Source organism: Lactuca sativa, chromosome 2 (genome assembly GCF_002870075.4).
Source record: "Lactuca sativa cultivar Salinas chromosome 2, Lsat_Salinas_v11, whole genome shotgun sequence".
NCBI lineage: Eukaryota > Viridiplantae > Streptophyta > Magnoliopsida > Asterales > Asteraceae > Lactuca > Lactuca sativa.
The window spans coordinates 195604952-195677040 of NC_056624.2; the positions used below are offsets into that span (position 1 = coordinate 195604952).

The 72089-nt window shown below is 37.3% G+C and overlaps 2 protein-coding genes, 1 long non-coding RNA gene and 1 pseudogene across 3 annotated transcripts; 1 reads left to right on the forward strand and 3 right to left on the reverse strand.

Annotated features, from left to right (window-relative positions):
* Nucleotides 1-4283: 4283 nt before the first annotated feature.
* On the reverse strand, nt 4284-5884 carry LOC111899839 (uncharacterized). The gene is made up of 2 exons (XM_023895714.3): nt 5733-5884; nt 4284-5099 (listed from the first exon to the last, which is right to left on the reverse strand). Exon 2 carries the CDS (start codon nt 5080-5082, stop codon nt 4519-4521), a length of 564 nt encoding a protein of 187 aa, XP_023751482.1. The 5' UTR covers nt 5083-5099; nt 5733-5884; the 3' UTR covers nt 4284-4518.
* A 3647-nt stretch (nt 5885-9531) lies between these two features.
* On the reverse strand, nt 9532-11895 carry LOC128132230 (uncharacterized). Its single transcript, XR_008230341.1, has 2 exons — nt 10297-11895; nt 9532-9691 (listed from the first exon to the last, which is right to left on the reverse strand). It is a non-coding gene; the product is annotated as an uncharacterized LOC128132230 (long non-coding RNA).
* Nucleotides 11896-16588: 4693 nt separating this feature from the next.
* LOC111899838 (zinc finger A20 and AN1 domain-containing stress-associated protein 5) lies at nt 16589-17475 on the reverse strand. Its single transcript, XM_023895713.3, has one exon. It carries the CDS (start codon nt 17376-17378, stop codon nt 16911-16913), a length of 468 nt encoding a protein of 155 aa, XP_023751481.1. The 5' UTR covers nt 17379-17475; the 3' UTR covers nt 16589-16910.
* Nucleotides 17476-19809: 2334 nt separating this feature from the next.
* On the forward strand, nt 19810-40434 carry LOC111899894 (uncharacterized; annotated as a pseudogene).
* The last annotated feature ends 31655 nt before the right edge of the window (nt 40435-72089 follow it).

Genomic DNA, 72089 nt, shown 5'->3' on the forward strand with positions numbered 1-72089 from the left:
TGAGTGTATTCGTGTAGGGACTGTATTCTGGGAGACTGTGAGGAAAGTGGATAATCTTTTGGTTTGTGGGTCGAGTCGTGAGTTCCAGGCGAAAGGTGTAATGACATCAATGGGGAAATCGAAGGTTGTTGGGTTAGAATGTTCTTGTCTTTCGGGTTTTTGGGAACTTGGTGGCTGGACCAGGTGTGAGACTGGTAGTCTCAGTGGCGGTTGATGAAATCTTTGTATCCAGGTTTAGTGAGGTGTCGCGTTGGATCAGAAGATTTGGGTGAAAAGCAAGGGTAGGTCCTTGGATCTCGGGTTATGAGTTTAGGCAAATAACTTGAGGATGTTGAAGAATTCTTTGAACAAATAACTTTGGTTGTTACTATCGTTTGTGGGTCTTGTAAGAGAAAAGATATGATACGAGAGATGCAAAAAGAGAGTTGAATTCGAAATTGGTATTGGTATTGATATTGATGAAACTGAAACATGAAGAGGGTTGAATCAAGAGATTTCTCTTGTTTAAGCTGGAGATACTAGATAGGGTTCACATTATATAACAATTGTAAGTGTTGAATTTGTTTTTGCAGAAGTTGTTGCGGTTCTTAAATATGTCAAGAAGGAGGGGTCTACTTTATATAACCGTAATCAAACAAAAGGTATTTTGTCATATTTCAAGACACTTGATTTCGTGTTTGTTTTACACTTGATGTTGGAAATTCTAGGCCTCACGAACACCATGTCAAAACATCTTTAAAAAAATCAAGATATTTTGGAAACAACTTCGTTAGTAAAAGGGACAAAGAAAACATTGCTAGTTTTTAGAAAAGATGAGTTTCCACTAATTTGGAATAAGATATGTGCTTTTGTGAAAAACCTAGTATTGGAAATGGAATTGTGGACATGTTGTAATATTATGTTGTCTCACGAAAGTGTATGGCCAATATGACTGATCAACATCATTTTGAAGTTGTGATTAACATCATTTTGAAGTTGTGATTTTTAACACAATTTTGGATATGCAAATTCAAGAATTTGGGAATTGACTTAGTGAAGTTAGCACGGAATTGATGGAGAACATGGCAGCTTTGAGTCTTTGTGACTCATTTTCTAGTTTTGATAAAAACAAAGTTGTTGAAGCTATGTGATATATACAAAAACATGATTTTGTCGATTCAGAAAGGGTACATCTTAATGGGCAACTTGATATCTATTATCAGCTTTTGCTCCATGATGAGAAATTTTTCAACTTGAAAGAATTACGTACCTCTCGTTTGTTGGTGGAAACTGAAAAACACATCTCTTTTCCTTTGGTTTATAGATTATTAAAACTAACTCTGGTTTTGCTCGTTGCAACCGCAACCATTGAACGGTGATTTTCTGCAATGAAGTTTTTGAAGACCGGTTTTCGTAATAAAATAGGCGATAATTTTATTAATGATACTTTGATTTGTAGTGTTGCAAAGGTAGCACTTGAGAATGTTAAAACTGAAAATGTAATTACTCGCGCTTTCAAGCGAAAATATGAACTTTAAAACGTAACTTTGTTATGGAAGTTGAACTTTATGTCTAATGAAATTGCGGGGTTTTTTTCTTATTGTATATTACAAGATTTTTTTTTGGGGGAATACCCCTTTAGTTTGACATCTTAATAAGTGTGATTTATGTTTGTCAATTTCACCTTTCTCATTCATTTTTGGTTTAAAGAACCACTTAAATCTCAAGATCTCAAGATCTTTGGCAAATATCTACTTCATTCATTTTCCAAAATTTGCCGATATTTCATATTTTATATGAATTAAGAATGAGTATATATATCAACCGCTTCATCCATGCATCAACCCAACTAATATGTCAAGCTACAATATAAATATATATATATATATATATATATATATATATATATATATATATATATATATATATATATATACCCTAACCAAAAATTAGGAGAAATGGAAAAGAGTGAACTGGGGTTAACATTACATAATCATCACTCTCCCCCTTCACTAATCGAAGATCATACCATTGAGCAGGAAAGTAGCAGAGACAAAAACCATGAAAATCGTTGCTGTAGCTGCAGACCCAACATCCATCGGAGTGGAGCAGGAGTCGGCGCTGGCACCATTGACAACTCGAATTCTCGAGCAAAGACAACAGTTGAGGAGATGAGAAAAACTAAGAGAGCGATGAATGTCAATCTGAGAGGACCAGTAGACCCCATTTTCACAGTTGTTTAATTTGATACAGAGCGATGAATACCAATCTGAAGGATGCTAGAGAAAATCAGAAAATAGTGTTTGCGTTTTGTCAATTCAGGCTTGTGCATATATGGGAGTTGCATGTTAAAGGTAACATTTTAAACGTTGGTAATGCATCCATTGAAGACCAAAACGACATCTTTTGATAGGACTAAAATACATTTACTTATTTGAAAAATGTTTTGTTTTTTTGATAAATGTTTATAAATTTAAATGTTAACAAAACAATATTTAAAAACAATATATAGATTAGCTTATATAAAATAGAATAAATTGATAAACTATGCTATAATCCTTAAAAAAAATTCTATTTATATATTTAAATAACCAAAAAATATATGATAAAAGTAAATTGGTATACTTATTTGGATTGTTTGGATTGTTTATTTAAAATGTTTATTAGCTTGTTATGGTTTTGTTTGGATTGCTTATTTAAAATGGGTATTAGTTTATTAAGGTTTGATACCATTAATACACTTTCAAATGTTTGGATGGACTAAAATAAAAATTGTTTATTAACTTAAATAAATTGTTTTTGATCAATCAAGAGCTTCTAACTTATTTAAAATTCTTTATTACTTATAGAAAGCCGATTTACGTTTTTACCCTTATTTCAAACTTTAAAAAAATCATATGTATTGTAGTTGTTAATGGTATGGAAGTTGTTAATGGAATTATAAATTCTTTTTTTTTGCTTTATAATAAGATATATTATACTACATATCACTATTAGTCTTATAAATTTTTTTTATTGCTATTGATATTATTGTTGTCTAAAAATATGATTATAAGTTTATTAACGATAAAATTAAATTGTTACACTTAAAAATCTAATATACGGATAATATATAAGAATGTCTTTTTTGATAATTTTGCAGTTATAAGTAAAAATTTACCAAACATTAAAAATAATTTATCAGTTTATTCCATTTTCATACTGGATAAGTTAATTCAAACACTTATATTCAAATTTTGTTTTGATAGCTTATGATTTAATAAGCACTTTTATTAATAAGTATAAGCTAAGTTAATTCAAACACTTATATTCAAATTTTGTTTTGATAGCTTATGATTTAATAAGCACTTTTATTAATAAGTATAAGCTGTTTTAAATAAGAAATCCCAAAAAAAAAGGTTAGGATCAATATGATTTTTTGAAGTTGAAAGCATAAATTGGCCTCAATATAAAATTAACACTTTTAAATAAATATTAAATGTTTTCAAATAAGTAGTTAGAAAGAAATAAGTTATTAGAATGAAATGATTATCAAAAACTGATTACTTAAATCGGTAAATATTTTTTTATTCAATCCTAACATCAATAAATGTTTATTAACTGTATACCGCTTATAAGTCGGCAAGTAAACATTAATAAAATGCTTACTTATTAGCATACAGCCATTAGCCATACACCAAACCACAATAAACTATTACACACGTTAACTAAGTAATTCCAAACATATCCTAAAAACTAACGAAAAACTATTTAAAATTGATACATAAATATGGAGTATTTTAAATTGTTTTCTCAAATATTTTTTATAAACATATAGAGTACAATAATTATTTTAGACATTTCCCAGGAGTACATCAATTAAGGACTTTCTAATGTTGGGGAACAATATTTGGTACATAGACTCTATAGATGCATTTAAACAGTTTTCATGCATTCCATTTTTCGATTTTACTTATTATACCCAAAATATATATATATATATATATATATATATATATATATATATATATATATATATATATATATATATATATATATATATATATATATATATATATATATATATATATATCTACTTCTCTTCATCTTTCAGAATATTTTTTAATGATATCTCAAATGAATGAATACATTATAAATCTCCATGTTATATCATGTAGGTTAAATTAAAGATTTATGTCTTATAACGTTTGTTAAAAACTCAGGCCACCACCCTTAAACCCATATAAAATACTATTTTACCCTTGCTGAAATAGTAAAAACTCAGGCCACCACCCTTAAGATTTATGTAAGATCGCCAAACCACATTGCTGAAATCTGCAATTTCAAACCCCTATTGCAGATTGTTTTATACATTTATGTCGACAAAAACACATAAATAACTAGAAATTAACTTTGGAAGCTCTCTCTTTGTGCCTCATAATTAGAAGACCACAGTCCATTTATTACTTGCTATATTTCCTACTAATATTTTCCTCCTATTTCAAAACAACAGACACCTCAAAAATGTCTCACAAAAATAAAAACACCCTACAGTAACAATCAGACAGAAATACCCCTGGAAGATGATTCAGCTTCCAGATACTTACACATCCTCTCCATCACCTCCCTACCCTTAGCACTATTCTGCTGAAACTTGTCAACACATTTCTGTTCTATCTTCTCCGCCATTGATGCCAGAGTGGACAACGGTTTTATCCTAATGCTTGTTTCCTGCCTGCAAATTGTCCACTCATTTGGATTCTCAGGGTGTGGATCATACCTAATCTTCTCCTCCACTTCCACATATTTCTGCAAACTAATGTTCTTGGTAGCAAGCTGCATTGATCGAGTTTTAGCATCAACAACAGTTGATTCAACACAATGGCAGATATCTTGACCAACAATCTTGCGAAGAAACCATGGCCCAGGAGCATGAATGGTGATGGCTCGTGTTGTGTAGAGCTTCCCTGATTTGGAATCAAGGTTGTGGTTTAATGTATCGACTTCTAGGATGTGAGATAAGATGCGTTTGTTTTCTGGGTCAGCAAATTTGCGCCATGATGCTGATGTCACTCGCTCCCATGGGTGCTTGTATGTGTGTTCTTGGGAGTAGGCTTTAACCATGGTGGCTTGTGTTTGACCTAGATGGAGATATGAGGTATCAGAAGTGTGTTGCGGAATGTAAGGATCTTAATCTAATATAAAGCATCTGAATCAAAGATTGATAGTGGATATATCTAATACATGTTAGTGAATTAGGGATTAGGGAATGCATTACAAGCAATTTATTCCTTATTATGTTATTAAAATACTGTGTGGAATTGTGAGTCTACTGACTTAAGAATTGGGATTTATTCAAATTCTCCATTATATGACGTTCTGGAACGTGCATACCAATACGTGGTAAGTATAGTAGGAGAAGATGATGATAATAGCTCCAAAAACTTAACTTTTCCAACAAGAAACCACTATTCAAATTTCAGCACCAAAAAACAATGAAAATCTAAACGAGATTGACTAGAATTCTCCTGATAATCGTCCACCGAATCAAGCAAAAAAAATAAGAAACAATAAATGAATTCATTGACAAACAACGAGAGATGATACAGGTGAAAAGCAGATCATCGTCAAATAACTATATCGAAATCAACCAACAAAAACCATCAGATTCATAGATGGATTATTAATAACTTTGAAATTAACGACTGATACATTTTGAGCACATTTCAATTAACCAAAAGAATCACGGAGAAACGAGATCAAGATGAACGCACCTTGTCCTGGAAATCGAAAGCCGGTTCGGAATAACAGTGAAATAAGGTAAGAGAGAAAACGAAAAAGAGGGGAATTTGACGAGAAAGAAAACCTCTTTATTTTAGGAAATTGTGTAGTGCGGTGCTCTATGACGGTTTCCGTGATCACACCGTTTACAGACATCCACGTGTCGAAGAGATCTGATCTGATCGGGGTGTTTTCTTTCCGGGTCAACATTTTGGGCCATACTTGTGATACTGGATCTTCTAAAAACTTGTAAACAAAAAATATGGGCCTAATAAACTTCATAAACTGAATAGCTATACTTAACTACTCACTAGGCTACATGACAAATGATGTGGACAAAAACTCGTCCGGCCCGCTTTTGGCCAATAGGCTCAAAAACTTGGAATTGTCCGGTTGTCCCAAGGTAAGTTCGGCAAATTAGTATGATAAGGATGGCAGGCTTTGCGTAGGCTACATTGGGCCTAATGTCACAAGTTATTTCTTTTTTGAATTTTTAGTTCATTTAAGTGTCATATAGTAGCTTAAAAAGGGGAAATCAAAATCTTGATACAAGTTTAACTGTAATTAACAGAAAACAAACATGGTTTAACAGGAAAAAGAAAAAAAAAATTATAAAATGAGTGTGGGGAATAGCAGTTCTAAAAAACTTATTTGTATTATATGTTTATGTGAAAATCATATGAAACGATCATTTGTATTAATGGAATCTAAGCATGTCTTTAAAGTTTTAAGGAGTGTTGAAAAAATCCATATATTTTACGTAAAAAGAAGATGATTTAAAAAGAAAATAATATGATGATAGCCCATGATATGACTCGGACCATTGGGTTTTAAAACCTTATTTAAAACAACTTTAGACATTGATGCCACTTATAATATTTGTGTTTAATGCGTTTTGTTGGTTACAAACTTTATGTATAACTAGAAGGTGATCCGTGCTTCACGGCGGTTCGATTTTTTTTTCACGTTTACATGTTTTGATTTTTTTTTCTCGTTTGTTGTTTTCTATTTTGTGTGTATATAATGTTTTGAGGAAAATGGGGTCATTTAATAGAATATCGAAGGTCGGAAGACCAAAAGTCAAATCCACAAACTAATGTGGCAAAAACTTAAGGTATCACATTTAGTAAATGTTAGGGACCAAAAGTGGCAAACTCTTGAAACCTTTATAGCTAGCAATAGAGAATATTGAAGCTGGGGGACCAAAATTGTCAACTCCACAAACTAATATGATAAAAAGTTGAGGATGGACCAAAAATAACAAAGTGTTGAAACTTTATGGCAAAACTTTGAAAAAGTTAAGGAGGGGCCAAAAGTGGCAAAACGTTGAAAATTTTGTGGCAAAACTTTAAGAATAAAAAGTATATTATTCATAAGGTTTATGTGATTTAATTGTATATATAATGTGTTTGTCTGTTATGATCGTGTTGAATACCGATTTAATTCTCCTTTACAATATCAATTTATAAATATAGCATTTTCGACACTTAACAAAAAGATGAAAAAGACAAATCCACAATATCTTCTTCTTCTATAATGTTGTGAAACTTATTCTTGCTATCGTACCAAGGTAAAATTCGGACCTTATTGAGTACGGTGGTTTTGAAGAAACGTCATCATGTTGTACCATGGGGAACGAAATCCCGGTGCGGATTGCATTTGTTTTAAGAAAAGTGTATCAAACACAGGTATCAGTTTTTTATGTTCATCTTTCTGTTTTTCTTGTATGTTTTCGTTCACAAACTCTATATGATCTCCTCTTTTAAACAATGTGTTTGGTAATGTTCCTTGGATAATGGTCTTTGGCCTATGTTTTTTTAATAAATGGGGTAATGTAAGGCCATGGATAATTCGTTATGCTCAAAATTTCTATTGGTTATGATGTTCTGTCATATTATTTATTTCTCTTTGTAAAACACAACAGGTTGAATTAGGTTTAGTGTGAGAGGGTGATTGCACCTAAAGAGGTTGGTGGTTTTGAGGTTAGCAATTTATTGCTACTAATCGGGGTATTTTGGTAAATTGAAGATGATATTTTTTTAAGGAAGCTAGATCCTTATGGTTGAGTTTGATAAAAGTATCCATGGTAATATGGTGATTTTAGACACTTGGCAAGTGGGTACGCCTTCAAAAGAATTGGCAATCGGACTTGAACATATTTTTGGAATGATATATGGGTTGGGTCAAGATCGTTAGCCAATTGATTCTCAAAGCTAAACTATTAAAAATAAAACGGTCTCGTCTTTTTATTGTGACACGGAGAAATACTCTACATAGAAATAGACTTTATGTCCAGCAAGTGGATGGGCAACTTTCCTTTAGTTCTCTAGACTTTTTGCTTGTGTTACTATCATGGATTTGGAAAAGAGTTATTGACATAATAACACATGAAAGTTTCGTGTTTGGTTTGAATGACCATCACTATAACAAAAACACCCTTTAATGACACGCATTGCATGTCATAAAAGCCACAGATGACACGCAAATGTGTGTCAAGGAAGGCTCTGTCATAAAGGAAGATGAAACACATTTGTGTGTCGTAACCTTATGACGCTCTCTTACGACACGCAATGTGTGTCAAAGAAGGCTATGTCATAAAGAAGACGACACACATTTGCATGTTGTAACCTTATGACACGCGATACATATCATTAAATCATGTGTCATAAATGAAGATGACATGCTTTTTTGTGTCATAAACTTAGTAACCATTTACGATACGCATTCGCAATGTGCATTTTAGGCATAATAAAGAAACAAATGTACATACCTAACATTCAATTTCATCTAAATGTCAAACTAAGTATCAAAAACATTATATTACACTACATCTCAAAAGATGATGATACCTAGCACTTTACACAATTAACAAAAAAACATCATACACCACATGTCAGAAGATGATGCGCTACCTAACATTTCATTGCTAACAAAAATATTATTTCTGGATACATAAAATCATCGATAAGCTGACCATTCTGCGCAGATTTCATCAATATCATCATTTGTGTATTTCACTTTACCACCCCCGTCCTGAGAAAAAAATTGCATACATTGTTTCCGTTATAAAAAAATGATCATTTCTTTAACAGTTAATGCTATATTCAACAAACAAACATAAAATGTAAATTCTCCTTTCTTATTAAACATTGTACTTTCAAATAAATGAAAAAGATAAAATGGCATATAAGAGAAGGAAAAAGAAACCTTTATCATTGAATCAGCTTGCAATAAGCTTCCACAGGGGCAAGAAATTTTTTCCACGTTTTGATGATCAAGCATCTTCAATCTCCTCTTTAGGTTTTGTAGAGTTAGTTGCATCTAAAACTGAAAACAAATACCTGCATTTTCCTTGTTACAAGAGGAAAGGACACATGTCAGACAATGGTGAATAAAAAAAATACTAGCAATATAAAGCAATAAAAGTAGATACTAGCAATATACATCTGAAAGCAAATACCCTATTCTTCATTGCTTGTTTTATTTGGCTTGTAAACTATACACTATACAGAGTGTGACTGATTTCCAATTCTGGAACTAACTTATATTAAATCTATAAACACTTTAAATTAATGATAGTAACATGAGATTATTCTCGTTTTCCTTAGAAGAATTTGATGGAACGTGATAGATTATGTTGTTTTTAGAGATGGGCTTTGCTTCATGATGATAATAAGATGCAACTTTACTACTTGGATCATCTATAAACTTTTTATTAGGAAGTAAAAAGAAAACCATTTAGATAGAAAGTGATTGCTTACATGTGGACGACATGTGTAACACCCATAAAAATAATATCAAATTTGAACTTTTAAAAACATTTCAACCCATTAAAAATCATTACATCTTTTTGTTTTCAAAATGTATAATATCAGAGTTTTCCCAGAAACATAAACTAAACATGAGGAGCTGTACGATCATGCTTTCGCCTTGCCGCGATCCCCTGATGTACCTGAAACAATAAACTGAAACTGTAAGCCTGAAAGCTTAGTGAGTTCCCCCAAAATACTCATACCCACAATAATACACATATAACCATAAACAACATACTATGGGTCCAGTCAACCATCGGGTTGGAATACCCCAGGCCCTCAACCATCTGGTTGGAATGCCAACATACTATGGGTCTAATCATCCTCGGGATGGAATACCCTAGGCCCACAACCAACATGTTGGAATGCCCACATACCATGAGTCCAATCATCCTCGGGATGGAATACTCACGACCCACAACCAACAGGTTGGAATGCCCAGGTCTATTGGCTTTCCAACAAAGCAGATAAGCCTCAACCGCCAAACAAACATGTGCATATATAACAGATAATCACATAGTAGTCTATAGACAACAACTGATCCAATGGATCATACCACATACCACATAATATTATCCTACCCTCTAGGATACCGAACTAACAGGTCATACCGCATATCACATAATATCATCCTATCCTCTAGGATACCGATCTAACAGATCATACTAGCATAACATAACTAAATAACAATTCAAAGGGCCGGCCTTGGTGCCTTAGACCCTTGAGTATAGTGAGGATAACTCACCTGGCACTGCTGAAGTCCCGCAGATAAAACTCCAGCTACTAGTTGACAGATTCCCGAACTGTCAACATCAAACAATACCCAATTAATAATTGGGTTCCAAGCCCAAGGTCCATCTCACACTCCAAGACCCAAAAGTCAAGTAATGGGCCAAAGCCCAACATGTGGCCCAATTTTCTAAATTGGGACCAAACCTCTACATGGTCTTTCCTTAAGGCTCGTTCAATTATTCTAGTCCAAGGTATTCCCACGGCCCAATATCACATAATCATAAAGGCCTAGTTATGGCCCATCTATGGCCCAATTTTTTACAAATTGGGCCCAAGTCCTTCACATGAGCCTTATCCTAAGGCCTATCCAATTATTTTAGTCCATTTACTTATTCTTGGAAAGCCCATCAATAGTCCAATCATCAAAGCCCAATAGGAAGGCCCAACTCAAGGCCTAAGTGAAATTAGGGTTTTCACACGAAATGACAATTAGGGTTAAGTGTTCCTACTTAACCCATTAAGTCCAATATTACCTTAGGTTAATTTGCCAATGATTATTAATTAACATTTTCAGTTTAGTAATTAATTCAAGTGTGGGTCCCGATAATTTCCCAAAATTAGGGTTTTATGCCATTAGGGTTTTCCAAACCCTAATTAGGGTTTCCAACCCAAATACCAACTCATTAATCAAATGGTTGGGCTTTTAGGTCAGTTAGGGCTTCATTGAGCCCATTAGGGTTTCATTGGGCCCATTTTGTCCAAGCATCCCCAAACGAGTCAAAACGCAAACGAGGCACACCGCCACCCAACACAGCGGTTAGTGGCGGCAAGAGGCAGCAGCCACCACCTTACGGTGGTGGTTTAGAGTTTTCTTACTATTCTGATCGATTACAATATTACAACACGATACCTGAACACATACTAAGCTACACACACTCATAAATAACACACACATAGCCACCTTATGGCGGCTGGCGGCCGAACATGGTGGTAGCCACCACCCTATAGTGGTGTCGGTGGTGGTTTCTTTGGATCTCCGGCCAAAGGACACTCTAGCGGCCTCATCCCATCACAGTACACAAACACACATCCCTTGCGCAAAAAATACATCCAACACCCACTGAGGTGGGTAGCGAAGGCAGCAGCACAAGAAAGTTGGCAACGGCGGCGGCCATGACAGCGGATGGCGTTGAACGAAATAACATGAAGCAGAACCAGTTAACGGCGGCCATGGCCAGCCCCTGCACACACTCGACGTCTCACCGTCGATGTCTCTCTTCTGCCGCAACAAACAGCGATGACGGCTGGTAGCGGAGACTGGGACATTTCCTCGACGTCTCCTCGTCGGCAGTTTGGATCAGCAACGGCATTGGATGCTCCAGCGCTTCTCAACTTCTCTACTCGTCAGAAATGACGTCGATGGCAGCAGCAAAGTGGAATGACGGTTTTCGGACCCGGCGATGCCAACAACGGCTGAGGAGGCTTCAATGGTGGAGGCGGCTGCCGGAAATGAGGAAGGAGATGGCGGCTGCAAATATGGTCCCTAGGGTTAGGGTTACGGGACCCTTAAATACCCACTTCATTTAGAAGTTTGCCATAATGGAAACTATGGTCCCCCTTTTTACTTATTTTATTTCAATATAAATCCCAAATTTACCATTTGACCCCTCCATAACAAATTCTTTTCACCTTAGGTACATAATTTTCTCTTTTAGCCCCAGCCATTCAAAAACCTTTCATATTAAGTCCAAATGATACCAAACGCCCCCTGACTTCTAAAATCCTTTGCAAAATAAATCCCGAAATTACACCTTAACCCCTGGAGGTTCAAACCTTGTGATTTGGCTTCCCTAAACTAACACACCACTAAATATTATTCGATTTTGGGCTATAATAATACGAAATAATAATAAAAATCACTTCTCGGGGTTCCGGGGTTATTATTTAATTATTATATTTAAATGGGATGTTACAACATGAATAACCTCCATCAATGATTGAACTCATTCAATCGATTTGAAAGCGTATCCTTTACCAAATCGATTGAAGACGTCATATTGAAGGGTGTTTGTAACTAAAATCAACGAGATTGATGATTTTAGTAAGCTAAGTAAACAGACGATGGAGTGTTGAAATGGGGAAATATGGATTTGAGCCCTAGAAGCTGAAAAGTAGACACATCTATGAAGCAAGGTACATGCAATCGGTTTTGTTGGATGTGCTAGTCCGATTTTTAGGAGGATTTTATGTGCTCCAGAGAAAAGCCCTAGTTCTTCCAAAGTTGGGGGGATGAATCCATGTAATGAGGCTTAGGTTGCCGACAAGGAGAAACGAGCATGAGATCACTAGACCTGAGGTTGTAGAGGCAGAGAGCACCGAGAGCCTTCGTTCTGTAGGGAAACTTAGGGTTTGTGGTGGAGATCTGGATACCAACTTGGATCGTGATATCACTTTACAAACTAATATTTCTACCCTATGTCTGGGTTATAAGAAATTTAGCCTAGGATAACCCAAGTGGACACTTATGATTCCAAGCACAAAAATCATAAGCCAATATGCTAGAGGATTCTATGAAAGTATGATGAAAAGCAAGAGCTTAAGATCGTAACCCTCTTCTAAAGAGGAAGAATTTTTTATATATTAACTGAGATTACGGTTTCATTAGGGTTGGACCGTCATTAGTTGCTTTGGAAGCAAGTCATGATAATCCGGATTTAATGAGGATTTAGGGTTACCAAAACTAACGAGTTTCGTTAGTTTTACCACAATCACCCTCAAAAAATTGAATTTTCCACTAGTTTTACCAGCCAGGGGCTCTGCCCCTTGGACCCCTCTAGGGGGCGCTGCCCCTAGACCCCGCCAAAGGGGCGCTGCCCCCAGACCCCCAACTAGTCGTCGAACTGGCTTCTAATTCGATCTTATACATGTGTGCACTCCACACAACCCCGTACATATATTAGAGTACAAATTATGAAGCCATTAGCTCACATGTTAGTTCCGGTTATTTAAAATGACATGGTGACACTAAAATCACCAACACCTTCTTGAAAAAAATCCCTAGATGGAATGGTCTCTCTGATTTTGTGGAATTTAGTACATGGTCGACACGCGTTCGAAAAAAATTATAAGGCGACATCCATCTACATGACATCCATTTAAGATAGGTGCCCTCCATGTTTGTAATATTTTTTTTGTTGAACGCTAATTTTAGAGCACGCACAAATGCTTGTCCTCTATCCTTCATATTTTGGAAAAATGACATTATTTTTAGAACACGCAAAAAATGCGTATCGTAAATCAGTGCGTGTCATTAAATGGCTGTTTTCTAGTAGTGCATTTAACCTTTTTTTAGACCTTTTAGATTATCAAACTCGAAATATACCTATCTAAAATACCATTTTTTTTTTTAAATTAACAGGTTTCCAACTGAAGTGATGATGTGTAGATTGACTTTTAATAGTCAAAGGTTTCCATAGCCACCTAGACATATCCACGTGAACCTGAGGAATGACACATAAATCTTACCATTCATATTTAATGGGTGCTCCAAAACCCAGTAACTCAAGGTCGTCACCTCCAAATGCACAAATTATCATCTTGATGCATAAATCGTCATCCAAACCATCTTTATTCTCGACCTCTTCTATTTTTAGAAACCATTGTTTTTCTCACCTCCATTTTGGATCTCATCTCGACGCACACATCATTCCAAAAACCTAATCGAACTCTTTCTTTAGATTTCTGGGTAGCCTTCGAACCTAATTAAACATGTCATTTGTTGAATCAACATAAGAAATCAACTTTCAAAGAAGGGAATCAAACCTTGCCACATGGCGTGTTGGTAGTCAATTTGACGAAGTCTCTAGGTATTTCAGTCCATGATTTGTTCCTATAGTTTACTGTTAATGAAATCCATGTGGATATTACCTTTGTGATTCATCATTGTCATCACCATCGCTAGGTATTTAGGGGCCAAATACCCCATTGTTATAGTTGTTAGTGTTGAAATATGACTTTTACAATGGCCCATCAACATGGTTAGCCTTAGATCCTTTAATCGTCCATTGAAATTTGCATCCAACATCATATTGCTAACTTTAATGTCTCTATAAATCACTTGTTGCTCACATTCTTGATGAAGATAAGTCAAAATAGAGGCTAGCCAAATTACGATATTATCTTCCCTTCATTGAAATGCTTTAATCTTTTCACAACTGTAGCATTACCTGAGGACAATGTTGCAAAACTCGGCCTACTCGCCCGAGTACTCGGAATCGGCCCTCCACCGAAGCAAGTTATGTGAACTCAGCAAAAAAATCGAATTAAGTTAAGCTCGATCAAAAATCGGTCAAACTCGGTCAACATCTCTCTAACTCGGGCCTACTCGGTCTTACTCGGTCAACAAAGTCAAACTCGGCCAACTCGGTCAAAGGGTCAAAATTGTCATAAAAAAAGAAAAAAATCAAAAATTTCAAGATTAATATGTATAATACACTTAATGATTTATTATTTAACACACATATGATTATTACTACATATATATCTTAAATTTTCAGTAATATTTCACAAAATGAGACAATTGTGTGTATTTCAGTTTTTATGTATTCATATGTATCTAATTCTATTATATATTTCAATCAAATTATGATTTTAACTTATGATTTTGACATATATAATTTTCCTAAAAATATTTCTACATCAATTAACGAATCCAAGTACTCCCCGAGTACTCTCGAGTAATCGCTACTCGGTTGTCGGTCGAGCAGGTACCGAGTAGCAAGTTCTACAACCTTGCCTAAGGATGCCAGAAATGCGTAAACAGACCCAAAAGCACCATGCCCAATGATCCGACCTGAAGGGAACCCATTTGTAGCTATTTTAATATCTATGTAACTGAACTATTTGGGCCCTCTTAGAAGCTCTATTTAAATGTTCATATCTATTTTTGTCCACCTCCATTTCTTGAAAGAAAGGTATCTGAAAACCACAAGAGCGTTGCACAAAACCAGTAAGGTATATTTTGATGTGGGTGTTGTGCATAAATAATTTTCTTTGTCTTGATTTGATACGCCAATGTAATGTTTGATTTCTACTATTATGTTGATAGTCAACTCATCATTCAAAGTGTGGCTAAGGTAAACAAAATTAACTTTTCTTTGACTTTCTTTTAATTTGACTGTCGGTGTCGTTTGCAACCAATAAGAAATCATATTGTTTTTCCTTTTGTGATTCATCACCAACTGTAATTGATCAGAAAAATAATAGATTTTGTCGGGTTCGAAAGTACGACCTTCTTGGGTTCGCGGGTGAAACTTAATACACATTCTCAATTTTTTTTCAACAATAGTTTGGTACAGTGGCAATGAAAACCTTTGACTATTAGAAGTCAATGTACACATAGGAAATATAACAAGGAAACTTCATAATTTTGAGAAAAATGATATTTTAAATAGGGAAATTTTGACTTTGATGGTTTAAAGGATCCAAGAAAAAGTTAAATGATAATTTAAAACTAAACGTGAAACTTTCATGTGTTATTATGTTAATAACCCTATGGAAAATTATTGATATTATGATTTATGATGATCGGGTTGTTTCTCGGTTTCCTCAGTTTGAAATTTTTGGATACTAAAGAGGAGTGTTTTTAATCAACTTATTGGTTTTTTAGAAAAGCTAGAAATTTTGGCTTTTTGAAAAGTAAATTATTAGATTAAAAAGTTGATATTTGTCCAATACTTTTTTAACTTATTGATTTTTAAAAATTCAATAAATTAGTAGTGATTTTGAAAAGACTCCCAAACTGCCCTAATTTTATAGCAACAAATGGTTTAACGAAACAATTTATGAGGTTCGTTTTTTTGTTTTGTGTTATTTGTTTGTTTTTGTATTTTTTTTTTGTATTACGAATCAAATTCTATGGTCGAAGGTGACAAATTACTATTGCATTGGGCTGCATATTTTTTGGAAATAGGAAATAAGTATATAACTGATCGGGCCGAATTTAGACGTTTATGCAAGCAATGGTTTGACAAAGTTAACTCTTATCATGACTTTCGTCTCGTTATAATAAGTTTAAAGTTTCTTGGTTTGATACCAAATTTATTCAAATGTAAAGCTAAATTAATCAATTTTATTTATTACTTGGGCTATCTTGCTTCGTCAATAATTTGCGGCATCTGTACAGCCACATTTCCAGAATACTTTGCTGGTAAAGTTGGTCCATCCACCATGCGCTACATTATCCTTTTTCTGACTTTTTTTTTTCTCTTTTATTTATTTATATTTTCTAAATTGCCAGCTAAAACTTGAGAGCGAAATAATGATTATAAATTTAATAAAAAATATTAAGCACCGTAATTCATGAAAAGTCCCACTAACATGATAAATCAAATTGACAATATTACCCTCAACTTTTTTTTTTCTTTTATCAAATTTCACATACCATACCCCACACCCCCAACCCCACCCTTCCTTTTTTTTCCCACCGGAAAAACGTGACGTAAGCACCCTATCTTTCGCTACTTTTTCTGTTCCTAAGCTCCGCCCCATATTTTTACAACGGAGATGCGAAAACGAGATGAATTGATTATCCAGACGATGTCGTTTTGTCTCTCTCCAGACTCCGCGTCATACCTTGAGAATTTTCGCCGCTCTAACAACTGGATTTTCGCGAGCGATAGCCTCACGTCCGGCGGCTTTGTAGTCGTAGTTACAGTCATGTCGATCGGAGTATCGGTGCTCGGAACAAAACATCTCGCCACAACGGCACCTAAACCCCATCAGTCCAACCTTCCTCTTGCAACCTGAGCACCTGTTCACCTCCCGCTTCTTAAACATGTCACAGACGCTCTTATCGAACGGATCCACCACCTCCAATCGTCGTTTTTGAGGCAGATCCAACTTTTCCGGCGAGGCAGCGGAGTTCGGTCTGAAGTCAACGATAACACCGCTCTTCGGATCCGATCTATCCGGCGACGATCTACGGTCATCTGAAGCGGACATCTTTGAAGAGGCGGCGGGGATCGGCGGTGTGCACAGGGTCAAGGTTTCAGGAACTTTGAGCTCGGTCTCCTCCATCTCTCTCTTCTGAGCCATACCTTTTTGGGATGAGAGAGAGAGAGGGGGGAGGGGGGAGAGAAAGAGAACGTGTGTGAAGGGAAAGAGATTGCGGTTTTAGAAAGAGAAAGAGGTTGGGGATGGGATGGGAATAACTTTAAAGGTCTGAAAGTGGTGATGGTGTAAATGACGGTAATACCCTTCTGAGTAATATAATCACTTCTGACAACTTGCATTCACAAGTCACAACTGAAAAAGAAAGAATACCCTGCCAAGCAAATTATACTCCTTCCATTAATATTATAGATTTGTTAAATACAAATTCTTCTTTCAACAGCTAACTACATTGCGATTTCTATTTCTAAAGTTATATTTTTTACTTAAATCAGACTTTAACCGGTAGAGGATGCATTTCCAATAACTTTTAATAATTTAATAATTATTAAAAAAAACTCTTATAGTTTAATGACCAATAACGGGAGTCACTCTTATCAAACAACTATATTTCTTAAAAATATCATAAAATGTAATTTGGCTGAAAAACAACGATTACATGGATATGGATGGTTTGTGAGATCCATTGATTTTATGAACTACTTTTGTCATATATATTTCTAGAAGATAAACACTACTTTTCACAAATAACTCTCTTGGACTGAGTTAATTATTTCATAAACTTTTTATTTTTCTTGGCTAATTTTTTAGAGTTCATGGAATTGTTAAACATTAGGTGAAAAACTTTAAAAGCAAGTGAACATTAGGCCTTTTTCTGCATCAAAGAACAATTTGCAATAAAAGTCTACTGGTTGAGGTGCAGAATTCAATAGAAGATGTTCATTGTTTGAACATATTACTACTACTTTACGTACTAAAGCTTCCGCTGAAAAACACCGATTACATGAATATGGATGGTTTGTGAGATCCATTAATTTTATGAACTACTTTTGTCACATATATTTCTAGAAGATAAACACTACTTTTCGCAAATAACTCTCTTGGACTGAGTTAATTATTTCATAAACTTTTTATTTTTCTTGGCTAATTTTTTAGAGTTCATGGAATTGTTGAACATTAGGTGAAAAACTTTAAAAGCAAGTGAACATTAGGCATTTTTCTGCATCAAAGAGCAATTTACAATAAAAGTCTACTGATTGAGGTACAAATTTCAACAGAAGATGTCCATGGTTTGAACCTGCACACCAAAAATATTGCTACTACTTTACGATTTAAAGAAAAAACTTGTAACACTTAAATAGAAAGTGAAAGAGTCTATTTAGTCTACCATAAAGCTTGTAGAAGTGGTTTAATTTGACAATATTATGACACTAGAAACAAGTTGTAGGACTCTTGGACTGAGTTAATTAATTCATAAATTTTTTATTTTTCCTGGCTTATTTTTTAGAGTTCATGGAATTGTTGAACATTAGGTGAGAAACTTTAAAAGCAAGTGAACATTAGGCCTTTTTCTGCATCAAAGAACAATTTGCAATAAAAGTCTACTGATTGAGGTGCATAATTCAATAGAAAATGTCCATGGTTCGAACCCTTGCACACCAAAAATATTACTTCTGCTTTACGATCTAAAGAAAAAACTTGTAACACTTAAATAGAAAGTGGAAGGGTCTGTTCAGTCGTCCGTAAAACTTGTAGAAGTGGTTGAATTTGACAATATTATGACACTAGAAACAAGTGGTAGAACTCTCAAAGATGAACTAATTGTGCATTTCCAAATGTATATGCAAATGGGATCCGTATATGTATATTTGAGATCCATTTTTGCAACACCCAAAAGTTTTCCAACATGTTTCTATCCCCATCTTAGGATCATGATGGACATAGAGGTAATGAATATAAACAAGCCTATACTCGAAGATTCAGTGTTGGAAGGAAGAGGTTGATTATAAGTTTTGAAGAAGGAGCGGGTATACGGAAAGTAGGAAGTTGAATGATATGTCGATTAGTAGTTCTCCTAGCGATTATGAATGTATGTATCGTTTAATGCACTTCGATAAATTTTGCGGAATTCGTTCTTTCACGAAGTCCCATATATATTGTCTTTAAAAGTCGTTAGAGTTCCATGGACTATGCTTACTTAAAAAATATTAACAATCTTTATATTGTTTAAAAATGATACATACATTCTTAATCGCTAGGAGAACTACTTACCGACATATCAATTAGCATTCTACTTTCCGTATATCTGCTCATTCTTCAATTGGTCCGAGTACTTCTAGTCAACCTCTTGCTTCCAACGTTGAATCTTCGAGTAGGCTTTTTTATATTTGTTACACCTATATCCATCATGATCTTAAGATGACTATAAAAACATGTTAGAGAAATTTTGGTTGTTGCAAAAATGGATCTCAATACACATATATGGAGTATATGTATATGGATCCCATTTCCTTACACTTGTGGAAATGCAAATTATTATTTATTTTTAAGTGTCCTACCACTTAGAGCATCCACAATGGTAAGTTCAATGAAAGAGTTGAATGAGATGACAAGTCTAGGTGTCATTCATATATCGAGGGAAAATGAAGCGTTTAGTGTCCATGGGGATGCTGGGTATCATGCTAATGGTTTTGTTATATGATTGTGTAATGAGCAAGGTGTGTACAAACAATCCCATTCAGCTTTCATCCCATACTTTCTGATCCACCTTATGGCATTCAAATAACAAGAGTTGGATAGAAGAGGTGTACTCTATCAAAAATCAAAAATTCACTTGGATGATGATGAATCCACCTTATTGCCAGTTTACTCCCTAGGAAAGTTTTGAAAGAGGAAGATGAATGCACTTGGATGATGATATATAGAAAAATCAAGAATCCACATGGTAAGTCTCAAAAAGTTGCTGAGGATTTCTTGAATGAATTGCTTCTAAGTGATGTGAGATTAGACCCTGATTCAACTCATGGTGAAGCTCAACTAACCAATTTGGAATATCAGTTGATGTTGGATGTTGATAGATTGATTTGGAGCTTTAGGAACACTGCTGGTTTGCCAACCATTGGTACACACTATGGAGGTTGGGAGTCCAAAGATGAAGAGCTTCGTGGTCATTGTGTAGCTAGGGTGGTTTGCTTTATTTCTCAATCTTATATTTGGGCTCCATATTAAACCATTCACAAGGTATATGTTCAAAAGATTGTTACTTATGAGATAAACATGGATCAAGATTTTAGTTCATATAGTTCTTATAATTGACAGATAATGGCTGGTCTAGTGGATCAGTATCTTCTGGCTTAGAATAGTCTAGCTCTAAAAATGGTGACACATATGGCTGATTATTTTGGTAGACGTGTGCAGAATGTGCTCACACGATACATTATTGAAAGACATTGTCTATCGTTGAATGATGAAACCAGTGGAATGAATCATGAATGATGTCCTTTACACACTATACACTATCACAGTATGCTCAAACTCCCTTCATCATGCTTTGTTTTAATTCATATAGCAAAATGTATGGAAATGGTATAAATGAACTCTTGTTATTGTTGGGTTTTGAGCATTTTAACACTCTTAAGTGTACATGCAACCCTAAATACCTTGGATCTATGTTTTCTCTATTATACATGCAAATAAGAACATCCAAGGTATTATCCTAATCTAGCATACAAAACAAAGACTATAGCAAGATAGAATACATACCTCTTTGGTGTAGAAAGTCTTCATGAAGCTTGAGTGCCAAGTGCCCCAAGTGTGACACCTCAAATGGTTCACACAACACCAAATACACATGGAATGACTTGAGAGAAAACTACACTCATGAAAACCGGCTAGCCCTTTAACACCACACACTAGTGGCCGATTTTGGTCAAGAATAAGATGCTTATATAGTTAGGGTTACACCATGTAAACCCTAATTGACATGGCCTTTCATTTCCATGATCCATGGGTACAAATACACCATGGAGCATCCATGGACCATCCTATGGGTTTTAGCCCAACTTGATTATCCATGGAGCATTAGCCCACTATACAAGTATGGATGATTTACACAATCAACCCATATATTTAATTAGTCTTCTTTTGATCACTTAATTAATCCTAGATTAATTCTTGATCAATACTAATTAAATAATCTTATTATTCTTATTATTAATATACTAGAACTTATAATATATTAATAACCATAAGTGTCTTATTTCTCTCATTAAAGTCTATCCAAGTGCATGATGCCATGCAACCAAAATGGACCATGCCGGGTCGGGTCAAGTCTTACCAATTATAGTTATGGACTTAGACATTAATCCAACAGTCTCCCACTTGGATAAGTCTAAAACTAATATTGCGTATGACTTCAGGAACCAACTGGCAATCGTAGCTCTCAAAAGCTTCTGTCGAACTCTGACCTTGTAGATGAACTCTAACCTTTGTCAGTGACTTGTCCATTAGATAAGGGATCATATATTCCTCCATTCTAGATATCATATGGACTGAGACATGGATTATAATCATTCTCTCTGTCCATTTGTTGTTTCCCGATTTCCGATTTATGACGACTGACTAATTGAACAAATCAAATCAGTCCTGGCCCGGCCGAGCACTTCCATTTGTCATCATCAAATCATCGAGGGGCCCACAGATATCGCTTTTATCCCAAAGGTAAAAGGAATGGATAAACTTCGACTCATATGGCTTGTTCTACTACTCGTTGAATCATACACAAAGGCACGTTTTATAGCACCGAGTTACCAAATGCGTTTTCGTGCAATCAATGTACTATCAACTCATAGTAACAACTCATATCTCTAGGTTTGAAGAATATAATATATTATCGTCTCATGATCACTCGTGATAAAATCCATGAAGTGATTCCAATGAGCGCGGGTTGAATCCAATACTCAGAACTTATGAGCACTCATGAGTGTTGTAGCCCTTTTTCCAACACCTTAGACCTCTACAAGCCAAACCATGACAGTCTTAATTCATATCTACTTCCAACATATGACCGACTGTGGATGATTTGAATAACTTAGTCATTCCGGAAGAATAACCCAGTTTATTCGGGAAGTCAAAACATGCAAAATGAAACACAATAATAATTGAATCCAATATGGTATCAACCCTTTGAACATAAATAAAACACCTTTTATTTATCACCATATGATTACACATTATTCATTGTATACTGTTTCAGCTATCAACTTTATTCTTGAATTTAAAACAATAGTTGTCCCATGCTCCAAGCATGTACACTATGTTTTCTAAACACTAGTCATGCCATACACCAAGTATGCATACTATGTTTGTCTATGACCTTTACTTTGTGAACTAGATCAATTGAACATAACTTCAATGATTCTCTTTTCACACTCCCAAATCCTTACCGCAAATGCAAGAATTCCAAATTCATGCCATTTACTGAAATCTGTTCGATTCTAAACTTATATGCATTGATCCTCTCGTAATGATTATGCACTACAAAGTCATAAAGACATGACAACAAACATTACAGAGCATTCCAAAGGAGATCAGTTCCTTGGAAACATCCTTCTTGCATTAAGTTTCCTTAATCTTACACAGATTGAAAATTCTAACTTTGAAACATTTCCAGATTCCATTTTGACTATCACTTTTGACCAAGAGTTGCCTCCTTACAGACTATATCAATATGGTCCTTCCAGAATTATCACTATACTTCCAACTTTCCTTGAGCAACCAATCTTTGGTAAACCTTAGATTGTCCTTGACAATTGTTTAATCCTTTTAGTCATATCCAGTTCTAAACCTTTTCCCTTCTTAATGCCCTAGGCATTTGGAAAATTTTAGAAAGGATGAATATAGCACATGTAATCGATCCTATATCTGAAGCATATGGGAATCGATTCATGATGTCTCACATAAAGACTAAACCAGTCTTTTGCTATAGTATTTCCATTTCTATTTGCCAAGTTCTCATAATTCAGATTATGAAAAGGGATGCCATAATCATAATCGAATTTTAGAACGCAAATAATGGACCCATATACAGAATTTCCTTATGTTGAGCCATTCCAACATGAAATTCATATATATATCCTTGACTAAATGATTAAAACCTCACGATCTAAGCTTATAGATTTGAGATGAAGTATAATTTCCTCTCCCTTAATTATAGCAAAACAACTTTTTCCCAATTGAAACCTTTTGTTTTCTATAATTAACATTGCTAACTTGCAACCTTTATCATAATTATCATGCTCCCACTAACATGATGATTATTAGCATAACACTTATGCTCCCACTAGTTTTGACATGTACTCATAAATCAGCTGACTTTCTTACCAAAGTTCATATTTCTGATACTAGATTGTTTTGGTAAAACTTTATCAAAATCATACACCTTCCCTTGGATAGCACACTTGTGTGTCTAAACAATTATGAAGAGGTATGTTGTAATCATAATGGTTAGACCTTTTTGCCACTTCTCACAAGTCCAGGTTAGTGTGCCGGTAAACCACACACGCTCCACTAACGACTTTGAGAATGCAAATATCACAATTGCTATCTAGCTAAAATCTACTTAGTGAAAGTGTTTCCTCACCATCATTTTCATGAATCGGAGAGAAACCTTATGACACTTAGATTTATATGGTGTATGAGTTCCTACCCATATGAATTTGTCAAAACCAGAATCACAAGACAAAGATAATGACAAATCCAAAACCATATAGATTGAACTCAATCTTAATTTCTTGCCACCTGGCAGCTTAAGGGCCTGCCATTGCTTCCAAGTTGTTGTGCAACACATTGAGAACTCTAAGAACTCATATGCAAAGCCAACTTTGACTGGAATGGGCACAGAATATGACATCACGATAGGTTATAAACCTCAAGTCGTGTGCTAGTGAAGAACTTTAGGTTTTATTCTTGATTAGTTCTTGAGACTTTCAAGACCTTTAAGACTCCCACTGTCCTCTTGACATATAAGACTCCGTTGTCAAACATCCAAGAGATAGTGCAGATTCTAATCAAGACAAACACTTCACACAATTGGCGTAAGTTGGTCTTTGTTTTATCCAAAACATCACAACTTACCAATTTCAAATGTACAAGAGTAGAAAACTTTTACTCTTACATTTGACAAGTGTTTTAAACCTTCTTTGAGACATGTCACTCAAATTACAATCTTGGAGTATGACTCTAAGACTTGTATTGGAACGAAGTATGACTCATCTTCTTGATTTAACCATTTCAACAATTCAAGTTCCCTCTTCTTAGTCATAAGAATGTACTAAGATTTCCTTATAGAGCTAATTTTTGATATGGTTTCTTAATCGTTAAGATGATTACAAAATTGATACTAAAGTACTCTCCCATATTTTTAGATTTGAGAAACTTTTATCCTTCTGCCTAAGTTGATTCTTCTTATTCGTTCTGCCATACATTGGAACCTTTTTCCAATGTCTCAGAATTACACTTAAGCATGTAAGTATAATCATATTTACTGAGCTTTAGTAAACTATGACAAATAGTCTTATCAAACTTTTGTGGTGGACTTAATCAGTGCACAAGAATGTGTACTCGATCCCTTAGTCCTTTACTTGACTCACACATCCATGTGAACAAGTAATTAGTCTTAATTTTCCAAAACTTGAAAGTTCTCATTCATCATGCTATACAACTTGCATGATTCCAAGTTCCGGTCCAATTGAAACTTGGGTGATGAAAATCTTTCCTTATTTGGTAAATCTAGACATTACCACAAATGAAAGAATCAATTTCATATTTCCACTCTTTCTCTTAATGGAATCATATAAGCAACAATTTTTCCTCAAAAGCCATTGTAAGGATATTTTAAAATAAATAAAATCAAAATTTTTTCTTTTATTTTAAAACTTTGCGGAAAAACTTATCCTTACAATCCATATGAAAACTTGTTGTTATCTATTCCTTAAGCAATATCTCATAACTCCTAAGAAGTAGCTCAAGAATCCGATTTTTCAAACTATGCGATAGAAATCCATCTATGCGATCAGATTCAGCATATTCTTTCTTTAAGTTTCTTCACTTTTTCTTTGATTCTTAAAACATCACCATGTGACCCAGTCACATCATGTATCAAGAATCTCAGAATAGAAACTTAACAGAGTTAGATAGTGGACTTTACCTGAAGTAGAGTCAAACTTATTGACTTTAACATCCTTAGGTAAATTTGGCAGCTTCGCAACCAATGCCCCTTCCTTTGGCAATATAAACATATGGACCCTTTGATAATGGTACACGAGACTATCATAAACTTAGCTTTTCTCTTTACCATTTGGTCAACCAAGTTGACTATGGCCGATCCCTTTCCACTGGGAAGAGAGAGCTTTACTAGATATCATTGTCAATGTCCATGAAGTTTAGGAAGTTGATCTTAGCAAATAGATAAGATCATTAAGGGTCTTGTCATAGTCTGTTTCATAGGTGTCCCAAAGGAACTCACTATGTGACTTAGAAAGTGATTGAACCACCAACTTTCTCAAGACTTTGACACCCAACTCTCCCTGCTTGTCAATATGTGAGTACATCTCCAAGATGTGACCACACCTAGACATTGCCTTGCCAATTGGGCTTGAGTGACCTTAAACTTTTTCAAGAACTTGTGGGTTAGGGAGAATAATTGGAGGAGGAGAAAGAAGTATGATATCCATGGGACATCATCTTCATTAGGAAACCTTGTTTCAAGAGATTTGGGAAGATCATAGGTGTCTAAACCAGACATCTTTTGGGAGATATTCAAGATAGTTGATTTTAAGTCCTTAATATGACACCCAATATGAAATATTAAGGCTAGGACCCAACAACCTATTTTATAACTTAGAAGAGGTATACCGTAATCCAAGCTATAAAATATTTGAAGGTAGGTGAATGACGATTCACCAATTTCCACCAAGATAAACGAAATGTATTATTAGGTTTTAATTGGTTTTGAAATTCCTAGATCTTTGAGATTCATTGAACTGTTCAAAGGCATGTTTCAATCTCGAGTGTGCCCTTCAGGTTTTGTGACTGGGATGCCGAGGATCACAAAACAAGGTGTGAAGTAACCATGCAAATTACTTGGTACCCTTAAGTGTTTACCCCTTAATCGATGTGTCGGTTAACCACACACGCTCCATCGCTACTATGATAAACATTAAGTTACCCTTTGTCTACCTCGTTAAATACGCATTAGTGTGCCGGTTAACCACACACGCTCCACTAACCGACTTAAACAAAGTGCAAAGTGTAATTTCATGAATTAGCACCTTATTCACATTTTCCTAAGTAACTAAGATTGGGTATTTATTAAGAGTTTAGTTACTTAGTATTTATCATTAATACTTTTAATGAAGGGAGAATTATAGTGTGACATCCCCAAAATCTCGGCCAGAAAAGACCGATTTCATTTATGCTTTTTAAAACATTTTCAGAGTAAATCCATTTGATTTTTAAAAGAGATGCGGAATTTGTTCCCAAAAACAAAACATGATAAGATAGATATTTATCAAAACATTTCATATAGAGATATGATTTCATTTCATAATCAAAAGTCGGGATGTCATGTTCCGATACAGATCACAAAGCATAAACGATTACATTACAAGTCATTCAACAAATATATACATATGCAGACTTGTAAACAAAAATGACTTGATGATTCGCCCATCTTAAGCTCTTGCGCCACTTCCTGTAATACAATTAAACTGAGTGGGCCAGGCTTGGGAGCCTGGTGAGCATATAGGGTTTTCAAACCCACAATAATTATATTTAATTTCATCAATCAACAATAAACCCGATTACCCATTCCCGTTATCCTCACCTTACGTTCCTAAAAATAACGTCTATTATAAGGAACTTATTTCAGGATTTTCATCGGGACGGACATTACTGCAGAGGGGCTTCCTCAACAATAAGTGTCCTAAAGGCAACCATGTGGGGGATAGAGTACACCGGTGAACACGTCGTTCACAACACCTACAGGTAATGAGTCTGCTAGTGTTCCACATGACAGTCTAGAATAGTCCGTGGTCGTCATCCATACTCTGCTGAATGTCTAGAATAACACCAATAACACCGAGGCCTCTCATCTGTTTATTACACACCAATTATCTACCCATGTTCTACCCAACATATTAGTAGATAAAAATATACATTTTTATACACTGTTTAAAAACCTGTATAGCATGCTTTAATCAATACATATTCCACATAACAGATGAGGCATACACACATAACACGTATTTCATAGAGAATATACATTCACACATATAACCACAAAATATATACACATAGCACGTATTTTATATTAAATACTTCATAATATTGCGTTGGAGAGAAAATAACTACACACTCACTTGATCAGAAGATGATCCGACAGTACTACGGCTTATAGAAGTAGCGTCTCTCCGTAGATCTGAAAGATCTTCACAAAAACCGGCTCCTCGCGGGCAGGGCTTCGGCTCGGGAATAACGCTCTTCGGGATTCTCGGGGCTTCGGATCTCGCTTCGGGGCTCGGGAATATTACCGGGGCTTCGGGGTATAATCGGCACGCAAATCAAGGCAAAAGATGAGAGAAAATGAAGAATTTGTAAAAGAAAAGAAGCTGGCCTCGCACCCCCCTTTTATAGGCTGATCCTCGGGGTTACGCTGGGCGTAACTTCGGGGTTACGCGGGGCGTAATGCTTCGCAGATCGTCAGCGCTTACGTCACCGGCCCCTCTACGTCATCGCTTACGACTTCGGACTACTCGAGTGCCCCTCGCTGTACGCGGGGCGTACAGCAGTACGCGCTGCGTACTTCGGATAGACCGCCTCATCCTTCTTCGGATAATATCGGAGATAAATATTAAATATTTATTAAACTTCAAAAATTCATTTCTCCTTCATACGAACTCCGTTTTCGACGTTCTTTATATCCACGCGAAGGTGAGACTACGCTCTACAACTTTCGTTTAGACTCCGTCGGCTAATTTTGACTTTTATTTTTATTAATTATTTTTAGAAGGCTTGGACAGGAAACTTCGTTATAAAATCATAACTTCTTCGTCCGACGTCCGTTCTCGCCTATCTTTTCATCGTTTCGCTACTAACAACGAGATCTTCGATTCTCATTTAGATTGTCTCGGCTAGAAATCGCTCGATCTCAAATCGAGTATTCGGGCTGCATACTGCCACGTCGAAACTTCAGAAAATCATAACTTCATCATACGAAGTCAGATTTGGGCGTTCCTTTTACGCACGCTCTCGGTTTAACGAAATCTACAACTTTCGTTTAGATCGCTAAGGCTAAATATCGCTCTATCTTAAATTCATGTTTTACGTGACTCGGCGTCGTGCCGGTTCTGCCGCGAAACTTCGACAGGTCATAACTTCTTTGTTATAACTCGGATTTTGGCATTCCTTATATCTCTGGAATCCTTGTTTCAACCACTACAACTTTATGCAAAGATATCGGGCTTATCTCACACCTTAATTTTGACGCTTATTTTATTCTTAATTTAATTACATCACATAATTAAGCAAATAAACACATAACTCACATAATTCACAAATTCACAAATAACACATCTTATTATTTCAAATTGGGGTTACAATGGCTAACCTAGACTATTACATTGCTAAAAATGGCAAGCCTAGAAACACGGGCGTTACAATTCTCTCCACCTTTGAATGATTCCGTCCCCGGAATCACACACCAGCAAACAAATGCGGATAGCGACTCATCATGTCACTCTCCATTTCCCAGGTGAGATTTGGCCCATTCGTGTGTTTCCATCGGACAAGCACTAACTCCACCATCTTACGTCGCAACTTCTTAGTCTTTCGGTCAACGATTGCCTCCGGTTCCTCAATCAACCTTTTGTTCTCATTGATCTTCAACTCCGAAAGTGGAATTATGTTGGGAACTTCTCCCGCGAACTTCCTCAAGTAACACACATGAAAAGTGTTATGAATTCCATTCAGTTCTTCTGGTAGTTCGAGTTTGTAAGCTTGGTTCCCAATCCTCTGAAGAACTTTAAACGGTCCAATAAACCTTGGACTTAACTTTCCCCTTTTACCAAATCTTATAAGTCCCTTCCATGGCGAGACTTTAAGCAAAACCGAATCTCCAACTTCAAAAGTCATCGGTCTTCGCTTTTTGTCAGCATAGCTCTTTTGACGGTCCTGAGCTGCTAACATTCTTTCCCTAATTATTTTCAACTTTTCTGCAGTTTGATGGACTATCTCCGGCCCCATAAACTGCTTTTCCCCAGCCTCAAGCCAACAAGACGGCGTACGACACTTCTGTCCATACAATGCTTGATAAGGTGCCATCGTTATGCTCGAGTGAAAACTATTATTATAGGAAAATTCTACCAAAGGCAAATGTTCATCCCAATTACCTAGGAATTCCAAGGTACACGCTCTCAGCATATCTTCAAGTGTTTGTATCGTCCTTTCGCTCTGACCATCAGTCTGCGGATGGTAAGCTGTACTTAGACACAACTTGGTACCCAATTCCTCTTGTAGACTTTTCCAAAATCGTGAGGTGAAACGACTATCACGATCCGACACAATCGTTAACGGAACACCGTGAAGCCTCACAATTTCCTTCACGTAAGAATTCGCAAGCTTTTCCATAGACCATTTTTCATTGGCTGCTATGAAATGCGCACTCTTAGTGAATCGATCAACGACCACCCAAATCATGTCGTGACCACTTTTTGTTCTGGGTAGTTTAGTGACAAAATCCATAGCAATGTCTTCCCACTTACCCATAGGCACAGGTAATGGTTCTAAACTCCCGTATGGTTTCTGATGTTGTGCCTTGACTCTTGCACAGGTCACACACTCGGCCACATACTTCGCAATGTCGATCTTCATCGTCGGCCACCAATAATAGGGTTTCAGGTCCCTATACATTTTTGTGCTACCGGGATGAATCGAGTACATGGTTTTGTGAGCTTCTTCCATCAGAAGATCCCTGACTCCTCCTGTCTTCGGTATCCAAATCCGATCTTGGAACACCTTTAGTCCGTGACTGTTTATGCCGAACACCAACGTTTTGCCCAAACGTTCCTCCTTTCGGTCATTCTTCTCAGAAGCTTCGCTTTGAGCTTTCTTGATACTTTCCAAAATAGTCGAGACAACTTCAATTCTCAACGCTCTTGGCCTTCTCCTTTCAAGATTGACTTTCCGACTGAGAGCATCAGCAACAACATTGGCCTTACCGGGGTGGTAAAGTATCTCACAGTCGTAGTCTTTAAGTAATTCCAGCCAGCGTCGTTGCCTCATATTTAATTCTTTCTGACCAAAAAGATATTGGAGACTCTTATGATCAGTGAAAAGTTTGCACTTCGTGCCATAGAGGTAATGCCTCCATATTTTCAGTGCGAAAACTACCGCTGCCAACTCTAAATCATGAGTCGGGTAGTTCTTTTCATGCTCTTTCAATTGTCGAGACGCATATGAGATCACCTTATCTCTTTGGGTTAAAACACAGCCCAATCCAACCCCAGACGCATCACTATAAACAGCGAAGTCTTCAACTCCATCGGGTAGAGAAAGTATCGGTGCCTCGCATAGTTTCTTCTTTAGCTTCTCGAATGCTTCTTTATGCTTATCACTCCAAGCATAAGTAGCTCCTTTGTGGGTCAAAGTTGTTAATGGACTAGTGATCGAAGAAAAGCCTTGGATAAACCTTCGGTAATATCCGGCTAATCCTAAAAAGCTTCGGATGTCTGTGGGACTTTTCGGTTGTTCCCACTTCATCACAACTTCGATCTTCGCTGGATCAACCATTATCCCTTCTTGGTTGACCACGTGACCCAAGAATTTGACTTCACGAATCCAAAAATCACATTTGGAGAACTTTGCATACAACTTCTCCATCTTCAAAACTTCCAACACTTCTCGCAAGTGTCTGCCATGCTCCTTCTGGCTTTTCGAATAAATCAGAATGTCATCTATGAACACTATCACAAATTTATCAAGGAACGGATTACAAACCCTATTCATTAAATCCATGAATGCTGCTGGAGCATTGGTTAGTCCAAACGACATAACCAAGAACTCGTAGTGTCCATATCTAGTTCTGAATGCAGTCTTCTCTATATCCTGCTCCCTTACTTTCAGTTGATGATATCCTGACCTCAAGTCGATCTTTGAGAAATAACTTGAACCTTGTAGTTGATCGAATAGGTCATCAATCCTCGGCAACGAATATCGATTCTTTATTGTTGCCTTATTCAGCTCTCGGTAATCAATGCACATCCTCATGCTTCCATCTTTCTTCTTTACGAATAACACCGGAGCTCCCCAGGGTGATGAACTAGGTCTAATGAAACCTTTGTCCAATAACTCCTGAAGTTGCATCATTAGCTCCTTCATCTCCGTCGGTGCTAATCGATAAGGTGGTTTTGCATTTGGCGTTGTTCCAGGCAACAAGTCGATACGAAATTCTACTTGTCGATCGGGCGGTAATCCAGGAAGATCTTCGGGAAATACTTCCGGATAATCACACACAACACGAATATTTTGCATCACCTTCTTTTCCTTCTTAGCATCGATCACAAATGCTAAGTATGATGTACACCCCTTGGTCAAAAATTTTCTGGCTTTCATTAGAGAAATGATTCCAGAGTTTACTCTGCGTTTATTTCCGTACACCATAAACGATTCCTACCCAGGTGGATTCACTTTCACTATTTTCTTCTTGCATAAAATTTCAGCATCATTGGTGCTAAGCCAATCCATTCCCAAAACGACGTCGAAACCGTTAAGTTCGATAGGCAATAATTCCTCGTGGAACTTATTCCCATTCAAGTCAATTAAAATGTTTTTCATACGATAGCTAACAGGTACAAACTTTCCACTAGCAACTTCGACTAATAAAGCATTATCTAGTCTATCAACAGGCAAAGCTAGTTTTCTACCAAATTTATGCGATATAAAGGAGTAATTGGCTCCAGAATCAAATAAAATTTGGGCAGGTAATTTGTTAACGAGAAAGGTACCTAAAGCGACATCAGCTTCATCTTTAGCAGCTTCCAGTGTCATCTGGAATGCTCTCGCCTTTGGCTTTGGTGGAATGTTGGGTCTTGCTGCTTCCTTCTTCTTCGGACAATCCCTTGAGATGTGCCCTTCTTCACCACAACCATAACAAACATTCTTGGTGAAGGTGCAGTCGTTGGCATAATACCCTAGCTTTCCACATTTGAAGCATGTGGTTTCCCCGCCACACTTCCCATAATGCTTCTTCTTGCACTTGTCACACCATTTCGCTTCTACCTTTCCTCCACTTCCCCTCGAACTAGACTTCGAGAAATTACTTTTCTTGCTGGACCCTGAAAATCCATCGATTTTCCTTTTCTCGCCAACCTCTGACCTTTCCAGACCTTTTTCCCTGATCTGGGTCTCAACATTTCTAGCAGCCCAGACGGCGGCTTTCAATGTGGTTGCTTGCTTAACCATTGGACCATAGTCCGCTGGTAGTCCAAGGGCAAACTTGTTGACCTTAGAGAGTTCTGTAGGCACCAAATATGGGATAAACTTCATCTTTTCCGTGAAACTTGCAGCGTATTCAGTAACGCTCAATTTCCCTTTTTTCAAATTCTGAAATTCATTACTGATTTCCAGAAGGTCCTACTCGGAGCAGTATTGCAGTTTTAGTTGTTCCACAATGTCTTCCCAAGACATTTTGCTTGCTTCTCCCTTAGGCATAGAGTCAGCTAACAGCTTCCACCAGCTCAACACCCCAGATTTTAGCAGAGGGATCGCAAGAGCGGTCTTCTGCCTGTTGCTGCATTCGCAACTTTCAAACATAGTCTCCATTTCGGAGACCCAGTCCATAACTTGCACCGGCGTCGGGCTTCCGGATAGACATGGTGGTTTGGATGCCATGAAATCCTTATACTTGCACCCACGACCATCATTTCCTCCATACTGGTTATTGTGTCTAACCACTGGTTGTTCGTCTTGACCAATGATTCCACTAAAGTTTTCTCCTTCAGACTGCCCTCCATTCTCCTCGGGCTCTTCCGCTTGAATTGACGGTTCTTCACGATTCTGCCTAAGCAGGCGTCTTGTTTCTTCCATCTGACGATCCAACATCATTTGAATCATCATTTGTACACCAGCCATTGTTATTGGCTCAGGTGCATCAGCTACGACAGGTACTTGTTGAATTACAGGCGGTTGATTCTTGTTTTCATCAGCATTTCCAACTCCGCTTCTTGTTCTCACCATTTTTGATCTACACACCGAATAATTTCACCTTATTACTCCAAACGATTACATGCTAGTTCTAATATCGTATACATACGCTTAGAATCCTAAACACATAAACCTTCAGATCCGGTTGGCAACAAACCGTAGATCCGAACAAACAATATCATATATGGCAACATATAACATTTAGCACATAAAAGCATTTTAGGCAACCTTCCTAAAATAAACTAGTGCTCGTGTATAAAATTTATCAGACACACATCTCACAATCTCCACTTAGCATACTAAGTTTAAGTCTAGAAATCCTACAATTTCCTAGTTCGCTTAAACTAATGCTCTGATACCAACTGTGACATCCCCAAAATCTCGGCCAAAAAAGACCGATTTCATTTATGCTTTTTAAAACATTTTCAGAGTAAATCCATTTGATTTTTAAAAGAGATGCGGAATTTGTTCCCAAAAACAAAACATGATAAGATAGATATTTATCAAAACATTTCATATAGAGATATGATTTCATTTCATAATCAAAAGTCGGGATGTCATGTTCCGATACAGATCACAAAGCATAAACGATTACATTACAAGTCATTCAACAAATATATACATATGCAGACTTGTAAACAAAAATGACTTGATGATTCGCCCATCTTAAGCTCTTGCGCCACTTCCTGTAATACAATTAAACTGAGTGGGCCAGGCTTGGGAGCCTGGTGAGCATATAGGGTTTTCAAACCCACAATAATTATATTTAATTTCATCAATCAACAATAAACCCGATTACCCATTCCCGTTATCCTCACCTTACGTTCCTAAAAATAACGTCTATTATAAGGAACTTATTTCAGGATTTTCATCGGGACGGACATTACTGCAGAGGGGCTTCCTCAACAATAAGTGTCCTAAAGGCAACCATGTGGGGGATAGAGTACACCGGTGAACACGTCGTTCACAACACCTACAGGTAATGAGTCTGCTAGTGTTCCACATGACAGTCTAGAATAGTCCGTGGTCGTCATCCATACTCTGCTGAATGTCTAGAATAACACCAATAACACCGAGGCCTCTCATCTGTTTATTACACACCAATTATCTACCCATGTTCTACCCAACATATTAGTAGATAAAAATATACATTTTTATACACTGTTTAAAAACCTGTATAGCATGCTTTAATCAATACATATTCCACATAACAGATGAGGCATACACACATAACACGTATTTCATAGAGAATATACATTCACACATATAACCACAAAATATATACACATAGCACGTATTTTATATTAAATACTTCATAATATTGCGTTGGAGAGAAAATAACTACACACTCACTTGATCAGAAGATGATCCGACAGTACTACGGCTTATAGAAGTAGCGTCTCTCCGTAGATCTGAAAGATCTTCACAAAAACCGGCTCCTCGCGGGCAGGGCTTCGGCTCGGGAATAACGCTCTTCGGGATTCTCGGGGCTTCGGATCTCGCTTCGGGGCTCGGGAATATTACCGGGGCTTCGGGGTATAATCGGCACGCAAATCAAGGCAAAAGATGAGAGAAAATGAAGAATTTGTAAAAGAAAAGAAGCTGGCCTCGCATCCCCCTTTTATAGGCTGATCCTCGGGGTTACGCTGGGCGTAACTTCGGGGTTACGCGGGGCGTAATGCTTCGCAGATCGTCAGCGCTTACGTCACCGGGCCCTCTACGTCATCGCTTACGACTTCGGACTACTCGAGTGCCCCTCGCTGTACGCGGGGCGTACAGCAGTACGCGCTGCGTACTTCGGATAGACCGCCTCATCCTTCTTCGGATAATATAGGAGATAAATATTAAATACTTATTAAACTTTAAAAATTCATATCTCCTTCATACGAACTCCGTTTTCGACGTTCTTTATATCCACGCGAAGGTGAGACTACGCTCTACAACTTTCGTTTAGACTCCGTCGGCTAATTTTGACTTTTATTTTTATTAATTATTTTTAGAAGGCTTGGACATGAAACTTCGTTATAAAATCATAACTTCTTCGTCCGACGTCCGTTCTCGCCTATCTTTTCATCGTTTCGCTACTAACAACGAGATCTTCGATTCTCATTTAGATTGTCTTGGCTAGAAATCGCTCGATCTCAAATCGAGTATTCGGGCTGAATACTGCCACGTCGAAACTTCAGAAAATCATAACTTCATCATACGATGTCAGATTTGGGCGTTCCTTTTACGCACGCTCTCGGTTTAACGAAATCTACGACTTTTGTTTAGATCGCTAAGGCTAAATATCGCTCTATCTTAAATTCATGTTTTACGTCACTCGGCGTCGTGCCGGTTCTGCCGCGAAACTTCGACAGGTCATAACTTCTTTGTTATAACTCAGATTTTGGCATTCCTTATATCTCCGGAATCCTTGTTTCAACCACTACAACTTTATGCAAAGATATCGTGCTTATCTCACACCTTAATTTTGACGCTTATTTTATTCTTAATTTAATTACATCACATAATTAAGCAAATAAACACATAACTCACATAATTCACAAATTCACAAATAACACATCTTATTATTTCAAATTGGGGTTACAATGGCTAACCTAGACTATTACATTGCTAAAAATGGCAAGCCAAGAAACACGGGCGTTGCATATAGTCCTGTCAAACCCGTTCGGCTAACGACCCTCCACCGGTCAAGCAAGCGGTGGGTGAGAGTGGACACCCATTAAGTTGCCATTTTATAGGCAAAAACCTTATATCCACCTTATAGACCGGTTTCGTGAATGAGGCGTACTAGCGGTAAGACTGACTTTACTCTTATACATACATATATATATATATATATATATATATATATATATATATATATTTACTTATAATATTATAAAGTATAAGGGTTGAATTTTAACTTTTAAAATTCTAAGGGCTAACTTGGAATTAAAGTATTCATAAGTGAAAACTTATCAAATTCCAAAACATGAGGGCAAGTTTTGAAACTATTCAAAACTAATTAATTCCATAACTTATGTGTTTAAAGTAGTTTTAATCCAAAAACTCTTCAAGTTCCATAACTTGAGGACAACTTATGGAAGACTTTAAACTAATAAAAGAATTAACTTTTCTTTATTTTATAACTTATGGATTTAATTATGATTACATATTTTTCTTTAATGAAGTGACTCTTGAACTTCCATAACTTGAGGACAAGTTATGGAGTCATAAAAAATTATTCAACGACACAAGACTCTTCATTTTGTAACCATTGCCAACTTTTATGAGTTTTATGAGTCTTTAATGTGACTCTTCATGTAACTTGAGGACAAGTTACACAAACACATTTTATACTCAACTCTTAGATTAAAATGGATTGAAAACAACTATTTCAATTAACTTTTCTATTAATCTAAGCAACTCATAAGTACAAGATAATTCAAATCAAACTTTTCCATGTAATTAGTCTAACCTTAAACTAATACAAAACATGAATCTATTGACAATTATCTTTGAAAATGGATTAGCATGAACATTACCACATCAAAAAACAAGTTTATAAGTTCAAAAACAACTTAGGGTAATGTTCCTAGTCCATTTCTAGCCAAAAAACTCGAAAATATGCTGTCTGGGGGTCCAACTCGTCGAGTGCATGAACCAACTCGGCGAGTTGGATCGAATTGATCACATTTTAGGCATGGACTCGCCGAGTCCTCTGAAGGACTCGCCGAGTCTGATGATCAGACAGCAACAAATTCGTTTTTTTAGCTTCTATTGCAGGTATAACAAGAAAACAAGCCTAGACTCTGATACCACTGTTGGGTTTTGAGCATTCTAACACTCTTAAGTGTACATGCAACCCTAAATACCTTGGATCTATGTTTTCTCTATTATACATGAAAATAAGAACATCCAAGGTATTATCCTAATCTAGCATACAAAACAAAGACTATAGCAAGATAGAATACATACCTCTTTGGTGTAGAAAGTCTTCATGAAGCTTGAGTGCCAAGTGCCCCAAGTGTGACACCTCAAATGGTTCACACAACACCAAATACACATGGAATGAATTGAGAGAAAACTACACTCATGAAAATCGGCTAGCCCTTTTACACCACACACTAGTGGCCGATTTTGGTCAAGAATAAGATGCTTATATAGTTAGGGTTACACCATGTAAACCCTAATTGACATGGCCTTTCATTTCCATGATCCATGGGTACAAATACACCATGGAGCATCCATGGACCATCCTATGGGTTTTAGCCCAACTTGATTATCCATGGAGCATTAGCCCACTATACAAGTATGGATGATTTACACAATCAACCCATATATTTAATTAGTCTTCTTTTGATCACTTAATTAATCCTAGATTAATTCTTGATCAATACTAATTAAATAATCTTATTATTCTTATTATTAATATACTAGAACTTATAATATATTAATAACCATAAGTGTCTTATTTCTCTCATTAAAGTCTATCCAAGTGCATGATGCCATGCAACCCAAATGGACCATGCCGGGTCGGGTCAAGTCTTACCAATTATAGTTATGGACTTAGACATTAATCCAACAGTTATCACTATACAATGATTGAACTCTTGTTGTGGAGTACTATAACTATTTTATATATATGCATCCAGGGAGATACGACGCATATATGGTTGGCTCATCTTTTTGATAAACCCTGCTTTCTTGGACTACTAGCTCTAAATGTAACTTCAATGTATCTCTTGAATTTTTATCAAATTAGTGAATGCTCCCTTTAAAATTACGACATTAGCAGATGTTAGTCAAGCTTAAAAAGTTTCCTCGATATAGTGTTTTCTTAATATACTATACTCGCACCATGTTCACTTGAAATGTCAATAATTCTATAAATTGGTAGATTTTTTAAAGTACAATAAGCTAATGAAAAATTGAAATTACAAAGTTTTGACCTGTGATAGAAAAAACCAAGTAGGATGTTATAATAACCATATAAAATTATAAATGAAAGTGTGTTGCTATTTATTGTATTCATCAATCCTCAAAAAGTTTGTTTTGATTCCATTGATGTAATTCAGATGAAACATATGCAGTAACATATTATGTTATCGTTAGAAGATGTAACTTTTATGCTTTTTTGATGTTCATGTTTTTAAATTATATTTTATTTACCACCACGTGTAGGTTGATAACATATCTGGTTATAATGACATGGTTATAATGACAATACTCATATTCCAATTGTTATTGGAGCTCAAATGTGGCATCACACTACAGATAGAGAATGAAGAATCTTGTACCATGTATAACATGCTAAAGGTATTTATTTGCCAACAATATAAAAAATGATCAAATGTTTCGTTGCTATTTTGGGTGTGTGTGTGTGGGTGGGGGGGGGGTGAATGACATCTTCTGCAATTTAGTAAATTTCGGATCATATTAATTTGGTTTGTCCACAGGTATCGCGTAACCTGTTCAGGTGGACTAAAGAAATTAATGGCGTATATATGTAGACTACTATGAGCGAGCCCTAACTAATGCTATTCTGAGCATTCAAAGAGGGAAAGAACCTGGAGTTATGATTACATGCTTCCATTAGCTCCTGGAGCATCTAAAGCTACTGGATTCCATAAATGGGGATCACCCTTTAATGATTTCTTGTTGGTGATTTGTTATCATCAATGTTATTTAAGTGTAATAGGATTACTTTGTTGACTAAAAATGATCTTGATAAATATTAAACAAGTAAGGAAGGTGTGGAGTACACACTTGTTTAAGTATTGATCAAGTATCAAAGTACACTGTCATTTAAGGGCGAAACCCCTGAACGAACGGGGGTCCAGGGGCAGCGCCCCTGGGAGCGGGGTCCAAGGGGCAGAGCCCCTGGCTGGGATTGAGCTGCCAGGTCAGCGCGAAATTTTTTTATTTGGGTTATATTGCTATATTAAAATGCATTAGAAAATCCAAATTTTGAATATTTGACCCGGTTTTGATTTTGCATTAATCCTTATACCAAACCCGGATTTATAACAGTTTTGACTGTTGAGAAAAACTGTTATATGACAGTTTTGACAGTTTTCAGACAAGGAATGTATATAACCAATTTTTAGTCAGTTTTCTGGTACTCACGAAAATTACACCATCTCATTCTCTCTTTCTTTCTCTTTGATTTTATATGAGTCTTATCCAATTGAGGATTTGGGAGTACCACCCAAATACTTCGATTTGAAAGTGATTATCACGATTCTCAGATTTCCAAGTGCCACTAAACCATATTTCTAACATTTCTGGTGCTGTTATGGAACATGTTTGAATTTCTATTTTATCCGGATTTAGATGGGGTAACAAAAGAGAAAAGTATACGACTTTGATAGATTATCTCAAATGGTTTCTTTAGGGATTGAATCATTTTCGAAAATGAGCGATTCAATATGCTTTGAGGAAGTGGGAAATGTTCATGGGCTTTACATCATCCGGTACATATCAAGCTCACTTGAGATCAGGGCGGCTTTTTCTTGCACAGAAAGTTGAGTGTGTTGTTGTGTTGTGTCATGGGATCCTCGCCTTCGAGTCACAGTGACCATTTCCTCAAAGAAGGTACACATAACATCACATTTCTTTATAAAACACATTATATTTTTGGTAATTAATTATTATTTTTATCATTTTATCTATAGCAAGGAGCTTCATCCACCTTAAATTTTAGAATACCGTATTGGACAACTTCAAATTCAAAAGCTAACACTTTATGGCCGGGCTATTCCTATAACGACTCCAGGTATGATTTTTTGAATCAAAAACCTAAAATAAAAGTTCAGGAAATCTTTACCTTTCTTTTGTTGATACAGGTACTCTCTTATCAGTTTCATAACAATGGAGCTCAAATGACAAAATTAACCTTGATCTCCCGATAACTCGTAGGATGGAAACAATTCAAGTTTCAGGGTACCATTTTTAAAAATCTCATTTGATAAATTATGTTTCTATTGGCACACATTTGATAATTCACTAAAAATTCATAAGTGTAAGATGTAGGAAACTAATTCTGATTTGGTTAATAGTTTGACCTGGTTTGTAGGTGAATAACGTGGCTTAGTGGCCACATAGATAGGAGCACATGACTAGCTTGTTTTTAGCTTTATTTTGTTATTCCTTTTAGCTTTAAATGTCTTTAGCGGCAAACGTTTTCTGAATGCAAGTGAAATAAGAGAAAACATTCTCCATCTCTATAGCCTAACTGTTTTTCATGGCATGTTCTTGATCTGATCTGCAGTAGGTTGTTCCAACACTTGGTATCAGAGCTTTCTCTAGTTCATGCCAAAGTACATCCGATACGAAGACATGTCAGATTCTAGCCAGCAAATCACGAAAGAAAATGGTGGAGTTTCATTCCAGTTTCCGATGTTGACTTCAACAAACTACACTACATGGGCTATAAAGATGGAGGCTATCATGGATGCTCATGGCGTATGGGAATCCATTGAAACACCAGTCGGAGTGACTGTGAATGAAAAGAATAACAAGATGACGTGTGCGTACATCTTCCAAGCGGTACTAGAAGATGTTCTCTTACAAGTTGCACAAAAGAAAACAACAAAAGATGTTTGGGAGTCGCTCAAAACACGATATCTTCGTGCTGATCGAGTGTAGAAAGCAAGACTACATTCCCTCAAAAGTGAATTTGATGCCCTACGAACGAAAGATGGAGACTCCATAGATGAATTTTCAGGACAACTAAGTGGGATGCACTCGAAGTACAACAACCTTGGTGCCACTCCTGAAGATAGTACACTTGTGAGAAAGTTACTTGATTCAGTCCCTAAAAAATATCTTCAACTGGTGGCATCAATCGAACAGTATTCAGACTTGGATACAATGCCATTTGAAGAGGCTATTGGAAGACTCAAAACTTACGAGGACTGAATAAGACTTCGAAGTGAGAACTCAAGCGGTGATGCAAGTCTACTACTCACTCGATCTGAAGGGCAAAACAATCAAAATTCAGTTGGGGCAAACTCCATTGTGGCTGGAAGAGGACGGGGATCGTCTCACCATGAGAGAGGAGGCAGAAGTGGAGGTTGTGGAAGAGCAAGCAATCAAGCAAGAGGTGGTCGTTGAAACAATCAACCACCACGTGATAACAACAACAAATGGAAGAGTAGAGATAAAAAGCACATAAAGTTCTTTAACTGTGAAACATTTGGGCACTATGCTTCTAAGTGCCCACATCCAAAACGCAAGGAGGCTGATGTGAATCTCACTGAAGCCCATGAAGAAGAGTCGTCTCTACTTTTAACTATATATGGAGAAAAAAAACAGAGGAGGTGGTAATGTTGAATGAGGATAAGGTATTCCCTGTTGGTTCAAGCCTACACTCACTCTTTGAACACTAATCAAAACAACAATTTATGTATATATATTACCTTTGAAAGAGACTGATTACACACCTATAAAAAAAGACTATAGATGCAACTATATAAAGCTGAAGGAATACGTAATAACCCTAAAAATTATATGTGCATGTTATCCTATTAAAGTGGCTACTAAGCCATGTTATTTACCTGTAGACTTGGTCATCTAAAGACCAACTAAACGTAACTTATTCCAGTATTCGGTGGCCCACTAACCTATAACCAAAAGCATGACTTGATCAATTAAAATTACCCAACATTCACCCCCCTTGATCTTGATGGTATGTTTCCTCAAAACAATGCAGACTCATCATCATCATCAGTCAAATTAACTTCTTCTTTCTTCAGCACCACCACAGCCATCTCCATTGCATTTCGCACCAGCACAACCATCACCTCCGGATTCTGCATTAGTGGCCTAGTGTCCACCATGAAACACCTCCTGCCTCACAAACCCGTTGTACCAGCCGGACCTACAGAAAAATTTTACAACCTCCTTCACTGAGACTAAAAAACAAACATGACACACCATCTGTTTCATAGTGGTCCTTTTTTTTGTTCAATATCAATCAACACATATCACATACAAAGCTGGGTTACTTTAGATCTTCTTGTTTTCTTTAACCCACATACAAGTAGGAACACAAAGTTCTCATCATCTTCTGATCACACAGATCGATTTTTTCATGTTGACTTTCTTTTCCACACAACTTAGCTTCACCACACAGGTTGCTTTCTTCTTGGTTCACCTAGAACTTCAATCCAACACATAGCCTTCGTTCAACTCACAACACTTTTTCAGCACACAACCCTTTCTCTTCACATAGATCTTCACTGTCGCAGGAATCACCACAAGGTTCATCATCTTTATCAGCTTCTTCTGGTTCAAGCATCATCACTAATTGAAGCTCTTCAGTTGCTTTCTTTTCCCCTTCGGTTTCCTCCCTAAACACATCCACATTTTCATAAAAAACGGATCTACAGACGACAACCATTCACCACACCTATCAGAACCTACCTCCTTGGTTAGCTCTGATACCAAGTGTTGGTTCAAGCCTGCACTTACTCTTTGAACACCAATCAAAACAACAACAACAACACCAACAACAATATATATATATATATATATATATATATATATATATATATATATATATATATATATATATATATTACCTTCGAAAGAGACTGATTACACACCTATAAAAAAAACTATAGATGCAACTATATAAAGCTGAAGGAATACGTAATAACCCTAACAATTGTAGGTGCATGTGCTCTTATTAAAGTGGTTACTAAGCCAAGTTATTTACCTGTAGACTCGGTCATCCAAAGACCAACCAAACCTAACTTATTCCAGTATTCGGTGACTCACTAACCCATAACCAAAAGCATGACTTGATCCATCAAGATTACCCAAAATTCCCATCTACCAAAGGGAATGAAGAAGACACCTGGTACTTAGACAATTGGGCCAACAATCACATGACTTGGGTGAGAAGCTACTTTGCTGATATGGATGAACGGGTAACGGGTCAGGTTTGGAGATGGATCCAAAGTTCAGATAAAAGGCAGAGGGACGATTTTGCAGGAATGCAAAAACAATGAGCAATTTGTCATTGCAGAAGTATATTATATTCCAGACTTACATAGCAACATACTCAGCCTAGGACAGATGATGGAGGAAGGATACAAGATCGAAATGCTACATGAGTTCTTACGGGTACACGACATCAACAATAGGCTTATCATGACGGTACAACATTAAAAAAACTACATGTACAAAATTATTTTGCACACCACACAACCTGTGTGCCTTACTACTAGTCTAGATGATGTTTCTTGTCTCTGGCATGCAAGATTGGAGCATGTGAATTTTCGAGCCATTGAATCCATGGTTGGAAAAGAGATGGTACGAGGTGTAACGATGATACAACATCCCACACAGGTGTGCGAAGGTTATCTAGTTTCTAAGCAAACTAGACATCCATTCCCAAAAGAAGCTCAGTGGCGCGCAAACTACCCGTTAGAACTATTGCATGAAAATCTTTGTGGTCCCATAATACCACACACTATCGCAAGTAATCGGTACTTCCTTCAGATTGTCGACGATTACAACAGGTTTATTTGGGTGTTTATTATCAAGACAAAAGATGAAGCATTCACATCCTTCAAGAAATTCAAGACTCAAGTTGAAAGTGAAACAAACTTCAAAGTGAAGTCCTTATGTACAGATCGGGGAGGTGAATTCACCTCCAACGAATTTAATGATTATTGTAGTAAGGAAGGTATCAGAAGGCAGTTGACGCCCCTACTCCCCCAACAAAACGGAATTGTAGAACGTCGTAATCGGATGATTTTTGAAGTAACACGATCGCTATTGAAGACCATGAACGTACCAGAGGTGTTGTGGGGTGAGGCGGTACGTCATGAGTGTACATTTTGAACCGGGCTCCAACAAAAGGCGTGAAAAACATGACTCCATATGAAGGCTTAAAAGGAACAAAACCTACAATTGAACACATCAGGGTGTTTGGGTATGTTGCACATGCTAAAAGACAAGCAAGCCATCTTACAAAGCTTAGTGATCGAAGTATGTATTTCTTCTTATTGAGTGACTCAACAATCGAAGGACCACACAAGTCAATGTGTAGAAGTTCCAATGGTTCAATGTATTGGATTAGGTGTCTTAGCTCATTACTATAAATGGGATGTACTTGACCCGGTAGTAGCATGATCATTTTGGGTTGCCTTCATAATGGTGACTAGATAGGATGACTGTTGAGGAGAGAGGCTGATTTATTATTAAGAATAATAATTGGGGCATAAATATGATTTGTTAATATATTATTTGAATAATATATTAATTTGAAATCATATTATTAATTAGTATCTAATCAGAATTAATTTGGAATTAATTTTGGGATTAAAGGAACTGATTAAAAGTATAGGGTTGTTTTGTAATTATTTGATAGTTGAGGCTTTGGGCCATTGGATCACCCTTATTAGGGATAGGCTGAAAATCCTAGAAGGATCAAGGAGTTTTCATCAAAGGCCTAATGCAAGGAGGTCCATGGACTTGCTTAGGCTCTAATTTAAGGGATTAGGGTTTCCACCCTGAAACACTAGCTAACCTCAAGTATAAATAGACCCCCTAAGCTTAAGAATCCATCCCACCCCTTGAGAAATCCTATAAGAGATTATTTCTAGTGCTTGTTACATTTTCTCATCTCTCTCATAATCATCCTTTCACTCTTATGTGTTTGTGAGCCATTAGAGGTACTACATTTGTGGTACTTGATCTCAAAAGCAAAGGAACTTTAAGATTTAGTTGTTATTACTATATAGCAACAAAGGGATGTATTCTAATCCCTTTTTTTTGTAAATTTCGAAATATTAGATGCATGATAGGGTTTCCTTTTGTGTTCATTTGTTGTATGTCTAATAGTGAAAACATAGATCCAAACTAGGGTTGCATGCACACATAGGATTGTTTGTATAATACCCAACAATGGTACCAGAGCCTTTGGTTTTTGTTTTCAATTGGATTTGATATAAAAGTATGAACTTGACAAATTAGGGTTTATGGCTAATAAAACCTAGGGCTTGGATTTTCAAAATTAGGGTTCCCAAACCCTGGTTTTTGAATTTTGTTAGGGTTTCTTGAATGCTTTCCTTTGGCATTAAAATTTCGAAATTAGGGTTGTCTAACACTAGGGTTTTCGCAAATGCATTATTCCCAAGATAAGATTCCAAAATTTTAGGGATTAGAATAATGTCATCTTTTGTAATTATCCATTTAATTGTTTAAATAGATAATTAAAGATCTTTGAATTATCCCATCCCAAATTTTCGAATTTTAGGGGATAAAGGGATTAAGTTAAAATTAATTGTTTAATGTAATGGATAATCCTCTAAGATTTAATAATTCAAATTAATTGTTTAATTTTGGATAATTATTAAATCAAAGTTTTAATATTTAAGATTTTAAAATTAAAAAGTATTAATTTTCGAAAATTTTAAATTTGATTAAAATCCTAGTATTTTGAAATGTTTCAAATACACCCTATACTATTATAATATTATAAGATATATATATATATATATATATATATATATATATATATATATATATATATATATAAAAGCTAGTCTTAACGTTAGTAGGCCTCATTCACGAAGTCGATCTATAAGGGGGGGTATAAGGTTGATGCCTATAAAATGACAGTTTAATGGGTGTCCACTACCGCTTCCTTGATTGGTGGAGGGTCGTTAGTCGAACGGGTAGGATAGGGAAACTAATTCCTCATTAAAAGTATAATGATTAATAAAGTAACTAAATGTTTTTATAAAATTCACAATCTTAGTTACTTTAGGAAAAATGTGAAAATGATGTTATTCCATGAAATTACACTTTGCATGCTGCCAAGTCGTTAGTGGAGCGTGTGTGGTTAACCGACACACTAATTTGGGACTAGCAAAGGTGGAAAAGGGTAGCTCGATGTTTATCATAGATCAATGGAGCGTGTGTGGCTAACCGACACATTGATTATGTGATTTGTAACATTGAGAGTACCAAGTACATTTGCATTGTTATTCACACCTTGTTTGTGATCCTCGGTATCCCAGTCACAAACTTGAAGGGCATATCAAGTTATAAACATGTCATTGAAAAGTTCAATGAATCTCAAAAGATCTAGGAATTTCAATACATTTAAAACTTAATTTCTATTTTGTTTTTCATGGTGGAAATTTATGAATCGTCATTCACTTACCTTCAAATTATTTACAATTAGATTTTGACATCCCTCTTATGAATTGTAAATAATTATGTTGGGTCCTAGCCCTAATTTTTCGTTTGGGTGTTAAATTGGGGATTCTTATCTAATCAAACTTTGTCTCTTTTTCTTTTCAGATGTCTACTTCAACCAACAACGCTTCTGGCTCAACCCCATCCGGCTTATTCTCACTCATAAACTTGTGTGGGAGGGTGATTTTTGATGGGTCCAACTTCAATTATTAGATCTGCAATATCCGCATTGTCACCCGCTATGAGGACAAGGAGCATGTTCTCGATAAGGAGCTAAAGGAGGTTAATGTCAATATTGCTACTCCCAAAGAAATAGCTGCTTTCGAGCCTCACAAGCGAGATCCTATGAAATTCCATTGCATCATGCTCGCGACAATGACCGCAGAACTCCAAAAGTCCTATGAGGACTACTATCCTTACGAGATGTACCAAGATTTGATGGAAATGTACCATTAAAGTGCTAGGCAGGAACGGTATGAGATCAGTGCTGCAATGATCACTACCAAAATGAAGGGCGAAGAGTCCCTCACGACCCACTTGCAGAAAAGGCAGAGATACGTGGACCGCTTGCTGAAGTTAAATGTTAACTTCGATGAGGAGTTGGCCATAGATATTATTCTACAATCCTTACCTCCTTGCTACGACCAGTTTCATATGACCTATCACATGAACAAGGAGGAGGTTACTCTAAGCAAGCTTCAAGGCCTGGTAAGGACTACTGAGAGTAGTCTGAAAGGAAAATCTGTTGCATCTACTCATGCTGCTGCTGCCCTCGTCTTGGCTATTGGGCAAGGAAAGGGGAAAAGGAGAAAGGCTCCTTCTAAGAGCCACCATAAGGGAAAATCCTATGATGATACCTCTTCTAGTGGAACCAAAGTTGGTCCCGCTGCTCCCTCTTCAAACCCCAAGGATGCAGATTGCTTCCATTGCCACGACAAAGGGCGTTGCAAACGAAGTTGCCCGAAGTACCTACTAGACATCAAGGACGAGAAGATAAAACCCTCCTTCACAAGTACTTATACTATTCTATCTAATAACTCATCATATTTTATGTCTTGGGTCCTCGATACATGATGTGGTTTTCATATTTGTTCTAATTTGCAGGGTCTAAGAGGAAGTAGGGATGTGGAGCATGGGAAGATAAACTTGATCATGGGGAATAGGAAAGCGTCGTATGTTACCAAGATTGGAGTTTACTCTTTAGTGCTTAGTAGTGGGTTAGGTTTATATTTGAATAATTGTTGCTATTTGTCAGAAATGAAATGAAACATTATTTCTTTTCATGGTTTGTATAAACAAGGTTTTAGATTTTCATTCAATAATGAAATTGGTTCTATTAATGCTTTCTTTAATGGCACTTTCTATTTTGAAGCATTGTCTTGTAATAGTATATATGAAACTGTGATGGTTGTAAACAACTTAGGAAATAATGTGTTGCATATCGATTCTTTCAGTGTTTTGGATAAGACATGCTTATGGCATTGTCGTCTTGGACATGTCAACAAGAAGCGCATAGCCTAACTCCAAAAGGATGGAGTGTTGGAGTCATTCGACCTTAGGTACGATGACACGCGCGAGTCTTGTTTACTTGGAAAGATGACCAAGTTACCCTTCACTGGTACTTGTGAAAGGGGTGAGGGTTTATTGGATCTCACACACACCGATGAGTGTGGGCCCTTTAGATCCGCCACAAGGGATGCAAACCGCTTCTACGTGACTTTTACCGATGATTATAGCTGATATGGGTATATCTACTTAATCAAGCATAAGTCAGAAACTTTTGAAAGTTCAAAGAGTTTAAGCAAAAAGTGGAGAATTAGGTGGACAGAAAAATTAAGATGCTCGATCCGATCGAGGTAATGAGTACCTTAGTCTTGAATTCCACGACTACCTCAAGGAATGCGGAATTTTTTCGCAATTGACGCCACTTAGGACACCACGGTTGAATGGTGTGGCTGAGAGGCGCAATCAAACCTTGTTGGACATGGTTCGTTCCATGATGAGTCGAGCTTCGTTACCTATCTCATTCTGTGGGTATGCCTTAGAGTCTGCCATCCATATCCTTAATCTAGTCCCGACTAAAAAGGTTGCCAAAACACCTCACGAGATGTGGACATGGAAAGCTCCCTTGTTGGCACATATCATGGTTTGGGGTTTCGAGCCTCGTAGTAAGCGGTGTATTTTTATCGGCTATCCACTAAAGTCCTTTGGATATCTCTTCTATAGATCGAGTGACAATGTTGTCTTCATTGCGAGGAGAGGGGTTTTCCGAGAGCGAGAACTCATATGCCAAGAGGACATTAGGAGGCAAATTGATCTTGAACAGCTTCAAGAATCAAACGATGAAGGAACCTCTAACACTGGCGCTAAACCCGAGGAGGAAACTCCTGTTGAACTGATTGACGAGTCGTTACCTCTTAGACGATCCAATAGAGTTAGTGTTCCGCCCATATTATATGGTTTCCATATAATTGCTGAGGGTGATACGTTTATTAGTGATAGTACACTAATAAATTTGGATGAACCTAACAACTACAAGGAAGCCATGTATGACGATCAAGTTTGGAACTTGGTTGACAATGTACCGGGTCATAAGACGGTAGGGTGCAAATGGAGCTTCAAGAAGAAGACCGACATGGATGGGAAAGTACACACGTATAAGGTGCCATTGGTTGCGAAGGGCGTTACTCAAACTCCCGGAGTTGACTATGATGAGACATTCTCGCTGGTAGAAAAGATTAAATCTATAAGGGTTATGCTAGCCATAGCTGCGTTTCATGATTATGAAATATGGCAGATGGATGTCAAAATCGCTTTCCTTAATGAGAAGTTGGCTGAGGATGCTTACATGATTCATCCAGAGGGTTTTGTCGATTCGAAGCACCCTAATAGTGTGTGTAAGCTTGAGAAATCCATTTATGGATTGAAATAAGCATCTCGCAGATGGAATCTTTGTTTCGATGAGAAAGTCAAAGAGTTTGACTTTTCGAGAAGCGAGGATGAGTCCTGTGTATATGTCAAATCCAGTGGGAGTATAGTTAGCTTTCTCATTTTGTATGTCGATGACATACTACTCATAGAAAGCGACGTCCCAACCTTGCAGGAGTTTAAGTCCTGGCTTGGGAAGTGCTTCGCTATGAAGGACCTCGGAGAAGCTACTTATATTTTAGGGATAAGGATAGTGAGAAATAGGAGTAAAAGACTAATAGGAATTAGTCAAAGTACTTACTTGGATAAAGTGTTTAAACGTTTTAGTATGGAGAATTCCAAGAAAGGGGAGTTACCAATCTAAAGCAATACCAAGTTGAGTAAGACTCAAAGCCCGAGTATCGAAGCTGAGATAGCAAAGATGAGTCGAGTACCTTATGCTTCCGTTGTTGGCTCGATCATGTATGTTATGACGTGTACTCGCCCTGATGTGGCCTTCGCTTTGAGCATGGTTAGCAGATATCAAGTAAACCCTGGTAGAGCACATTGGACTGCAGTAAAGAATATTCTTAAGTACCTATGAAGGACTAAGGAATGGTTCCTTATCCTCGGTGGGAGCGATGACTTGAGAGTGCGAGGGTATAGTGACGCTAGTTTCAGACTGATCGGGATAATTTCCACTCACAGTCGGGCTGGGTCTTTACCCTGAATGAAGGAGCAGTGACTTGGAAAAGTTCCAAGCAGGAGACCGTAGCTGATTCAACAGACTTTTTATTGTTGAACTCCTATTAACGAGATCTTCAACTCTCGTTTATATTATTTTGTCTAAAATTCGACTGATCTAAAATTCAATTTTTGAGCAGAATACTGTTATACCGAATCTTAGAAAAATCATAACTTCTTCTCACGTAGTTAGATTTTGACGTTCTCTATATGCACGCTCTTTGTTTAATGACTACTATGAATTTCGTTTAGATCTCTTAGGATAAGAAATAATTTATCAAAAATCCACTTTTTATGAGACGTGGAGTCGTGCTAATTTTAATCGCGAAACTTCGAAGAATCATAACTTCTTCATATGAAGTCGGATTTAAACGCTCCTTAATCTTCGGAATCCTTATGGCGTATACTACAACTAAGTTAAGATTATTTGTCATATGTAATCATACAAATATGTGAATAATGCTTTCTTTCATTCATATAAAGATTACTATGGTTGACCAAAGCGATTACAGATTATGGCTTAATCTAGCAGGAAAAGCAGGTGTTACAAATTCTTAGAGGCAAAAGGCTCAACATCAAGAATATTCACCAGAGCAGTGGACAACGGATCGACCTCGACAGAAATCAGCTTGTGGGGGGGAAATCTGTTGAGATAGGGGTTGATCGAGACAATCACCACCGAATAAGAATGGGTAAAGCATCATATAGAGCAACTAGGCCAAAATGAAGATCTTCTTTGAACTTCATTTGAAAAGCTCAACACCCGTTCGTCCCTAGCAACGTTGTTGCATATACTCTTTCAAAAAAAATGAAGGGAGTGAAATGGATGTAAAGACATAATCAAGAGAACTTACCATCATTGATGACAAAAAAAAAAGAAACTCAGGCATCTCTTAACGACGACACCACTAGGTGCTCATCCCAACATTGGTGAGCATATGCTTAGGGACTTCCTCCGGAACAACAGTAAAACTATTCAAGATCCAAACCACCTCTTAATCATGAGGAAGGAGTTTAGGGGCACTATCAGAAGTCAAATCAGTACAAAAATAGGGACCACCGACATGGGAACCATTCACCTAAAAACAATGATTTTGCCAGTTCTTGGGACCGCTTTTTCCATCAGTAAAAAGAATATGAACATTCTTTTGAGCGTAAAATGCGAACTTGTCCTCGACAGTGGAGAACCGGAAGAAATTCTCGAACACCCAGATACTTGGAAGAAATCCCTGCGAGCGACAAAGTATCTTAAAAGCCACAATTTTATTCATGATATTTGGGGTAAGCTCATAGATATTGATGTCGTTCTTGTGAAGCACTTCGTCCAAAAAGTTATTCTTCAGAAGTCGGTAACCATCTGAAACGCCTGTGTGTCCTGCTAGATTAAGTAATAGTGTGTAATCACTTTGGTCAACTATTGTAATCTTTATATGAATAAATAAGAAAGCATTATTCATATATTTGTATGCTTACGTGTTTTATAGGATATTATGTGTAAATTATATGAATATTTAATAATAAAATAAATAAAATTAAAATACGCATCGAAGATAAAATATTACTTAGGGAAAATAATCTTAACCTAGTTGTTGTATACATTATAAGGATTCCGGAGAAATAAGGAGTGTAACGCCCTGTCCCGAATAGTTTCCCATTTGTGTGTGGGTAACATAATTTAGATGATCCGGGTGTTCAGTTTGTGTTTTGGAGCCAAGGGGTATTTTGGTAAAGTGTCAGCTCGGGCTTTTATGGAAATTGGATTTTTATTTGGGAATATTAACGCGCATATGAGTTGATAAAATCATAGAGCTTCTAGTTAGCTTTCCGTGGATATAAGGATCGTCGAAATCTGATTTGTAATGAAGAAGTTATGGCCTTCGGTGTATTTTAAGGCTTAAGGGGAAACCCTAGTACGTGGGGCGTATATAGGGAGTATGCAGGGCGTACTAGTGCGAAGTGCAGTACACCGGGTCTACACTAGTGTACGCTTAGCGTACCAATAAGGAATGACCACGAAGCCTCGACCTCGTACGTTGGGCGTTCGAGGAGTGTAAGGAACCCTAATTTAAGTGTGTTGTACCCTATTTAAGCAACTTAAGACTTTACGGTTGGCCTCTTTACCAGCCCCCAAACCTCCTAAAACCTTAAATCGACCCTTAAGCCTTCTTTGTGCTGTCTTGAGCTCTTGAGAAGATGTTGATGGTTATTTTGCCCATTGTGAAGGAAGTAAAGAAAATGTAATGTGATTTGTTTGGTGAGGAGCCTATAGATCCAGAACCATCACCCTTTTTGCAAGACTTTGGAGGTATGAAGTTCATACATTGGCTTGTAAATGCTTACATCTCTTTATGGCTTGATTTGTTATGTTTTTGGTCCCTTTTGGGTTGGTTGTTGAGTTAAGACGTTTGAAGGACATGTTCTTCTAGATTTGAGCTTATTGGGAGTTCCTTAAGCTTAAAGGTGCCAACTTTATGGGGTATTGGGTCTTATTCATGCATTAAGTCGCATATTAAGTCATTTTAAGCTTAAGAACTTCATTTAGCCATGCATGAACATAAAGTTAATAACTTTATGTGATAAATCAGTCCAAGGAAGTCAGATCTAGGTTGTGGAGTAAAGTCTTTATGGAATAAGAGCTTAATATGGAAGTTGGTTGTATGCGAGGGTACGTTGGGCGTACAAGCAGGTAAGCTTAGCGTATGAGCCCTAAGGTAAGTACGCTACGCGTACAAGCTAAGTACGCCCCGCGTACTCAGCAGAGCGGGCCTCAGATCTTTTGGTCTTCGGTTTGGGCCATAGTTTGGGCTTAGATGTTTAAGGCCTTGTTGGGCCATCAGAATTTAAGTGTTTTGGGCTAAGAATGTTTTTAAAACTTGAATTAAGGCCCATGGAAGGGTTTTTGCCCAATTTGGAAAATTGGGCATGTTTGGGCCTTGTATGATTATTTGGTATTTGGGCCTTTGAGATTATAGGTTTGGGCCTAAGTCTTGGTCCAAACTAGCTTAGGCCCAAACTAGGTAAGGGGTAAATTGGTCATTTACCCTAATCATGGTCTGATAGTTATGGATTGGAGTCCAATTGTTAATTGGATGTTATTTGATATTGATAGCTCGGGGATTTGTCGAACCAGCAGCCAGGGAGTTATTAGTGTGATTCTGCAATGCGAGGTGAGTCTTTTCGCGGTGCTTGCGATTCGAAGGCACTAATGTTTGCTCACTAAATTGTGCATGTAGGATGCTAGCTGTCTTTGTAACTCTTGCATGTTTGTATGAGCCTATGTGGTAGAATAGTTGTATTTGTGATGACCAGTTGGGTCTGGCTGCTATTATGTTATGTTGTTTATGTGTGACTAAGACTACTGATAGTCTCCAGGGTTGCTAATAACCCATCGGGTGTACTGTTAGCCCACTGGGACTGCGGATAGTCCCCAGATTTTCTGATAACCCATAGTTGTTTATTTGCGTTGTAATATGTGTGGTATTTTGGGAAACTTACTAAGATTTGTGCTTACGGTTTTTGGCTTATGTTTCAGGTACTTCTGTTTTCAAAAGGAAGAGCTCGGGATGATTGTAGGTCACACACCACCTCGTTCCGCATATTCTTCTCTTACTCTGATATGATGTGATGATTGACACATTTGTTTTATCTGGATTCTTCTGATGATGTCCCTGGAATGCTGGTTTTATTAATTTAAAATGATATTTTTGGGTCTTACTTTTGGGACGTTATAAGGAGCGTTAAAATTCGACTTCATATGAAGAAGTTGTGGTTCTTCGAAGTTTCGCGATTAAACTTATAAGACTCTGCGTCTTGTAAAAAGTTAATTTTTGATAAATTACTTTTTAGCCTTAGTGATCTAAACGAAATTCATAGTAGTAGTCGTTAAACTGAGAGAATGCATATAGAGAACGTCCAAATTTGACTTTGTGAGAGGAAGTTATAACTTTTCTAAGATTCTACATAGCAGTATTCAACTCAAAATCGAATTTTATATTGTTCGACTTTTAGCCAAAATATCTAAACGATGGTTGAAGATCTTGTTAATAGGAGTCCAACGATATAAAGTCAATCGAAAACGGACACTAGATGAGAGAGATATGCTTTTTATACGGGCTTTAACAGTTCAAGCTTGTGTGGAAAATATAAAGTCAAAATTAGCCGACAGAATCTAAACGAAAGTTAAGGATCTCGTCGAGAGCTTTATGGGACTATAAAGAAAGTCAAAAATGGAGTTCGTATGAATAAGTTACACAATTTTGAAAATCTAAAAAATGTTACGCCTGCGTCAGGAGCATGGTGTGCCCAACAAGATCACGCAGTCCACCCACTTTTCTCTATGTGTTAGGCCTATATTCTGCCACGTCACTTTGTCCCGACCAGAGGCATGGTGCACTTTCATGGGACTCTAATTCGCCCTATAAATACCAATTAATTCCTTCATTCCTCCTCACATTATTCTATCGAATTTGCTCTAAAATACTCCGCATTTGGCCCACTTTTCCTTCAATCTAGCCTACGGCAAAGCCCTATGACGCCCCTGAGAACTTATCTGAGTAGTAGCCTTTGAGTAGGATATCCCGAGTCACTATCATCAATAGCCCGTTGTCTTTTGGAAAAGATGTAAGGTGAAGCTCTGCCCTATTCACCAGTCACCAAAACACTTTGTCAGATTAGTGTGTGGTTATTACCAAGATCATAATCTAAAATAAATTTATTATTTATATGAAACATTAAATGCTTTCCTATACTATTTGTGTAATTAGGATAATATTATTGGATTAGAAACCATAGCGGAAATTGATTGCCCTTAGTTATAAGTCTTACCTTGGGTTTAAGAATAAGACTTGTAAAGGTTGCTTAGTTTAAATTATGCTTGACATTGAGTAGGTCTCATGACTATGGTAGAGTGTGTGACACCAAAGCGGAGTATTTATTCTCTTTCTTGGATGAATAGAAATGGTGGGTCCAGACCAGACAACCGACAAGTATGTCTGGGTCATCGACCAGAGTAGATGACATCACGGGTAGTGGAACCAAGGCTGCAGTAGTCTAGTGGAATAAAGAGATGTGCCTGTAATAAGTAGTTGTAGGACCTTTTATAATTTACATCCTCGAGGTTTTAATAAAATAACTTTCGTTATTTAAAATGTTGTATTTAACTGGGAAATTCCACACCTCAATTTACAAAAGCGTAAAGAAAAAAATGTTTTAATTGGTTCTGAAAATTGGGGGATATCACACCGTCATCAAAAGTCTTAACCAAGGCCCCGACCTTACCCGTAGGGGGTTCAAAAAATAAGGCCCCATCAAGGGGTAACAGAACCCCATCTTCTAGTTGGAAACCGTATTTTTCCTGGAGAATGTTAAAATACTTCGATGAGGGGGTTACGCCGGCAAAAGAACCATGGTTGGAGGAATGGCTGTTGTGAGAAAGAGGGAAGACTGAAGAAATCCGAATGATAAAGACAGAAGGAAGAAAAAAATATAGGAAAAAGGAAAGTATTTATAGAGAAGATAGTAGAGATAACCAAACGCCCAGAAAAATCAATTACAACTACAGAGGCCATAAATGCATGACAACTAAAAAGGCAACATGTGTGACTAGAGTCTGGAGCATAATGGCTAACTACGCTACAACATCATTACTAGACTAGGGGGATTGATGACCTACCCCATGTTGGTACGTCATGACACAATTGACCACGAATCAGATAACCTCGCGAAACGACAACCGATCATATTCGAGAAATAGGTGCCTCACAGGATAGATGATAGTAACAAGGAAGGTTGCCACGATAAGGCCTCCCGGCAGGCTAGGCGGTAGGGTGTCGCTACCCGGATGAGAATATCTTGCTCCACATAAATGCTAACCAACGGCTATGTAAGAAATAAGGTTAGCAAACGGGTGCACGGGCCATTACCAATATTCTCTCTACACCGTCATAACAGATTAGGATCAATACAAGAATATGTAGACCAATCCAGAGCTGATACTCGAGATATCGTTGCAACGGTCCCCCTCTCTCAGGGATACAAAGCCCCAACTATAAAATAGAATAAATGATGCAAATACAAGGAACTCTCTAGACCCTTATCTCTCTTCACTGATACTCATTCATTACTCATGCGTCTGACTAGAACGTCGGAGCGACCTCCCAGGAAGTGATTGGCGTATCGTTTGATTGTGGCTATAGGTTCATGTCGGAGAATTACATAAATAATCAAGTCTCGAGAACGGAATGACGTCACAACTATATATATATATATATATATATATATATATATATATATGGATAGGTTATAATGTCGATGGACAATATGACATCTATTCTCTTCGTAATATCACTCATCATATTCATTTTTACTAATTCATATTCATTTTTACTAATGTGAATATGTTCAACCTCAAACAATATCATCATTTTCATGCATTATTACTAATTCATATTCATTTTTGTTCTCACACATCGTTTTTCACTCATTTTCATTCTTACAAAATACGACTCATTAAACATCCCGACAACATTTTGCAGGATGAGAATAATAAAAAAAAAGTCTATAATAACCTTATAGACGATTTAAGTAGTGAGAATGTGTGATAATAACAATAGTTATGTAAGATTGAACGTATTCACATTATCAAACAACATATTTTCTTTGTCATTCTCACATAATATTACTGTCCACACGTCCGCACAATAGATGTCAATCCACATTTGAACCTAGGTATCTCTCTCTCTCTCTCTCTCTCTCTCTCTATATATATATATATATATATATATATATATATATATATATATATATATATATATATATATATATATTCTGAAAAGACCTTTCTTTTTTGTGTTTGCATCAGGCCTAAGATAAGTCAGGATCGACCCAGCTGCAATAGGTGGTAGCCGATGGGAGGATAGGGCAAAGAGTGTAACGCCTGATTCCTGGTACGCATTTTATTATAATTTATTCATTTTTGAAGAGCTACTTGACGAGCTTGGAGCCCCAAACTCGTCGAGTAGAAATGAGATTGGATGCGGGATTTAAGTCGCCTACTCGAAGAATAGGGCTGGCAGGATGAAACCCTAATTTCGGGGTTTTGCACCCTATTTAAGCATCTTAATCCCCACTTTATGGCCTCATTGCCAGCCTCCATATCCTAAACCCTAATCCACGAAACCCTAGTGCCTTGTGTGAGCTTGTGATCCATTTTTGAGTGAACTTTGTGTGATTTGAAGCTTATAGAAGAAGAAGCAAGAGGATTCCAGGAGAAGATTGTAGATCTAGAAGCAACGTCTCATCCTCTTCATTTTCTGGTAAGCAAGCCTCAACCCTGTTTAGTAGCTTTTTAGATCTCTTTCTTATCATTTCATGGGGTTTTTGGTCCATGAGGCTTAGTCCTTGGGATGTGGACGTCCCAAGTGATCTACCTTTCAGATCTAGGGTCTATAAGGGTTTTCATGGCATAAAGGTGCAAACCTTATGACCATTGAAGCCCCATGCAAGCTTTAAGGTGTTATTATGGACTTTTAAACCCTAAAACGTCGTGCATGGAAAGATAGTTAGGAGCTTTACTTGTTCAAATGATGTCTAATCCCTATATCTATGTTAATATGCTTTAGTTTGAAGTATTATGGCTTTTGGACCAAGATCTATGTCCTAGATGTGACATCCCCAAAATCTCGGCCAGAAAAGACCGATTTTCATTTATGCTTTTAAATATTTTCAGAGTAAATCCTTTTGATTTGAAAGAGTTGCGGAATTTGTTCCCAAAAACAAAACATGATAAAACATTGTTTACCGAAGCATTTCATAAAAGAAACGTATTTTCATTATAATCAAAACTCGGGGTGTCATGTTCCGATACAGACCAATAAGCATAAACGAATACATTACAAGTCATATAACAAATATAAACGTATGCAGACTTGTAAACAAAACAACTTGATGGTTCATCCATCTCATGCCCTTCCGCCACTACCTGTAATACAATTTAAAACTGAGTGGGTCAGGCTTGGGAGCCTGGTGAGCATATAGGGTTTTCAACCCACAATAAATATCATATTTAATTTTCACCAACCAACAATAACCCAATTACCCATTCCCGTTATTCTCACTTTAATGTCCCTAAAACAACTAACATAAGGGACCTAGTCTAAGAATATTTCATCGGGGCGACAACACATGCTTCGGGGGTACCTCAGCAATATAAGTCAAATAAGGCAACCATGAGGGGGATGGAGTACAGCGAATGAACACCCAAGTTCATTAACACCTACAGGTGGCGAACCTGCTAATGTTTCCACAAGACTGTCTAGAATAGCCAGTGGTCGTCATCTAAACTCCGCTAGATGACTCAATCAAACAACAACGAGGCCTCTCATCTGTTTATTACACACCAACTGTCTACCCATGTTCTACCCAACATATTAGTAGATAAAAATATACATTTGTATACATAGTTTAAAGAAAACCTGTATAGCATGCTTTAATCAACACATATATCACATAACAGATGAGGCACACACACACATAACACATATCTCATAAAGAAATAAGCAGATCTATAAGATAGAAGAGAGTGAATACACATTCACACATAACACAACCAAATATATACACATAGCACGTATTTTTATATAAAATACTTCGTATTATTGTATTAGAAGAAATAACTACACACTCACCCTTATAAACAACAATATAATTAATACACTCGAAACAAACTCGTATTATTATTGTGTTTAAGAAAGTTAGTATACACTCACTTGATCAGAAGATGATCGGACAGCACTACGGCTTATAGGAGTAGTATTCCTCAGCAGATCTGGAAGATCTTCACAAAAATCGACTTTTCGCGGGCAGAGCTTCGACTCGGAAACCGCACTTCTCGGGATCTTCGGGATCTCGGGACTTGCCTCGGGGCTAGAGTATAATACCGGGGCTTCGGGGTGTAAAAATGCAGAGCTTCGGCGCAAAGATGAGAAGAAATGAGCAAATAAACCCTGAACCCTCGCATCCTATTTATAGTGAAAATATCTGATGTACTCGCCGAGTAGGGGACACCTACTCGCCGAGTTGGCCCATACTCGCCGAGTAGGGGACACCTACTCGCCGAGTTGGTCCATGTGGCGGCTTTCTGGTGGTGCCACGTGTCAAACTCTGGGTGGTGCCACGTCACCCCTATCGCGTGTTAGCCTTCGAACTTAGAAAAATCATAACTTTCGCATACGAGCTCCGTTTTTGACGTTCTTTATATCCACGCGTAGGTAAAATCAAGATCTACAACTTTCGTTTAGACTCCGTCGGCTAAATCTTGACCGATCTCAAATTTAACAGTAGGAGGTGTTTAGACTGTTAAACGACCGCGAAGAATTTGTAACTCCTTCATACGAACTCCGTTTTCGTCCATATTTTTTACCGTTGAGTTCCTATTAATGAGACCTTCAACTCTCATTTAGGTCGCGTAAGCCAAAAACCGCTCGAACTAAAATTCGAGTTTCGGGCCGTGCACTGCTAAGCCGAATCTTAGAAAAATCATAACTTCCTCATACGAAGTCAGATTTGGGCGTTCTTTTTATTGACGCTCTTATCTTAACATATTCTACAAGTTTTGTTTAGATTGGTAAGGCTAAATCTCGCTCTATCGTAAATTCACTATTTACGCTTCCCGGTGCCGTGCCGGTTTTGCCGTAAAACTTCGACAGGTCATAACTTCTTCGTTATAACTCGGATTTCGGCATTCCTTATATCTCCGGAATCCTTGTTTCGACCACTACAACTTTATACAATGATATCAAGTTTATTTTAAACTTAAATTTCGACGCTTATTTATATTCTTAATTAATCAAACCACATAATTAAGCAATTAAGCACAAAACACATAATACTCAAATAATACATTATTATTATTTCAAAACGGGTTACAAAGGTTAACCTAGACTATTACATTGCTAAAAGTGGCAAGCCCGGAAACACAGGCGTTACAATTCTCCCCACCTTAGAATGATTCCGTCCCCGGAATCACACATCAACAAACAAATGCGGATAGCGACTCAACATGTCACTCTCCGTCTCCCAGGTGAGATTCGGCCCATTCGTGTGTTTCCATCGGACAAGCACTAACCCAACCATTTTGCGTCGCAACTTCTTAGTCTTTCGGTCAACAATTGCCTCTGGTTCTTCAATCAACCTTTTGTTCTCATCAATTCTCAATTCAGAAATTGGAATTATATCGGGAACTTCTCCCGTGAACTTCCTCAAATAACACACATGAAAGGTGTTGTGAATTCCATTCAGTTCTTCGGGTAATTCGAGCTTGTAAGCTTGGTTCCCAATCCTCTGAAGGACTTTAAACGGTCCAATAAACCTTGGACTCAACTTTCCCCTTTTACCAAATCTTATAAGTCCCTTCCACGGCGAGACTTTAAGCAAAACCGAATCTCCAATTTCAAAAGTCATCGGTCTTCGCTTCTTGTCAGCATAGCTCTTTTGACGATCTTGAGCTGCTAACATTCTTTCCCTAATTATTTTCAACTTTTCAGCAGTTTGATGAACCATCTCCGGTCCCATAAACTGCTTTTCCCCAGCCTCAAGCCAACAAGACGGCGTACGACACTTCTGTCCATACAAAGCTTGATAAGGTGCCATCTTAATGCTCGAGTGAAAACTATTATTATAGGAAAATTCTACCAACGGTAAATGTTCATCCCAATTACCTAGGAATTCCAAGGTACATGCTCTCAGCATATCTTCAAGTGTTTGTATTGTTCTTTCACTCTGACCATCAGTCTGCGGATGGTAAGTTGTGCTTAAACATAACTTGGTACCCATTTCCTCTTGTAGACTTTTCCAAAACCTTGAGGTGAAACGGCTATCACGATCCGATACAATCGTTAACGGAACACCGTGAAGCCTCACAATTTCCTTCACATAAGAATTTGCAAGCTTTTCCATAGACCATTTCTCCTTGGCCGCTATGAAATGCGCACTCTTAGTGAATCGATCAACGACCACCCAAATCATGTCGTGACCATTCTTTGTTCTGGGCAGTTTAGTGACAAAATCCATAGCAATGTCTTCCCACTTACCCATAGGCACAGGCAAAGGTTCTAAACTCCCGTACGGTTTCTGATGTTGTGTCTTGACTCTCGCACAAGTCACACACTCGGCCACATACTTTGCAACATCAAGCTTCATCGTCGGCCACCAGTAGTAGGGTTTCAGGTCCCTATACATTTTAGTGCTACCCGGATGAATCGAGTACATGGTCTTGTGAGCTTCTTCCATCAGAAGATCCCAAATTCCTCCTGACTTAGGTACCCAAATACGATCTTGGAATACCTTCAGTCCATGACCGTTAGTACCAAACACCAACGTTTTACCCAAACGTTCCTCCTTTCGGTCATTTTTCTCAGAAGCTTCCTCTTGAGCTTTCTTTATACTTTCCAAAATAGTCGAGACAACTTCAATTCTCAACGCTCTTGGCCTCTTCCTTTCAAGATTGACCTTCCGACTGAGAGCATCAGCAACAACATTAGCTTTACCGGGGTGGTAAAGTATCTCGCAGTCGTAGTCTTTAAGTAATTCTAGCCAGCGTCGTTGCCTCATATTCAATTCTTTCTGATTAAAGAGGTATTGGAGACTCTTATGATCAGTGAAAAGTTTGCACTTCGTGCCATAGAGGTAATGCCTCCATATTTTCAGAGCGAAAACTACCGCTGCCAACTCCAAATCATGAGTCGGGTAATTCTTTTCATGCTCTTTCAACTGTCGAGACGCATATGCTATCACCTTTTCTCTTTGGGTCAAAACACAACCCAATCCAACACCAGACGCGTCGCTATAAACAGCGAAGTCTTCAACTCCATCGGGTAGAGAAAGTATCGGTGCCTCGCATAGCTTCTTCTTTAACTTCTCGAATGCTTCTTTATGCTTCTCACTCCAAGCATAAGTTGCTCCTTTGTGGGTCAATGCTGTTAATGGAGTAGCAATCGAAGAAAAACCTTGGATAAACCTTCGGTAATATCCGGCTAATCCTAAAAAGCTTCGAATCTCCGTGGGACTTTTCGGTTGTTCCCACTTCGTCACAGCTTCGATCTTCGCTGGATCAACCATTATCCCTTCTTGGTTGACCACGTGACCCAAGAATTGGACCTCACGAATCCAAAAATCACATTTGGAGAACTTCGCATAAAGCTTCTCCTTCTTCAAAACTTCTAACACTTCTCGCAAGTGTCTGCCATGCTCCTCCTGGCTTTTCGAGTAGATCAGAATGTCGTCTATGAACACTATCACGGATTTATCAAGGAAAGGATTACAAACCCTATTCATCAAATCCATGAACGCTGCTGGAGCATTGGTTAGTCCAAACGACATAACCAAGAACTCGTAGTGTCCATATCTAGTTCTGAACGCAGTCTTCTCGATATCTTGTTCTCTTACTTTTAGCTGATGATATCCTGACCTAAGATCGATCTTCGAGAAATAGCTCGAACCTTGCAATTGATCAAACAGGTCATCAATCCTCGGCAACGGATATCTATTCTTTATTGTTGCCTTGTTCAGCTCTCTGTAATCGATGCACATTCTCATACTTCCATCTTTCTTCTTTACAAATAACACCGGAGCTCCCCAGGGCGATGAACTAGGTCTAATGAAACCTTTGTCCAATAACTCCTGAAGTTGCATCATCAGCTCCTTCATCTCCGTCGGTGCTAATCGATAAGGTGCTTTTGCTATTAACGTGGTTCCTGGTAACAAGTCTATTCTGAACTCCACTTGTCTATCAGGTGGTAATCCAGGAAGATCCTCGGGGAACACTTCCGGAAAATCACACACCACTGGAATGCTCTGCATCACCTTCTTTTCTTTCTTAGCATCAATCACGAATGCTAAATATGATGTACATCCCTTGGTCAAACACTTTCTGGCTTTCATTAGAGAAATGATCCCAGAATTCACTCGCCGTTTGTCCCCATACACCATAAACGAATCTTTTCCAGGCGGGTTTACTTTAACTATCTTCTTCTTGCACAAAATTTCGGCATCATTGGCGCTAAGCCAATCCATTCCCAAGACGATGTCGAAACCATTTAGTTCGATAGGCAATAATTTCTCGAGAAACTTATTCCCATTCAGATCAATTAAGATGCTTTTCATAAGATGACTAACAGGTACAAACTTGCCACTAGCTACTTCGACTAATAAAGCATTATTTAGTCTATCAACAGGCAAAGCTAGCTTTCTACCAAACTCATGCGAAATAAAGGAGTAGTTGGCTCCAGAATCAAACAATATATGAGCAGGTAATTCGTTTACGAGAAAGGTACCTGAAGCGACATCAGCTTCATCTTTCGCAGCCTCAAGTGTCATCTGGAAGGCTCTTGCCTTCGGCTTTGGTGGAATGTTGGGCCTAGCTGCCTCCTTCTTCTTCGGACAGTCTTTCAAAATATGCCCCTCTTCATTACAACCAAAACACATCCTTTTGTTGTTCGGACATTCATTGGCAAAATGTCCCACCTTTCCACACTTGTAGCAGGTCACATCCTCGCTACATTTCCCAAAGTGCTTTTTCCTACACTTATCACACCACTTTGCTTCGCCTCCTTTTCCTCCAAACTTTTTCGAATCAAATTTCGAAAATTTACTCTTCTTACTGGAACCAGATGTTCCTTCAAACTTCCTTTTCTCACCAACCTCAACCTTGACGGTGGTTCTTCCCTTTATCATGTTCTCCACAGACTTGGCAGCCCAGATAGCTGCCTCTAGAGTAAGTGCCTGACGTACCGGCACCTCATACTCCCATGGAAGTCCCTTCGCATACCGATCCACCTTTGTCAGCTCGTCTGGAACGATACGCAAGGCAAACTCCATCTTATCGGTGAAGTTATTGGTGTACTCATCCACTGACATGCTACCCTTCGTCAATGTCAAAAACTTGTTCTCCAACTCCAATAGATTTTGAGCCGAGCAGAACTTGCGCTTGAACTGCACCAAGAACTCTGCCCATGACAATTGCAGTGGCTCATTAGGGCTTAAGGTCTTCCCTAGAGTGTTCCACCAACGAACGGCTCCACCTCGGAATTGACGCACGGCATAGATAGTTTGCAACTTACCTCTACAGCCACACGTCATAAAGGCTAGCTCCATTTCGGAGATCCAATCCATAACCCCAATCGGATCCTCCTTTCCATTGAAGGTCGATGGTTTGCAAGTCAAAAAGTCTTTGTACTTGCATCCCATTCCATCATTCCTTCCTTCATGGTTATCTTGCCTAACTATCGGTGGGTTGGCTTGACCAATAGACCCACTGAAGTTTCCTCCTTCTGAGTGCCCTTCATTCAGTTCAGGCTCTTCCACACGAATCGACAGTTCTTCACGATTTTGTTGAAGCAACCGTCTAGTTTCATCCATCTGACGATCCAACATCGTCTGAATCATCAATTGCACACCAGCCATGGTTATTGGCTCTGGTGCTGCTGCTACGACAGGTATTGGCTCAATCACTGGTGGTTGATTCCTGTTTTCGTCAGCATTTCCAACTCCACTTCTTGTTCTCACCATTTTGATCTACACCGAACAAGGTGAAATTAGATCCTCAATCATGATAGATATTCAAATCATCTTTATCACTCCGAAACGTTTACATGCTAGTTCTAATATCGTAGATGTACGCTTAGAATCCTACACACATAAGGTTTCTAGATCCGGTCGGCAACAGACCATAGATCCGAACAAATAATATCATATATGGCAACATATAACATTTAGCACATAAAGCATTTTAGGCAACTTTCCTAAAATAAACTAGTGCTCGTGTCTAAATCACAACAGACACGCATCTCAAAACTTCACTTAGCATTCTAAGTTTAAGTCTAGAAATCCAACAAATTCCTAGTTCGCTTAAACTAATGCTCTGATACCAACTGTGACATCCCCAAAATCTCGGCCAGAAAAGACCGATTTTCATTTATGCTTTTAAATATTTTCAGAGTAAATCCTTTTGATTTGAAAGAGTTGCGGAATTTGTTCCCAAAAACAAAACATGATAAAACATTGTTTACCGAAGCATTTCATAAAAGAAACGTATTTTCATTATAATCAAAACTCGGGGTGTCATGTTCCGATACAGACCAATAAGCATAAACGAATACATTACAAGTCATATAACAAATATAAACGTATGCAGACTTGTAAACAAAACAACTTGATGGTTCATCCATCTCATGCCCTTCCGCCACTACCTGTAATACAATTTAAAACTGAGTGGGTCAGGCTTGGGAGCCTGGTGAGCATATAGGGTTTTCAACCCACAATAAATATCATATTTAATTTTCACCAACCAACAATAACCCAATTACCCATTCCCGTTATTCTCACTTTAATGTCCCTAAAACAACTAACATAAGGGACCTAGTCTAAGAATATTTCATCGGGGCGACAACACATGCTTCGGGGGTACCTCAGCAATATAAGTCAAATAAGGCAACCATGAGGGGGATGGAGTACAGCGAATGAACACCCAAGTTCATTAACACCTACAGGTGGCGAACCTGCTAATGTTTCCACAAGACTGTCTAGAATAGCCAGTGGTCGTCATCTAAACTCCGCTAGATGACTCAATCAAACAACAACGAGGCCTCTCATCTGTTTATTACACACCAACTGTCTACCCATGTTCTACCCAACATATTAGTAGATAAAAATATACATTTGTATACATAGTTTAAAGAAAACCTGTATAGCATGCTTTAATCAACACATATATCACATAACAGATGAGGCACACACACACATAACACATATCTCATAAAGAAATAAGCAGATCTATAAGATAGAAGAGAGTGAATACACATTCACACATAACACAACCAAATATATACACATAGCACGTATTTTTATATAAAATACTTCGTATTATTGTATTAGAAGAAATAACTACACACTCACCCTTATAAACAACAATATAATTAATACACTCGAACCAAACTCGTATTATTATTGTGTTTAAGAAAGTTAGTATACACTCACTTGATCAGAAGATGATCGGACAGCACTACGGCTTATAGGAGTAGTATTCCTCAGCAGATCTGGAAGATCTTCACAAAAATCGACTTTTCGCGGGCAGAGCTTCGACTCGGAAACCGCACTTCTCGGGATCTTCGGGATCTCGGGACTTGCCTCGGGGCTAGAGTATAATACCGGGTCTTCGGGGTGTAAAAATGCAGAGCTTCGGCGCAAAGATGAGAAGAAATGAGCAAATAAACCCTGAACCCTCGCATCCTTGTTTGAGTCCAACCGTTGTAGGGTAGGATCTCTCATTCGAAGAATTATCTAGTCTTGGTGATATGTAATGGTATTCGCGAGCTAGTTAGGGGGAGATAGCAAGGACTTCTTATGCAACTGATAACGGAGAGTGGGTTGGTGACCACCCTAGGGCAAGCCTAGGATGAGATTAGCATGAGAACATCTGTAGTAGTAGAAGGGACTTGGTGGAGTCAAGGTAGTTCTTGAGGAAAGTACGGATAGATGTGGAAGGTAGTATGGGCCCGTACTACTGAAATCAGGGGATCTGTACTCGAATCAAGGAGGATTGAGATGAACCCAGGGAACTTGTAATATGTGAGATCCCTTGAGTTATGATGTGTATACTAATGTTTGTTATGGTGTAGTTTCAGTATGGTGAAGCTACGCACTAGGCCAATCGGCAATTCAAGTGTCGGTGAGGGATCAGGCTCAGGCTCTGGAGTCGGGCAGCTAGACGAGCAGACGAGGGAGTTCATTTCGTCTGACGTCACCTACAGTATTCTAGATCAGACTCCTGAGATATTCGGCACGATCAAGGAGGGTATTTTATGTAACGCCCGTAGATCCGGGCTAGTCAATTTAGAGATAACAAGGGTCGAAAATGACTTTTTGGCAAAAGATTATTTATAATAAATAGTCTTAACCAAGCTGTAGAATATGTCTCAAGGTTTCCGTACATATAAAGAACGCCGAAATCCGAGTTATAACGAAGAAGTTATGGCCCGTCGAAGTTTTACGGCAAAACCGACACGACATCGGGAAGCGTAAATAGTAAATTTATGATGGAGCGATGTTTAGCCTTAGTTATCTAAACTAAAGTTGTATTATATGTTAAACTGAGAACATCCGTAAAAAGAACGCCCAAATCTGACTTCGTATGAGGAAGTTATGATTTTTCTAAGATTTGGCTTAGCAGTGCCCGACCCGAAACTCAAATTTTAGTTCGAGCCGTTTTTGGCTTACGCGACCTAAATGAGAGTTGAAGATCTCATTAATAGGAACTCAACGGTAAAAATATAGACGAAAACGGAGTCTGTATGAAGGAGTTACGAATTCTTCGCGGCCATTTAAAAGTCTAAACGCATCCTACTGTTAAATTTGAGATCGGTCAAGAATTAGCCAACGGAGTCTAAATGAAAGTTGTAGATCTTGATTTTACCTACGCGTTGAAAAAAAGAACGTCGAAAACGGAGCTCGTATGCGAGAGTTATGATTTTTCTAAGTTTGAAGGTTGATACGCGATAGGGGGTGACGTGGCACCACCAGAATTGGACACGTAGCACCACCAAAAGGCTGCCACATGCCCCAACTCGGCGAGTAGGTCCTTCTACTCGGCAATTCCATCAGTCAACACTCCTATAAATAGAGGTGACGGGTTCCCTCATTCTTCACACCTTCCCAAACTATTCTTTCTCTCTCTAGACTCTCTCTCTAGCCCCCTAACCCCCCCCCCCCCCCCTAAAAGCCTAGGTAAACCCCCTAGCACCCGAAGGAAGACCCAAGGCTCCCGGAGTCCCGAGAAAAGAGCCTTTCGGTTCGGGAACGCTGCTCCAGCGAAGCCCGGTTTTTGCGAAAAATCCGCTGTAAGTGAGCTATGCCTACCATATCTTTAATATAGCTTATGTTTCAATATAGTAATGTTATTAGGACCTTATAAGAAGTATTTGGGATATTATTACGGGTTATATAAGTATTGTTTAACGCTTATATAATAGTAATAATAGCTAGACTATTAAATTACTCTCGTCAAACGTTAGACTAAACTCTAGTGGTAATAATACTAGGTTTCGTCAAGGGATAATTGTTTTAAGAATAACGAAGTGTTGTCCGAGTGCCAACTCACCACCTTACCAGGTGAGTGCATAGTCTCTTTCATCTTACACATAGATATGAAGTATTTTAATATAAATTACGTGCTATGTGTGCATATTTTCTGAATACTTATTGTCTATGCTGATGAAAGATTTTTATATATGTTTTAAATGATGTTTTAGCCTGGGAGGATTTACTCTTATATTTTGATATATGACTTGGACATAGTGTTTGACATTATGTTTTGAGATTTTACCACTTACGTTTTTATGTGATGATTGGATTACTATGATTTTATAATGATTTAAAACGAAAATTTTGAACTATATTTTTGGGGTATTTCAAAGAGGATTCTTCCTGAGAATGAGAACACGAGTGGGAAAGAAAGGGTGTCATATATAGGGCCCGGTTCCGATGATGATCCGTGAGGACACCTTAAAAAATATAAAAAATATATAATCATAAAATCGAGCATAATATTATATCGAAGAGAAAAAAAATTGGAACAAAAGTTTTGGATCATTAAAATTGAATCATGGATCATAAAAATGATCAATGTTTCAAATTTTTCCACTTTTTTTTCTTTCCGATATAATACTATGCTCGATTTTTTTATTTGTACTTTTTTTTTCAATTTTTTAAAGTATCATCACCGAAAAAAAAGTCATCACCTAATCATCTCTCTCTCTCTCTCTCTCTCTCTCTCTCTCTCTCTATATATATATATATATATATATATATATATATATATATATATATATATATGATGCAAAAAAAAAATTCCAATTTTTTTTCTCCCGGATATAGTATTATACTCGAATTTATGATTTGTATTTTCTTTTAGATTTATTTTTCAATCTTTTAAGGTGTTCTCATGACTCTTCAACTTTAAAAAGAGTCTTCACCTTACTGGAATATATATATATATATATATATATATATATATATATATATATATATATATATATATATATATATATATATATATATATATATATACTAGTCGTTTACCCGCGTTAAGCGTCAGGTACGAATAATTTATTTCAGGAAGTAGTTTCTAAAGGTTACTTTTTTTATGTAAATAGTTTACTACATCTGAAAAAATATCAATAATAGTCATGCTAGCACAAACAAAATCAATAATAATTAAAATTGAAAAGTTAGATTTTGTAAAAAGAAATATATTAATCGTGCTACACTTCTTTATACATTACTTTTGATGTATGAATTTCATTGTCATTAAATTGTTCATCTGGTTTCACTTATATATTTTAATATTAACGCGTGATTTCGACAGGCACACAAGCGGTGGATGGCAAAAAAAATTGTTTAATCGAATTTATATATATACTAATTTATAAGTGTCAGGTGAACAGTACTTGGCTGTGATTGGTGGGATTTTATTTTTATTTATTATTATTTAATGTGTTATATTTTTGTAACCTTTTGCTTTGATCGGAGAGTCTCATTGTACACGTGCTAACCTTCAGAGATGGACCTTATACGTGTTTCCGTTTGCATATTGTCCCTGATTATCTGTCTCCAGTTCCTTCTATTACACCCATCTCGACGCATTCCACCGCATACATACACCCAACAGATGATCTACCACCGAACCAGATCCTTCCCCACCGCATCTCCTATCGAATTTCTACATCCTTTCTCACTTTCTCTCAACCGATCATACCACCTCTTTTCTCACGTCCACCATCGCTACAGGGAAGGCTCGATTGCGATGGTTCCGCCGGTGGATTTCCCGTTTCCATTCTCGGGTCTCTTTTCTTTCTCCCAAAAACGACACCCTAATCGCCGCTTGAAAAACATTGGGTTCGAGATGGAGCGACCGCCGACCTAGGAGATTCTCAACACACTCAGCAAAGGAGACCACGAAAGTGGTTCTTCTTCATTACGACACCAGTGTTCCGACTCCTCTTCAAGTATCGACTGTGTTCTTCCTGTGTTTTCTTGAAGGTACAGTTTTCAATTCTGACTCGATTATTTCAATTGTTGGGTGTGGGTTTTCCATTCCAACCATCGATTCCAATTTCTTACAATCGTCGCTTCCAATTTTGTTCGATTTTCTATACCCGTCATCGTTGTCGGTATAACCCTCACCGATGTCAAGGAAAATTTCTCTCCAATACCAGCCGACTAGAATCTGATGTCAGCAAATTGAAATCGATGTTGATTTAGGGGTCACCGCATCTTCTTCCAACAATCCATGTAACCCTAAAATGGCATTGAATGTGGGAAAAATAATAAGTTTGGAGTTTTGTATTACCATATGATAGTTTACAATGGTGCTCAGAGAAGGCTTAGAATGCTTTTGGTGCACAAGTTCACTTTATAACATTCCTTGAAGTAAACCACACATTTCAGAGGTAGTTTTTTTAACTTTGTTATAAAAAGATAGCAATCAAATCTAAATGAATGTGAAGATAAAGATAAAAATAAACAACTATTATAGGTTAATGAAACTACGTATTGTTACAAATTTAGTTTGGTTGTTATTTCCAGCTTTTAGATGTAGTATTAGAATTACGAATTACTTAATTCCCACTTAATTAATTGCCATTATAACGTTTCTACCTTGCATACACTACAACCTATGCAAATGCCATGATTAGCATGTTTCTTTTAGTACCAATAACACATTTGATCATTGATGGTATTTAAAAATACATTCTATGTTCTAGGTGGATGATTCAATATATAATACGAGTGAGTCCTTAACAAGAGATTTATCATATAGCCATTAAGCAAACAAGCGTACGCAATATTTCTTGCAATTGGCCGTTTTCCTCACAATATTTTGCCTCTCATTTGAATTTTTTTTTATGAATTATGTATTAGATTGCTTAAGAAACATGGAAGAAAATGTTAAGGCATGATTCATTAACACCCTAAATGGATATCATCGATAAAATGTTTGAGCCATATGGTAAATATTAATATTTATGTATTTCAAGCTATTTATTTCACTTTTTAATTTTCGTGTTTCAAATAAATGTTCATATTCCACCTTACCCAAGATCCCCTCTTTTCTTGGTTGTCCAGCATAAGAGGGGAGATTAATTTTTAAACTGATACGTATAGAGGTCTGTTTTTTTTTATCTCTGAGCAACTTGTAAATCTAATCCCATTAACTGCAACAACCTCATTGTTTGGCAGATTCATGAAATGTATTTGATACTTCATTCCATCTCCTGATTCTGAAGGTAAAAAAGATATATATATTTTTCAAATTTTGATTTGCATGCTTCACTTAGTATTAAGACCAAAATACCAAAGTAAACGGGAACTCAAGTTATAGACTTTTACTATTACACAAGTTGTCCTAAATGCAGTAAATAGCAATGCATTTACGTTTACCTGTTTATTAAAGCATCCTACTTTGTCTTTTATATATATATATATATATATATATATATATATATATATATATATATATATATATATATATATATATATATTTCACTATTATTCTATTTTAAAAATAACCTTATGAAGACATTGTGCCCTTTTAGTTTTAGAACTTTACTTAATTATAGTGATAAGCCCCAACTTTATTGGTTTATAACATAGGGGTATTTCTGTCTTTTATCTATTTATTTTCCTATTAGT

Coding starts and splice junctions, on each gene's coding strand:
- LOC111899839 (XM_023895714.3), bottom strand. CDS start 5,082: ATGGTTAAAGCCTACTCCCAAGAACACACATACAAGCACCCATGGGAG.
- LOC111899838 (XM_023895713.3), bottom strand. CDS start 17,378: ATGGCTCAGAAGAGAGAGATGGAGGAGACCGAGCTCAAAGTTCCTGAA.